Source organism: Cannabis sativa, chromosome 6, assembly GCF_029168945.1.
Source record: "Cannabis sativa cultivar Pink pepper isolate KNU-18-1 chromosome 6, ASM2916894v1, whole genome shotgun sequence".
Lineage (NCBI taxonomy): Eukaryota > Viridiplantae > Streptophyta > Magnoliopsida > Rosales > Cannabaceae > Cannabis > Cannabis sativa.
Genome location: NC_083606.1, coordinates 54,968,666 through 55,040,754, shown reverse-complemented (window position 1 = coordinate 55,040,754; position 72,089 = coordinate 54,968,666). Strand labels below are relative to the sequence as shown.

The following is a 72,089-nucleotide window of genomic DNA, read 5'->3' as shown; positions in this document are numbered from 1 at the left end:
AGATAGATACCTTCCCAATTGGAGGAATTGGTTAAAATAAAGCAAAGGTCATAAGAACCTTTGAAAGAATTGTTGGGTTTTATGCCCTAAATAAAACTCTTTACAATCTGATTAGTTATCAATATAAGAAATTTGAAGTGATTGATGTTTGCATGAATTTTACATGCTAATGGTTTAATATGTTTAACATGTTTAATATGTTTATTACATTCATACACACAAAATCAGTTAAATCCAGATCATATGTTTATTCACAATTACAATATCGTCAACACAGTGGAATGTGATTGTGATCATATGAATCAAAAGTTTTGGTCCCTGTTTCATCAGTGTTATTGGATTTACACTAATGTGATAATCAGCGATGATGTGTACTTACACTTGGAGTAAGTGTTATGTTCTTTCCAGGACATTAGTAAAGTATACTAGTTTCGAATGTATGGAGTATACATTGGACTGGACCGATATTGCAACTAAGTTAAGATATTACAAACTTACTGTTATACATATCTTTCTAAGTCAATATCAGTAGTTGATCTTAAGATTAAAAGAATCTAAATCCTGATATGCTTGGGCTCAACTCAGGAGTGCTATTCATGTTCTTTGATTTATTAGTTAAGCCTACTTTTGGGTCAGGGTGATACGTATATTTTGGGAACATGATAGTATGATTGAGTGGGAGTGCTGAACATAAATATGGAATCTATAGCTTCTACTGGTGTATAGAAGTTAAGTGATGATTCCCTTCGAGCTTAGCAAATAGAAGTAAATGGATGAGCTCTTGTTTAACTGACTAATTATTAGATCACTAAACACCATTTACAGGTAGCTAAGTGTTTTAAGGGGCAAAATACATTGAGGGGTGAGAACGGTAAAGAAATCCCATCTCGATGTAAATTATCTATATAGAGGATCTTTAAATCACAATAAGATTATAACAATGGTTAAATGAGATAGTATATTGGTATCGTGAAACATACAATATGCTCTATATAAGTCTGAGAGTGCAATTCTAAGTTCTAAGAGTGGATTCAACGAAGAATTAATAAGTAGGAATTTACTTGGTAAATTTGGTTCACTGATTGGAAGCTCAGCATATAGATCCATGGTCCCCATTCTAGTTGAGAACATTCTGCTTGTAAGACTCATTAATTGATTCGTGATTGATCAATTATAATTCTAAAGTTTGACTATGTCTAATTTTATAAATTTTCACTAATTAGGGGTGAAATTGTAAGGAAAAGAGTTTTCTAGGTTTATTTATTTATTAATAGACTTTATATGTCTAATTAATAATTAAATTAAATGACAATATTATTTAATAATGTATTTTAATTATTAAATAATTAGTTTTGGCATTTAAAAGGTTAGAATTGGAAAATTGGCGTTTTTGAGAAAATAGAGATAAAATTTGATAAAATTGCAAATCAAGTGAGGCCCATTACAACACCATGGCCGGCCACTTAAGTTGATTTTTCAAATTAATATTTTCATTATTTTAATGCCAAATAATTCCTAACCTAAACCTAGTAGTTGCCTATAAATAGAAAGTGATGGCTCAGTCACAACACATGCTTTGACAAGTTTTTCATTAGCTTTCTGACAGAAATTTTTCTCTTCAGAAAACTGAGCCTTCCTCACTCTCTACCTTGGCCGAAATACCTCTCTCTCTTTTCCCTTCATCTTTTTCGTGACCCTAGTGAAAGAGTAAGTGCCCACACACAGCAAGCAGTAACTCAATCATAGATTGGAAGACTGTGAAGGATCAAAGCTTGAAGAAGAAGGACATTCGGGCTCAGATCTTGATTATACTCTGCTACAGAAAGGAATCAAGGGTTAGAGATCTGAGTGGAAGGAGACATTTATTCCGCTGCATCAATGTAAGGTTTTCTTAACTTTATATGTGTTTATTTTATCGTTTTAGAAAGTTCATATTTAGGATGTTTAAACAACATACTTGTAAGTAGATCTAAGATCCTGGTAAAATAATTCCCTACAACTGGCCTCAGAGCCATGGTAATTGATTTACTTACATGTAATTTGGACTTTAAAACGATTGTTTGTATGTTCTTTGGATGGTATCATGTTGTATTGAGTGTTATTTGATTTATTGATGTTTGTGAAATTTTCGTGAAAAATAATTGTGATTTCGTTTCTTGAATTATTTGTATTGGATAGTATGGAAAAAATTAAGCAAGTTAGCCTTTTACAGAACTTAATTTGGATTTTATTTGAATTAGTTATGATTTTTTGAAGATTTGACAAAATCGGGGCTGTGCTGATATTTTTCTGCGATCGCAAATCTGTCCGTACAGTTTCGAATTTTTTCGTTTTTCTTCGATTTTTCATTCTTTTTCATGTAATTAACTTCCAATTTTTTGTATGGTTTTGTATATATACTATTACTATTCCTAATTCAATTCTAATTATCATTTTGAATTAATTTAATATTTTTTTAATTTTAATTCAAGATATTAGTGTAATTTGAATTCGAATAGAATTAGTATTTATCTTCTTGCTTAAATATCTATCTTATTTTTAAATTTGATTATATTTTTTTCTAAATTTAAGGTCAGATTTTATGAGATATTTATAATATCTTTTAAGATATTTTAAAAATATCTTATTTTTTAAGATATTTTAAAAATATCTTATCTTTTAAGATTTTTTTTTTAAATGAAATCTTTTTAGATATTTTGACCTTATTTAAATTTAAATAAGATATTTATAATCATGTAATTTTAAATAGATATAAGATATTTTGCTAACTTTTAAATTTTGTTATTTTATTTATTTAAATTAAATTTAAAATCTGAAAAGATATTTCATTTATCTTTTCTATTTTTTATTTAATTTTATTTTTAAAATAACATTTAATTTTTAAAAGTAGTTAGCAAATTTTTTGAAATGATATTTAGGTTGGTTGAAACCTAATTTTTCAAAAAGTAGGTTTAATTTTAAATTTTTTTTAATTTCGAAATTTAAATTTTAATTTCCGAAATTAAATTTTTTTTAATTTTATTTTATTTTTTTCGAAAATTAAAATATATTTTTTTAATTATTTAATTATTTATTTTTCGAAATTATTTATTTAAAATTAAATAAATCCTACTTCCAACTATCCAGCTAACCTTGTTGCAGGAGTATATGGTTTAAACTTGTGTGTAAGTTTTTTAAAACCTATTATTACTTGATTGCAAATAACCATGGTTACTTTTTGCCAGATCTAATGATCTGATGGTTCCCTTGGTCAAGTTAATAATTTGTAACAGGTAAATTTTACAATCTTCTTTCATCTGTGTATGACCTAGCAACATGATAGGATCCATCCAAAGTGTGCTTGTGTGAGCCTATATGTTTATTTTGTTTTAATATAGATACATATAGGTTGTTGCTAAATAAAATGTCACACCTTGATAGATTTTATTTAGGTCCATTTAGTTATTGGACCTATTCAATTAATAACATTTATTCATTTTAAGGTTAAATTCCTCTCTTTTGGGCCTTGTGTGAGAGTTGGGAGCCATAGAAGTGGGTACGACATACTAAACCCAGCACCCCCTCACATGAACTACCCCAATTGTGAAGGCCCATTTGCCTGATTTGAATAACTGTACTAGGTTAATTATATTAGTTTGACCTAATAAAATTGAATTAGCAACATAATTAACTTTTAAAATATATGAAAATTTATTTTTCATTTTAATATTTTAAAGTTAATTTTAAGAAAAACACTTTTAGTTTAGATATTATTTCTAGACAAACTATTTGTATTTTTCTTGTATTTAATTAAATATAGAATTTTAACTAACTAAGATTCTTTCTGGAGCTTATTTAATTAAATATTCCTATTTAAGTTATAAATTAGTTGTATCAACTGATTTTTCTTAACTAACTTAAATTTGAATATTTGATTTAAATTTTAAATCAAGTTGAGGAATCTTAGGCATTAGTTATTAAAGATTCTTAAGATATTTTTTAAGTTAATATCTTTTCAAATATTAACTTGAAATGGAATATCTTAGATATTTTTTTGGTTAATATCTTTTCAAATATTAACTTTAAAAAGATATCTTCAAATTAAGTGGTTACAACTTAATTTGTGATATTTAATTAAATCTAGATTTGAAATTATTTAAGTTTTAGATTTTTTCTATATAACTTAAATTAGATATTTTTCAAATTTTTGAAAAGATACTTAGTCAAATAAGATATTTTCTAGATAGTAATTTCTAGACTACTTATTATTTCTAATATTTAAATAGGAAAATCATACTTTGTGAAATTAATTATTTAAATAATTAATTTTGGTACAATTTTATTAAGTATATTTTTCCTAGTATTAAATAGAAATTAATAATTAAGCCTTCTCTACACTTAATTATTATTTCTTGAATTTAATACATTTAATTAAGTTAAAAAATCTAAATATCTAAGTTGATTTTCATCATGATACTTAAATATTTATTGATTTTTCATGACACTTAATTAAATAGAAAATTATTTTTAGGTTGAAATTTAATTTTTCAACTTAAATTTAAATAATTTTCAATATATATATTTTTCTTTATTTTATTAATCAATTTCGAAATTTGCATTTTATTTATGCAATATTTTCGAATTTTTTATTTTGAAAAATAGATTGAGTTGTAAATTAATTATTTATTTTAATTAATTCTTGAACCAACTTCAATCAATGATTTTTTCATTTAATTGATTAATTTAAATAAATGAATTTAAAATATATATATATATATTATTAGAAATTGAATTAACTAGTCAAAAGAATATCTAGATAGGTGATATTTTTGCTTGAAGTATTTCTTTTCTATTTTTTTATTATTTTTCGAAAATTGTATATTTTTATATACTTTAAATTTTCGAACCCAATAAATATATTCTCAAAGGAAATTTTTAAGTTGCTAATTATTTATTTAATTCAACTTAAATTAATTTCCTTAATATTTATATTTAAGATTATTACTAAGATGGAAATAATTTATTTTATTTCAATCACCATCTAAGTATAATTTTATAAATATTATATTAAATTCTTATTTTTGAATTTTAATTCTTAATTTAGAATTTAATGAGATTTATTTATTAGAATAATAAAGAAAATACATTTTAAATAATGAGCTTTATTATTATTAAGATATTCGATCTCCATTGTGGGTTTTACACCGCATTTGTTTTAGTGAGTAATCCTCCCTAATGGAGGAACGTTCATTAGCAATTTAGCACCGTTTAATCTCGCATGATAAGTGGTTTGTAAATGTTTTATATGGTATAGATCACCCTAATGGTGGCGACCATATTTGACTTGCAAATTGCGAAACAATGGTAGAAGCTCATGAGATAGAATAGCCTTGACTCTCGCCTAAACGGGACAACGCTGGATTCTGATCTTGATCGAATAAAAGGTTGCTAGAATGTTTAACATTTTAGATGAGCTGACAACTCTATTCAATGGATGGTAGCTTTGACTCTCGCCTAAACGGGACACTGATATCAGTTTGTTGAAAACTTTGGAAATTATTTAGGATTGAATTTTTTAAGTATTTTCTCATATCATTCCTACTTGCTATGTGCTTATAATTTTTGAATTGTTTTTGTGTGTTAAACCATTATTTAATTTCTATTTGTTGATTTCTATTATTTTGTAGTATCCTGTTTTGTCAAAATGAATCCCATGTTATCACTGTTGACTGAAAATAAGCTGAATGGATCTAACTTTAATAAATGGAATGAGAACATTAATATTGCTCTCATAGGAGAAAGTGCCTTGTTTGTTTTAACTGAGCCGTCACTGAAGTGCACAGGGATAATGCATCCAAAGCTGTGAAAGAAAAGTATGAGCATTGGCAGAAAGCAAATGACAAAGCTCTATACTTTATGCTTTCTAGCATGGTTGACACCCTCAAAACTCAGTTTTCTAAACGAGAAGGCTGAAGTAATGACGAAGTTAAATGAGCTATTCGGTAAGGCATCACTTCAGTCACGCTTTGACGCGACTAAGAAGTACATTAATGCACGGATGGAACCTCATCAAAACGTGCGTGACCATGTTCTCCTCATGTCCAGTTATTTCCAAGAAGCCCAGGATCATGGTGCTGAAATGGACAGTGCTACTCAAGTTAGTCTTATCTTGAATAGCCTGACTCCAGCATTTCTACCATACACATCAAATTATGTCATGAATAAGAAGGAAATTGACTTTCATGAATTAGTCAATGACCTTCAAACTTATGAAAATTTGATTGGAGGACCCAAGAAGAAAGGGAGTAAAACCTCATAATCCTGGTAATGGTAATGGGACGATAAAACCTGAAGTAAATGTTGCATCTGCTTCAAAGCCCAAATCGAAGAAGAAGTGGAAGAACACCAAGAAACGAACAAAAGCCATGAAAAAGGCTGCTCCTTCTGGTGATGCTACACTTAAAGGAAAGTGTTTCTACTGCAATGAAAAAGGTCATTGGAAACCCCAGTGTCCTAAACTTCTTGCAAAGAAACAAGGTATTTCCATTTATAAACTTTAAAAGTTTTAGTGAATTATTATCCAATTGGATTTATGATTCTGGACTAACTTTGTTTATTTATTTTTCTTCTTCTTATAGGCCAAGCTACTTGAACTCATATGAGTTGGATCAGCAAGCTGGACCAAGGATGAAATCGTCCAGATGAAGATGAAGCTCTTCAATTTTTGAATTAATTGTTTTAGTTTAAAGACAATTTGGATTTCAAATTTTAGTAAGGGATATTTATCCCTATTTTTCTCATATTGTTGCAATACATTTTTTTTATTAATAAAGTTTTATTTTTTCGAAATTTACCATTGCAAAACTATGAGATTGAGCTTCATTTAATTTATCTTCATCAATAATTATCACATTATATTTGTATGTTTGTATGTGTAAGTGTTTTTATTATTGATGCAAATTCTATAATATTTACAACTCTTCATAGAGTTATATTATATAAACACTAGAAATTATTTCTTTGTTTATCAATAATTGTTAATTCCCAAACAATTATTAAGAATTTGTTTAATAAAAGGATCTTATGATCTTATAGGGGTGGAGAAAAGTTAAGAAAACTATGCAGTTCAACGATCTTTTATATCTAATGAACTCTGGATAGTATTCAACTCCACATAAACTCTATCACACTTAGAGAATCATGATCTTTACAACCTTTGGGGGTGGATCATAATCTCTATATACTTAGGGGTGGAGGTTATCCACAAGTACCCTATATGTATATTCTTAGGGGTGGAGTCCATTCCACAATTCCCTATGAAACACATATCTTGTTTAAACATAGAAGTAATATAATGAGTCAGCTATTGTCAATATAAATTCTTGATCTTGATTGTATGTTCCATTTCGTTTTTACTGTTGTAAGTAAAAGTATGATACCTTTGAAAGTTCTTTGTTAAAGTTTCACACTACCTTAATTGAATGGGAGAATTTTAAAGTTCTATACCCATCTTCATTAGGTTGATAATTGTGATAGGTACTTAAGAACACTACTGAAAAGCAAATCTAACCATTCACATGGATAGGTATAGCTTATCAGAATTATGAGAATAAGATAAAGAACTCTAGTTCAGTCCATTCGAATGACTTGAACCAAGAATTCTTAATCCTCATAAAATTTGATGGTATCTTATTTTTGATTACTTTATCTCTGGCATGTATTTTTCACTTCAAATACTAGTCTGCTATGTTGATGACTTAGTCTTGACTTAAAGTTTCAGACTAATACAAAAGTCACAACTAGGTAACTCTCTAAACAATTAGAGGTTAAAAGTATTATTTAACCAGACATCTGCTATTGAGTGGGAGCTATCTGAGATGTAATCAAATAGGGAACATTAGAAGATATTCAAGAAGGATTTATGAAAGTGATCTATATGTCAGATATTAAGGAACTGTGTATCAGTTGTCTTTGTATCTCACCATCTAATTTCGATTTATATGAGATGGTACTTACTTTGGGGGTGGAGGAATTATTGTATAATAATTCAAGCTCTACCAGAGAAGAACTATAACTTGGTCTATTCAAAAATACCAGAAAGTTATATCACTGAAGAAAAGTCTACACTGTATTATCTCAATTACATATTTTAAAATATGAGAGATATGTCCTCTGTTAATTCAGATGTACTTTTAAAACAGTAAAGATTTCAGTATCCCTTGATAAGTAAAGCATATAGTAAAGGATGTTTCATAAAAGTTTTTATGAACTAGTCTCCAGAAGTTTGGGTGGATTCAAATATACTACACTTGATCTGAAGATCAAGACATCAGATTGACCTATTTGCACAGTTTGTTTTATATTAGTGCAAGTGGGAGTTTGTTGGGTTTTATGCCCTAAATAAAACTCTTTACAATCTGATTAGTTATCAATATAAGAAATTTGAAGTGATTGATGTTTGCATGAATTTTACATGCTAATGGTTTAATATGTTTAACATGTTTAATATGTTTATTACATTCATACACACAAAATCAGTTAAATCCAGATCATATGTTTATTCACAATTACAGTATCGTCAACACAGTGGAATGTGATTGTGATCATATGAATCAAAAGTTTTGGTCCCTGTTTCATCAGTGTTATTGGATTTACACTAATGTGATAATCAGCGATGATGTGTACTTACACTTGGAGTAAGTGTTATGTTCTTTCCAGGACATTAGTAAAGTATACTAGTTTCGAATGTATGGAGTATACATTGGACTGGACCGATATTGCAACTAAGTTAAGATATTACAAACTTACCGTTATACATATCTTTCCAAGTCAATATCAGTAGTTGATCTTAAGATTAAAAGAATCTAAATCCTGATATGCTTGGGCTCAACTCAGGAGTGCTATTCATGTTCTTTGATTTATTAGTTAAGCCTACTTTTGGGTCAGGGTGATACGTATATTTTGGGAACATGATAGTATGATTGAGTGGGAGTGCTGAACATAAATGTGGAATCTATAGCTTCTACTGGTGTATAGAAGTTAAGTGATGATTCCCTTCGAGCTTAGCAAATAGAAGTAAATGGATGAGCTCTTGTTTAACTGACTAATTATTAGATCACTAAACACCATTTACAGGTAGCTAAGTGTTTTAAGGGGCAAAATACATTGAGGGGTGAGAACGGTAAAGAAATCCCATCTCGATGTAAATCATCTATATAGAGGATCTTTAAATCACAATAAGATTATAACAATGGTTAAATGAGATAGTATATTGGTATCGTGAAACATACAATATGCTCTATATAAGTCTGAGAGTGCAATTCTAAGTTCTAAGAGTGGATTCAACGAAGAATTAATAAGTAGGAATTTACTTGGTAAATTTGGTTCACTTATTGGAAGCTCAGCATATAGATCCATGGTCCCCATTCTAGTTGAGAACATTCTGCTTGTAAGACTCATTAATTGATTCGTGATTGATCAATTATAATTCTAAAGTTAGACTATGTCTAATTTTATGAATTTTCACTAATTAGGGGTGAAATTGTAAGGAAAAGAGTTTTCTAGGTTTATTTATTTATTAATAGACTTTATATGTCTAATTAATAATTAAATTAAATGAAAATATTATTTAATAATGTATGTTAATTATTAAATAATTAGTTTTGGCATTTAAAAGGTTAGAATTGGAAAATTGGCGTTTTTGAGAAAATAGAGATAAAATTTGATAAAATTGCAAAATTAAGTGAGGCCCATTACAACACCATGGCCGGCCACTTAAGTTGATTTTTCAAATTAATATTTTCATTATTTTAATGCCAAATAATTCCTAACCTAAACCTAGTAGTTGCCTATAAATAGAAAGTGATGGCTCAATCACAACACATGCTTTGACAAGTTTTTCATTAGCTTTCTGACAGAAATTTCTCTCTTCAGAAAACTGAGCCTTCCTCACTCTCTACCTTGGCCGAAATACCTCTCTCTCTTTTCCCTTCATCTTTTTCGTGACCCTAGTGAAAGAGTAAGTGCCCACACACAGCAAGCAGTAACTCAATCATAGATTGGAAGACTGTGAAGGATCAAAGCTTGAAGAAGAAGGACATTCAGGCTCAGATCTTGATTATACTCTGCTACAGAAAGGAATCAAGGGTTAGAGATCTGAGTGGAAGGAGACATTTATTCCGCTGCATCAATGTAAGGTTTTCTTAACTTTATATGTGTTTATTTTATCGTTTTAGAAAGTTCATATTTAGGATGTTTAAACAACATACTTGTGAGTAGATCTAAGATCCTGGTAAAATAATTCCCTACAAGAATATACCCAAAGCTTTATTTACCGAGGCCACAAAGGTCAAAGGACTAATGGAAGAAAGGCGGTATAGGTATCCTACCTCTGAGTGACCTTTGGAGGGATATCAGGAAAATATCAACTAACAATAGAGAGAGTTTTTAGACCGGGCTAATGATTTTATAAAACTTGAAGAAACTATCCGGCAGGTGCAAATAACACACATGCCACAACTGGGGCCTGTAATATTGCCTAGCCCCAAACCAACACCAATAATAGAGGGAAACAGAACAATAATGGTTCCGACCAAGGTAATGGCAAGAAAGGGGAATTCAATAATCCCCTGACACAACAACACCTTCAAGAAAAGGAGGAAAAGTTCACATGATTCTTTATCCTAACAAACACCCCCAAGACCATCCTAATGGCTACATAGGCCATTGTTCCCCACCAATGAAAAAAGACATCAGTAAGAGAGATCCAACAAAGTTTTGCTGATTTTATAGAGATTTCAGCCACGACACTAATGAGTGTAAGAACTTGAAAGATCAGATCTAGTTCCTGATAAGAAGGAATAATTCCCACATACGTCAGTTTGTCTAAGCCGACCAAAACCAAGCACAGGTCCAACAGAATAATGACTCATTGCCCTACCAGTTACTGGCCATTTGTAGGTCATCATCGGCGGACCTCACATTGTTGGGGACTCAAACAAAACATTAGACATCTATGCTTGGACCCCCTGTCATGAGCAAAGAAACGAAGTCCTTACTGTAGATGAAAGAAATCTAAAATAGCCAAAAATAGAAGAGCTCGCCATCACCTTCACTGAAGAAGATGCTACTCATGTCAGACTCCCTCATAATGACCCTTCGGTCATAACCACACAAATTGGGAATTGACGGTGCACGCTGTATGGTGGATGATGGGGTCTCCTCTAAAATCATCTTCAAGACTATGTACAAAAATATGGGGCTTCATTTGAAAGACATGACACTCTGCACACGACTCATGTATGGGTTCTCAGGCCAAGGACTGGCTCATCTAGGGTACATCCAATGTGGCATTTACATTCAGTGTTGATGTGACATCTACATTCAATGTCATGATAGGCAACCAGCCCTGTATGATTTCAAGGCAGTCAGTTCAATTTACCAATTGTGCATCAAGCTTCCAACCAAACATGGTGTCAGGTGCCTAAGGGGAGACCAATAGTCTACCCGGCAATGTTACAATATTGCTATGTCCAAAGCAAAAAAGGAAGACCTGCCCGCCAAGAGCTCCAACAGTGACTCCAGCCAAGGGCATTAAAAGTTTGTCCAAGGCAAGGAGAGAGACATAGATTGTTACTTTGAAGATCCTGTGTATAGCTTTGGACCTGTAGAGTAATTAGAAGAAGTAGAGATCAATCCCTCCATGCCGACCAAGAAACTCAAAATTGGTCGAGGCTTAGCGCCAGAAATAAAATCCAAATTGATCAAGTTTCTAAGGGAAAACCTTGATATTTTTGCTTGGTTACATGAAGACATGGTGGGAATTCATCCATCAGTAATTTCTCACACTCTCAATATAGATCCAAACTTTCGTCGTGTACAACAAAAATAAAAGCTATTGGATAAAGAATGAGCATAAGCATTGAAAGTAAAGTTGAAATGTTGCATGCAAATAACTTCATTATCAAGGCATTCTACCATGTTTAGGTTTCAAATCCCATATTGGTACCCAAGCCAAATAATAAATGGCGAGTTTACATTGATATCACATACCTTAACAAGGCATGTCCAAAGGATTGTTTCCCACTTTGAAGGATCAACCAGCTTGTGGATGCCATAAATGGTCATGAGATCTTAAGCTTTATAGATGCCTATTTGGGTTACAATCAGATCAATATGTATCTTCTTGACCAAGAACATACAAGTTTCCTAATAATGTATGCTTGTATTGTTACAAGGTAATTCCCTTTGGGCTAAAAAATGCAGGAGCAACCTACTAACGTCTTGTCAACAAGATGTTTAAGGACCTAATTGGCCACAACATGGAGGTCTATGTGGATGACATGTTAGTCAAGTCCAAAATTTTTGGGGCACATAGAGGACCTAAACAAGTGTTTTAAAGTCCTTCGAGAATATAACATGAAGCTCAAACCCCTCAAGTGCTTGTTTAGAGTCAACTCAAGCAAGTTCTTTGGCTTCATGGTGAATGCTTGAGGAATTAAAGAAACTCTTGGGAAGATCCAAGCCCTTTTATACATGAAATTTCCCATAAGTGTCAAGGAGGTACATAGTTTAACTAATTGGATAGCAACACTAAGTAGATTTGTATCAAAGTCAACAGATAAATGTGTTCCTTTCTTCAATATCCTCTGGGAAAATAAGAAGTTTGAATGGACAGAAGAGTGTGAAAGTTACCTTTTAAGAATTAGAAAGCATTCAGTATATTATGTTGGCAAGAGGCTTATCGATGTACAAAGTCGATACCCTCCAATCGAAAAGTTAACATAGTGCTTGCTACTAGCTTCAAGAAAATAAAGGCCTTACTTTTAAGCTCATCCCATCACAGTATACACCAACCAACCACTACAAAAAGTGCTAAAGAAACGGGAAGTGTCTGGCCAGTTACTTAAATGGGCAATCAAGCTGGGACAATACGAGATAACCTACTAGCCGAGAGTAGAAATAAAAGGCCAAGCCCTCGCTGATTGTGTGGCTGAATGCACAAATGTATCCCCTAAGGACTCTGAATAAGAGCAAGGGTAGAAGAAAAATCCAAAGAAGAAGCAAGAGCAAGAGCAAGAGCAAGAAAATTTGGCATGGAAACTGCATGTAGATGGTTCCTGTATGATCAATTATCTGTCATAGGAATTGCCTTCATTACACTTGGGGGCAGCAACTGCATGGTGCCATAAAGTTTGGCTTCAAAGCCTCAATCAATGAAGCTGAATACGAATCCCTTATTACCAGATTGAAATTAGCAAATGAAGTCTAGGCAGAATACCTAGACATATACAACGACTCCCAACTCGTGGTAAATCATGTTCTAAGTGAATACACTGTCAGAGGGGGAAAATGATGGCCTATCTGAGAAAGATACAAGAATTACTATGTCAGTTAAAAGGGTACACCATCAGACAGATCCCTAGAGAAGAAAATGCAACAGCAGATGCCCTTGCTCGACTAGCCAGTAGGACAATGACGGACAAGACCAACCTAGTCTCTGTTCAATACTTACCAGATCAAAGTATCTTTATACCGTAAGAAATGGATGTGTTGGATGATAGTCCAACCTGGATGCACCAATAGCAACATACCACCAGTTAAAAGTCCTACCAAAAAACAGGATTGAAGCAATAAAGATAATGAGAAAAGTTGCCCGTTATCTAATCCTAGATAGAAATATGTACCATCATAGTTTTTCAATGCCATTCTTAATGTGAGTCACCAAAGAAGAAGTTGCATGGATACTACTCAAAGTTCACGAAGGTTTTTGTGGAAATCATGCTAAGGGCAGAGTTTGTTAAAGAAAATACTCAAACAAGGGTATTTCTAGCCTACAATGATCATGGATTCAATGGACTATGTCAAAAAATGTGACAAGTACCAAAAATTCTCCAAGATCCCAAGAGCTCCACCAAACGAGCTCATACAAATGCAGTCAGCATGGTCATTTGCTATATGGGAAATATATCTTATCAAGCAACTCCCTAAAGGGAAAGGAGGAGTACAACATGTTATGGTCGTTGTCAAATATTTTACAAAATGGACTGAGGCTGAACCATTAGCCACTATCACTTCAAAGAAGTTCCTAGATTTTTTGTTAAAAACATCGTTTGTCGATATGGTCTCCCACACAAGATTGTATCAAACAATGGTAAATAATTCGATAGCGATATGTTCACCAACTTCTCCAATTGACACGACAATATTAAAAGCTTCTCTGTAGTTTCTCATTCCCAAGAAAAGGGGAAAGTAGAAGCTATAAATAAAACCAAAGACACACTAAAAAAGCATCTTGAAGAGGCAAAGGGAAACTAGCCCAAACAACTTCCAAAAGTACTTTGGTCATACAGGACCACCGAGAGCCACCAGGCAAAAATCTTTTACATTAGCTTATGGCTATGAAGCAATGCTATCCATCGAATTGAAACCACCATCTCACAGAAGGGTATTCTACGACCAAGAAGTAAACCACACTCTCCTAACAGAATCCCTTGACAAAATCAAAGAGAAAAAAGATGACCAAGAAGTAAACCACTCTCTCCTAATAGAATTTCTTGACAAAATCAAAGAAAAAAGAGATCAGGCCAACTTGAAATTACAAGCTTATCAACAAAAAGTGGCCACATACTTTAACGAGCACATCAAGAATAGAAAATTCTTTGTGGGGGACATGGTACTTCAAAGAGTATTTCTAAACACCAAAGACCTTGCAGCAGGGGTGGACCATATAAAGTTACGGACATCACAATTTTGGGCGCATACAAACTTGGTCGGTACAATGAGAAAATGGAACTAATCTTGTTACTAAGGTATTGGAATGGAGAACATCTCAGAAAGTACTACCAGTAAGCCAATTTGTAAAGACACTGCTCTTAAGTAGTGGCTCGTAGACGATATGCCGCACAGGAATTCATTAATAATATATCACTCTGTGATGGCTTCTACATGGTATGCCGCATAGAAGTGCTTGAATACTTAAGTTTTTAAAAGCATTCTTGTGGCCTTTAAGCTTTTATTTTAATATATGTATGTTGCCCAATAACAGCACATTTGTAAGACCAATGAATGAATAAAAGTGATTCTTTCATTTAGATTGTGTCAAATAACTTGCTAATAATTGACTTATTAAAGTTAATATTATGTCTAGCATCCATGCAAACAAGAAACTGGACAGATAAAGGCTAAAGGACTTGGTTAATTGTAAGTGACCAAAAGACCATAAGTCTGCTCAATCACTTGGGGGCACCTACACCCCCACAGCATAAGACAAGCACAATGAAAATACTTAAGCAAAAATTTAAAGCAAAGTTTATGCAAAAAATTGAAAGTTGAGTATGTGTAAAAGTGGCTTTGTTAAACATAAAAAGAAATCAGTACGAGATTAAAGGATGCCCGACCAACCATATTTCTTAACAGAAAATAAAGCCAGGATTAAAAGTTGTCTAGCTGGCTATATGTCTTAAATTTAATGGCCTTTATGGTCGTGCAAACAATAAAAGATAAACAAAATAAGATCTTTAAAGCTCTGGAATGTCAAAAGGAGTAGGTGGGTTCATATTATCACCGGTCTGGTCCTGAACAGCAAGTTCAGAAGATGGTTTGACAAGAGGGTCCACTCGATCAATAGCTTGGCCAATAACATCAGCAAGCTGGCCGGAAGATATAGTTTCCTAAATAGAGTTATTCTCCCTAAGAGGTTTAGATGCCTTTAATTCCTCGTGCCGAGCTACCAGGAATTCGAGCAACTCGGGCCTCATGTATCTTTAATCACCCTTGGGGTTCCGTTTCTAGAACTTGTAAAAGATCTTAATGGCCAAGTTTCCATATTCTTCCTTCTCTGTAGCCCAGGTTTGCTTTGATTTGCCAGTTTTGTCTTCTCAACCTTCAGTTTTGTCTTCTCAGCTACAAATGCCTCCTTGATTCCAGTAATATCCCCATCCCGAGCAATTAGCAGCTGAACCAAGGACTCTTTCTCGTCTATCAAGTCTCTCACTTGCCTCTCTACTTCCTCTAAGTCCTCTCCAACTTTGTGGTAGATGGCATATCTTCAATATTCTATTTCAGCTCCTTGACAGAATTATTTGCAGCAAACATTTATTTCTTCACCTCTCTGAGCTGGGTCTCAAAGTCCTCAACCTTCTTTTTGGTAGCAACACATGTCTCCTTGAGATGGGCATACGTGTGCCCAAACTTCAAGGACATCTAAGAATAAAAAATTACATGTCAGAATGAGAGTTGCACGATTAGCAGAGATAAAAGCCTCTTGAGTTATCAAAAAAAGAATACAGTTTACTAGAGCCTGATCCTTTAGGAGGCCAAAGACTAAGATATCAACAAACTTAATGTTTGTGTCGTGTAGCTACTCATATGCCTGAACCAAGCACCTATCTAGATAATTATGGATAACTTCTTTTTCTTTCTTTGCCCAGAGTTGAGTAGATGCACGGGTGGATGTCTAGCATTCCTTACTTGACTCTTGGCAGGAAGAGGATGCCCCTCTAAGTTTCTCATATAGGTTGGTTAGCCAGAGGAGAGTAAGGGGGAGGCAGTGGAAGACATGACCGGGTAGAGTTTGACCCATCTTTCTAAGCAAACTTGGATAGGGACTCTTCCCCAAAGATACCCCCAGTCTTCCTCATGATAAACGGTTCCGGTTTGGAATCCATATCTACAAAGATGCAAAATATTGTTTAGAAACTAACTTCAAAAGATAGAAGTTCAATATATAGTAAAGAATTTTTACCCTCGGTCTGCCTAGAAACATCATCCCAGGGAGGGTTGTACGGAACACCATCATCATCGGAAGAAGACTCTTCACTTTCCTCACTGGCAATGCCTTAACCCTTGCCCTCAATAACTACTGGGCAGGTAGTCCTGGCAGACTCTCACTTTTGAGGCCTAATGAGAATAGGGCCTCTCCCAAAGATTCACCCCGCTTAACCCTCTTCTGAGAAGCTCTCTCTCTCACTCTCTTGGTTTATGATTTTTTTTTCGAAGAAAGGTTATCAAAATGGGCTTTGGTCTCGGGTTCTTTCCTCTTGGTTCCTTTCTTCCTCACAAAAATCTTATCAAATGAACCTAGAGGTTTGCCCGTTGAAGGATAGAGACCATACTTGATGAAGTTTTCTCTAGTTTCCAACTTGTAGATATTCCATCTTGAAGCTGGCAACGAGAGGATATGATTGGCTCTATCCCTAAACCTTAGGGTAGGTATTGGCCGGTCAAATGTAGGGACCCTCCGAAAGGCATGATGCACACCCTCTGCACCATAGACCATGAAGTAGTCTTGGGCATAGCAACCAATTTGAAACATGGTGGGGTCATTTGTGCCACCAAACCAGATGTAGCCAACTGGCTGAAGTAGAAGTACCCTGACAGGCCCTAACCCAGGTTGCATTTCAAGTCAAAATGCCATTGAATCTCAAAGAGCGAAGGTTACGGCCAACCCATCTGTGCATATAAAACGAAGAGGGTAGATAGGTACTTGATCCTTTTCGTAGTCAACTATACTGGGAAGATCCCGTAATAGTTGACTATGTCTCAAAAGTACAAGTGAAGCAGACCATGCCATGCCAGGTATTCTTCACCTGGAAGGTCAATGTCAAGACCCCCAAACAACGTTTTGGCCTCAAGGTTCTTAAACCTCGCAAGAGTAAATGTATATGGGGGAGACACCCAAGTAGCCTTTGTCTCTCCTATTTGGGGCAAAGGCTTCGGGGTTGACAGTTCTTCCTCAGCATGATTAATCCATGCACGAGATGGCAACCCATCTTCATTCAGAAGCTCCCTAGCCTCATTATATTCCCCTAAAGGGTTGTCTGTGAGCACTTCACAGTCTTTGACTGGCCTCTGGGCAGGTCGTGCCCTTTCCTCAAGCTGAGCAGGCCTTTTCAGCCTGCTCAACAAGCCTTTCAGCGTGGTTGGCCTGTGTAGCCCATCCCCTTACCATCAGTTCAGCAATGTAGGGATCAGTAGTTGAAGGGGCTACATGGTAGGTCTACTTTGACCTAGCCAAGTTTGGATCATGTCCAGTATACCGTGCAACTATAACGACAACCTCAGCCTCAGAGAGTTTCTTCACAAAGGATAATTTGCGTCCTTCTGGTAGGGTGTCCAAGACACCTAGCTGGACAATATATGTCTAAGAAGTTGGAAGAAATTTCTTCCAATCTCGATTCAGTTCACAAATGAGTCGGTAGTAGGTTTCTCCTCCAATCCGTTTAGAGTAGTGGTGGTGTTGTATTTTAGGTTCAGGAGTAGCACTGCTGACTTCCAAGTTAGAGTAACTACTTGGAGAGCTGGCTGGATAATTAACAGATAGAGAACCACTTGCCCAGTGTGCGAGCTGATCCTTAAAGAGAAGGCTGAGGAGATTTGTGTCTATTCGATGTTCACCTACCCAGTAGTCGTGCTAAAGAAAAAGTGAATTGAACATCTAGACAACATAAATACCATAGGGGCAGCATATAATTAGTCGGCCAGGGTAAAAACATCTTGAATAGGATGGCTAGGGTTCCTAATAAATCTAAAAAAACCTATTCGTTAGAAAGAAACCATGAAACCCTGGTTCTTCGTGTTCCTCAAGACCCATAATCAAAAATATGGGAAACAAAGCCAAGATTCAACCTATTTTTAGCTAAAATCCCTACATTTATCTATCCTATTACACATGTGCAACCATTGAGGATGGTTTTCCCTAAATTCACGGAATGGAGGCTTTTTCACCTCCAACAATGGCGTAAAATCAAAAATAAAAGAACTTTTAAAGAAAAAGAATGGTTTTTAAGAAACATACTCACTGGACAGAGCCTAACTAGGGCCTAGATGTTGAAGACGATAGTTGGATTCTTGTTGCACGGAGGATGGTTGATAGAAAAATACGAAGAAAACCTTAAGTTTTCTTGAGCTTTTCTTAATTTTTTCTTTATGGAGTTTTTCTTTTTCTGAGGATAAAAAATGGAAATGAGGAGATCTAAGAAAAACAAAGGGCTTCAAATATGCCTCATTAATTTAATTTACCTCAAAAAAATTAAATAGAAAATGCATTCCCTGTAAAATCAGTATGGAAAAGTAGAAAAAGCAAAAAGTGCAATTATAGGGGAGTGCAGCCGTTAGCACGATCTCCCATAAAATGTGATTTAAAACTGTCATAATGAGAGTTGATACCAAATGGTAAGTTGAAGGGACGGAAATGTGACCGCTCACTTCTACATTGAATAATTACAAGAGTACCAACTGCATGGAGCTCGCATGCCTGCCAGCATCCGCACAAGTATCAAAAGTCCCCATCCGAATAGACGTTTGTACGAGGACTTGGGGGCAAATGTTACTCCAAAGTTTTCACATATGATGTGGCACTTATACATGTCATAATCCAGTCAACTCTTAAACATGACAAAGGTCTTCTAGGGAGAAGTGTGTCTGGCAGGTCCCATATGGGGGTGGCATCCATAAGTTATGGATTGCCTTCCATTAAGCATCTGGCTAGGCCATCGACATGCCAACCAGAGAAGAGAAGGGTGATACCTTGCAAGAATGATTCCACAGGTAATCCCACAAGAAAGGCAAGTCTTGAGAGGGGCCTGGCTAGGTAGTCAATATGTCAGCCAGAAGAAACGATGCCAGGAATGTCGAACAAGGCTACACGAGTCTTGGATTTCTTCTTCAACAAGCTTCCAAAATTATCCCAAACTGAATCCTACAAACTCAGATCCAGTTAGTCTATCTGAGAATAGAGGAGCTTCAACAGATCATAACGACACCCTAGAATATAGGAATATTCACTCGTTAATCACTACTTTTATGGAGCCAATTGTAACCTCTTCCCCCTATAAATAGTGAAGACATTCGCAAGAAAAAGTGATCTGAAATCATACTCACACATCTAAGAGCACTTTGCTAAAAGATATTCTTTGTAAACACTTTGAGAGTTGTAGCTAAAATTCACTTTGTCTTCCTTAGTGATCTGCACGGTTAATTAATACAACTAAAAGGAGAGTAGTTCATTACCCATATACAAGGGGGCCAAACCTCTATGATTGTTGTGTGTTCTTATTTATTCTTTGTTCTTAACTCCTTATTGGTGAATAATCAATGATTATCTGACTCCAAATCAGTTTACTATTTTTCCAATCAACACAATGGAGTAGCAAGAAATATCATTAAAAAAAATAGAAGTGTGTTTAAAAAGAATATATATATGTAATAAAAAAAAAAAAGCAAAAGTCTCACACATAACAAGAGAGAGGGGGATCTATTAAAATAAATAAATTTGTTAGATAAATAAAGGAGAATATTTAAAAGAAAAACATGTCAGGCACACAGAGAAAGAGAGTGTGAGTGAGAGAGACATAGGGAGCATTAAAAAATATGTTTCAGGCGATGGCAAAGACAGTAAACATGAACAAATTAACATTAAATATGTGGCACATAGTATAAATGTAATAAAACAACTTATTTAAGTATTAATGATCAAAAACTTTTTAAGTTTTTTTTTTAAAAATAAAAATCTAATTTTAATTGTGTTGACGCAGTTTTTCGTCAACTGATCTAAGAAGATTGTAAAACATAAGAGGACTGCGATGAACTAATTTGGCTAAATACAATTGCAATAAATAAAAAAGGACACCATGGATTTATAGTAGTTCACCCCCATGTCGCCATGGTAATGGGGCTACATCTACTTTATTTTTATTAATTAGATCCAACACGCTAGGGTTATTTTCTAAAGAGTGTGTGTATAATTTGTACCAAAGAAATGTCTTGGTGAAATCTGTATCAAGACTTATGAGCACAAGGCTCGTGGGAGACCCAACATTGAGATTGTTGTTGAAGTTTGTTATTTCCCTTGTCTTAAACTTGCTTATGTGGCATTCCGCTTTGAAAATGCAAAATTGGAGAGTGATAAATGATGTCACCTCTCGGCTAGAAATACTCTCAATGGGAGAGAAGTGTTTTGGGATGGCACTTCACGATGATTATGCCACATGGGTTGTGCCATAGCTCTCCCAACATCCCATTATAATTCACACTTAATAAAACCAATTAATTCTTGAGTAAATTATGAACATGAGACACACTTAGATTCATCTTGAAAAGGTCTTTCCAATGAAAGTTTAACCAAGTCATTTGGATAAAAAAATGAGAGAGTTATGCTTATTTTACCGAAGGGAAGTATGTACTTTTTAGCTCAAAATCTGACCTGTTCCATGTCATCATGATCTGTATCACCTTATTATGGTACAGGTCAACCGTGCATGTTCTCGGACACCTTGGGGTGTATTTTGACTTATTTTTTTGATGGTGAATCATATTTTGGAGGTCTTAGGAACCCAAAACCTCATTTTGACGTCTAAAACCCTAATAAGGGACTTGTGCCATCTTTTGGTACCAAAAGATGCCAGTGGTCGGCTAGGGCATGTGGGAACCTGTTGATGGTGTTTCTTGCTTATTTCATTCATATAGATGCTAGAAAAATACTTTGGACACATTAGTTCTTGGCCAATTAGTAGGAGAGAGCACTGCCATCTTTTGGGACACAAAGATGGTAGTGGTCGGCCATGGGAGTTACACATCCTTCGGTTACTTTTCTCACTTGTATTTGGTACTTTATGTTGGAAATACACTTTGGCCACATTAGTTCTTGGCCAATTGGTAGGAGAGAGGGTGGTCAACCATGGGGGTTATACAACCTTTGGTGACTTTTCTCACTTGTATTTGGTACCTTGACGTTGGAGGAACACATTTTGACAAATCTCCTTTGGTGTTTTGAGAGTATAGACATGTGCCATTTCTGTGCCCAAAGATGGAACAGATCAGCCATGCACTTGCAATCTTGAATTTAAGTTCAAGTTTAGTCATTTTAGACCTAAATAAGTCAAGTCCTTGTTGGTTTCCTTATCGGATTGAAGTCTCTAGGATAAAGATGTTTCGCGGGCCCATAAACCCTAGGCTGGGCACACTTGGGTGTGTGGGCACCGGTACCAAATGGTTGGTTAATATTTTCAACAATTTCCTAAGGTTTGTTAGTAATCCCCTCATGTCGGGGTGTCTCAATTTTAAATCTCGCATCTCATTCTAAATAATGAATTAAAATAGGAATAAATAACTATCTATGAAAATATCTCTTATTCTTAGTCAAATATCCCACAAATATTGGGATTATTGTAGAAGTTGGTTATTTCCCTAGTCTTAAACTTGCTTATGTGGCATTGCGCTTTAGAAATGCAAAATTGGAGATGAGTGACAAAAGATGTCACCTCTCAGCTAGAAATTCTCTCATGGGAGAGAAGTGTTTTGGGGTGACACTTCTCGTCATGATGCAACATGGGTTGTGGCATAGCTCTCCTAACATCCCATAATAGTTCACACTTAATAAAACTAATTAATTTTCAATCATATCTTGCAACCAAGTCACACACTTTAGAATTGAGCTATGACCATGAGACACACTTCAATCTGTCTTGAAAAGATATTTCCAATGCAAGTTGAATTGTCATTTGGATGAAAAAATGAAAGAGTTATGCTTGTTTTACCGAAGGGCAGTATGTATTTTTCAGCTCCAAATTAGACCTGTGCCATGTCATCATGATCTGTATCACCTTATTATGGTACAGGTCGAATGTGCATGTTCCCGAACACCTCGAGGTGTGTTTTCACTTATTTTCTTATGGTGAATCATATTTTTGAGGTCTTGGGACTCCAAAATCTCATTTCGACGTCTAAAACCCTAATAGGAGACCTGCACCATCTTTTGGTACCAAAATATGTCAGTGGTCGACTAGGGCATTTCGGAAGCCCTTGATGGTGTTTCTTGCTTATTTTAGTCCTATGAATGCTAAGAAAATACTTTGGCTACATTAGTTCTTGACGAATTGGTAGGAAAGAGCACTGCCATCTTTTGGGACATAAAGATGGCAGTGGTCGACCATGGGAGTTACACACCTTTGGTGACTTTTGTCACTTGTATTTGGTGCCTTGATATTGAAAATACACTTTGGCCACATTAGTTATTAGCCAATTGGTAGGAGAGAGCACTGCCATCTTTTGGGACACAAAGATGGCAGTGGCCGGCCATGGGGGTTACACACCCTTTGGTAACTTTTCTCACTTGTATTAGGTACCTTGATGTTGGAGGAACATATTTTGACAAATCTCCTTTGGTGTTTTAAGAGTAGAGACATGTACCATCTTTTTGTGCTCAAAGATGGCATAGGTCGACCATGCACTATGAGATGGACCTCTTGTGCAATCTTAACTTTAAGTTCAAGTTTTAATCATTTTAGGCCTAAATAAGTCAAGTTCTTGTTAGTTTTTTTGTCGGATTGAGGTCTCTAGGATGAAAACACTTGCACAGGCCAATAAACCCTATGTTGGCCACACTAAGGTGTGTGGGCCCCGGTACCAAATAGTTGGTCAATGTTTTCAAGTCTCCTTGAGGTGTCATGGGACCCTCAAATAAGATGTCTTTACTTGTTTGGCATTTGTAAGTCTTAGTCAATGTCGCAAGGTTGACTTGAATGTTTTGAATGTACTCCTAGGTCGTAGATCCTTGTACAAGAGTAGTCAATTTATTTTTTTACAAAAATTAGATATAACAAATTGGTTGGACAAAAATGAGTACAATTTGAAAACTGAAGGTCACTATTCTAGACTCTAGTTGCTTTGAAGGCTTGTTCTCGTATTATCATGTCATTGTTACTCTTGCAATAAGGTTCAACATATAAAACTTTTCTGAGTTAGAAAATGAGGCTTATATTTAACAAATTACGAACAAAGATCGATTAAATACAAGAATTGTGTTACATTTTTTTTAATTAGCATGAATAATTGACCAAAAAGAATATTGAGTTCTATTTAAAACATACAAGATATTACTTTAATCATGGAGTGAGCGATATCAACGAGCATATCTAAAACACAATTGAACCCCATCGGATTAGTACACACAATGAGTTTAATCTCTTCGGTTTGCACATAAATACAAGATCTATAATTTTTGTTCTTCACTTCCTTTCTTTCCTCTCCTATGTGCTTTCTATCTCCTCTCTTGTGATTGTTCTGTTCCTTTTCTCCTCTGTTTAGGACTACTTTTTTAATTTAAAAAAAAAAAACAATATCAAGAGTGGAGAGATTAACTAAAAAATAAATCATGGATTTAATATTTATTATGAAACCTTAATTTGCCAATCTTTTCAATTTTTTAAAGCAAGTTACAACAAAAGAGTACCAAAAGTAAAAGCTATCAATCCTTAAGCAGCTCACTAGCTAGATCCCTGTAGCTAACTTTCTTCCTTTTAGGCTCTGCTGGCGGCATTGCAGCATTTACATCCATCAGCCGCTTATCATCTTCAATCCTTAATTTACTAGTAATCGGTGCTGCATTTATGTCCATCGGTGGTTTATCATCTTCAATTCTTAAATTAGTAGTAGTAGTTGCACTTTTCGGCTTTCCAAGACTTGGAATCATGTCCAACAACATGGCATGAACAGGATCAGTCAGAACTTCCAGCTTCTGCTGTGGAATGTTTTCACAACTAAACTTCTCAGTCATTTCATATTCAGGAACTTTGTTGAACCACTCTTCATGTCTAAAACTTTCTTCACCTTGCTTAATCTCTTTCAGTTCAACTGCTGATTGAGGCTCTTCTACCCTCTCACTTTTATGAATCAGTTCATGAGTTTGCTCCATTTGTTTGCTCTCCTCTTTGACTGAGTTTACCTCATGAGAAACATCATCATCTGATTCATTGCAAGATAATTTAGCAGGCCTTTTTCCAGTGCGTGCACGTGTTCTTCGAACTTTATTGGGTCCTGCTCTTGCTTTATTAATATGTGAACTTTTCTTATCATCTTCCATCATTTGTTTGTTCTCTTCTTTCAATATGTTTTCTTCATGAGAAACACTATCTGATTCATTACCAGATATTTTAGCAGGCTTATTTCCAATATGTGGTCGTGTTCTTCGAGCTTTCTTAGGTACTGGTTTCCTTTTATCTATGCTTTTGCCAGCAAATCTTCCACGTTTCCTACTAGATTCAAGTGTTGTCAAGACTTCAGTGTTTTTCGGGGCATCATTGTCGTCTCTCCTATCAATTTCATCTTCTTTAGAGGAACATGACAAAGCCTGATTCTCCACAGGATCCAACTCCAAATCCATGTCATATTCGCTTGTGAGAGAACCAAGAAAAAAAAGAAAATCAATATTAGTCAGGAATTACAAGAAAAAAAAAATGTAAGCATTCACATAACAGAAAGACATTGCAGATATTTGATATTTTTTCTATTTTACATCTAGAATCCTCCTTTTTCCTTGACACTTCCCACCATTATGAGCCCCATATAGATTCAGGCAATGACTTGAACTCTTAAAATATAGATTTTTTTTTTCTCACCACGAAATTTTTCTTAAACATGTTAATGCTTGACAACTTATGTTTAAAAACACCTTTAAGTAAAATACCCAAAGGCACACCCCACTAACAGGAGTCAAGTAAAAGTAAACAGTAGTACAACCGCTCCCCATTCAATACCTGAAAGAGAACGATGCTAATTGACGATAAGTTCAAAGATTAATATTGTAAATTTGTGCTAAGAAAAGTTACAAATTTATTAATTCAAAATTATTTGGTATTTTTTAATGGCTATTCACAATTTTTGCCTTTGGATTATGAACTATATATTATTATATCTCCTAAATTTTTCAGCCTAATATTATAAATTAGTCATTCTATCATATCACACGTGGCAAATAAAACGATGATATGGTTGTTTAGCCAATTGCCACATCAGTACACATATGTAATTAATTTAAAAAAATACTATAAAAATTTTTAAATTTAGTTTTATTTAATCTTCATGATCATTAATTGATTTTTAGTTTAATGATTTTTTAAAACTGCTTAATTTTTTTTTTAATGTTAAATTATATATGTGGCTGGCAATTTGCTAAGCAGCCATAAACTTCAAAGGACTAATTTACAATATTCTGAATAATTCAGAGATTATTTGTAACGGCTTAAAAAGTTCAAGAGACACAATAATACATATATCATAGTTCGGGGAGTCAAAAATCTTAAATAAACTTTTTTAAATAAAGGACTTGATTGCCAAGGAACAAAAGAAAAAGTGAAGAATAATTTGCCAGTTTCACTAAATTCAAAGGAGTTTGCTTGGAATTTTATTTCAAACTCACCAGTTTTCATCATTCTGTTGCTCCAACATATGCTTTAAGCTATATGTTTCTTCTGGCAATCTTTGTTCACTTGCAGCACAGTCATCCAACCATTGAGATTCGACAATATGTAAAGTCCGCTTCCGGAGAATACGTTTTTCCATTGCATTGAAACTGTTTACAAAGGATGAAAAACAACAAAGAGATTGTGATAGTGGTAAAGAATGAATAATAATTAACACCATAGAAAGCAGCCTAACATGCCTTAATATGGTTTCTCTACGCTAGTGCATTGTGGCACATATTTGTGATATAAGGAACAAAAGTTTGCAACTTTCTTTTTGAAATGCTAGAACACAACATTAACCATCAGTGATTGTTGAATACTGTTCAAATATTAGCTATAAATTAGCTAGAAACTTAGGTTAATTATAAATGTTTTATTTCCTAATTTCTCTCCTATTTTTCTAGTTTAGTTTCTGTTGTATAAATGTGTTATTTACATGAATAAAAAACACAATTCTTTCACCATTTTCTACATGGTATCAAAGCCAATTAGGCTTACAAAATTCAAAATTTGTGTCAAGATTAGGGTTCTTTGGGTTTGTTGAAAAAAAAACATAAATTAGGTTGTCCTTTTTAAGGGTTCTTCTGGGAAACCCTATTTCTGCTAGTCCTCTATTCCACACTGCCCATACTAGGAGATTCCCCAGCTGTCGATCTTCCAAACCCCAAAATCCGGTAGCCACCCCACACATGGGCCCCACGCACAGCCACAAATCTCTATCTCTCTTCCCGTGCGTCGGTGCATGAGAGCGCGCGGAGCCATCTCCGGTGGTCGTCTTACGTCAGGTAATTTGTCTCGGGTTTTCTGATCATTTGGTGCTCGTGTTTTGCCAACCTCTTTTGCAAATTAGTGGTTCTCAAAGTTTGGTCTAGTGTTTTGTTGTGAATCTACCTTGGTTTTTTGGTTTGGTCCAATGTACTTATTTCAAAAGAAGTATGTATTTAATTTGTTAACTTAAACAGGAAAATTAGGAGCAAATTCTTATAGTACTCAATGAATCCTGTTGTGCACCTTACGAGTGATGGAGAGTTGACAAATTTAGGGAAAAATATTTTTTCTGTGTTATATTATTTCTGATATAAAGCAGTATATATAACATGTACAATAAGTCTATAAAGAGAAACATATCAAATAATAAAGATACAATGAATCCCTAAACTAATTCCCTAAAAATATGGTACAATAAAAACAGAATTATTATTATACAGCTATACTGAATAATAATAATAATTTAGGAAAGCTGATTTTCCAACACTCCCCCTCAAGCTGGGCTAAAAATGTTCTCCATAGCCAGCTTGCTAGTCAGAAAATCAAATTGTTTTTTACACAATCCTTTTGTGAAAATATCCGCCACCTGATCTTCACTAGAAACATAAGGCATACACACTTGACCGCTCTCAATTTTCTCCTTAATAAAAAGCTTATCTACTTCAACATGCTTTGTGCGATCATGAAGTACAGGATTATGAGCAATTGCAATTGCTGCCTTGTTGTCACAATATAACTTCATAGGAGATGATTGTGATGACTTCAGCTCTTCAAGCAGCCTTTTTATCCAAATAATTTCACAAATTCCATGAGCGACAGATCTAAATTCAGCTTCAGCACTGCTTCTAGCCACCACACTTTGTTTCTTGCTTCGCCAAGTGACCAAATTACCTCCAACATATGAACAGTAGCCTGATGTAGATCTTCTATCTACAGTGCTTCCAGCCCAATCTGCATCAGTGTAGGCTTCAATCTCTAGATGCCCTCGAGGTCTAAACAAGAGGCCTTTACCCGGTGTTCCCTTTAGATACCTTAGAATCCTATAGACTGCATCAAAATGCCTTGAACCAGGTGAATGCATGAACTGACTTACCATACTCACTGAGAAAGCTATGTCAGGTCGTGTATGAGACAAATAAAGCAGTCTCCCAACTAATCTTTGATAAAGCTCTTTGTCCTTCACACTTTTCAAGTCTTCAACAGCCTGTAGTTTAACATTAGGTTCACTAGGTGTTTCAGCAGGTTTGCAACCCATCATACCTGTCTCATTAAGTAAATCAAGCACATACTTACGCTGACTTACAAAAATGCCTTCTTTGGACCTTGCAAATTCCATTCCAAGGAAGTATTTCAAAGGACCCAAGTCTTTAATTTCGAATTCCTCACCAAGTCTTCTTTTTAATCTCTCTTGTTCATCAATGTCATCCCCAGTTATCACAATATCATCTACATACACAATTAAAATAGCCACCTTTCCTTCCTCTGAATGTTTGTAGAACATAGTGTGATCTGCTTGACTTTGAGTGTAACCAAACCTCTTCAAAACCTTACCAAAGCGTTCAAACCAAGCTCTAGGGGACTGTTTAAGACCATACAAGGATTTCTTCAATTTACACACTTTTCCAACTCCAAACTTTTTTTCGAAACCTGGTGGGACACTCATATACACTTCCTCTTCAAGGTCTCCATTAAGAAAAGCATTCTTCACGTCTAACTGGTTCAAAGGCCAATTATAGTTAACTGCCAAAGATAGTAGAATCCGTATAGAATTAATTTTTGCAACAGGTGCAAAAGTCTCTTGATAATCTATTCCATAGGTTTGAGTAAAGCCTTTGGCCACAAGCCTCGCTTTAAACCTCTCAATACTTCCACCAGCTTTAAATTTTACTGTGAACACCCATTTACACCCTACAATCTTCTTGTCCCTCGGTAACATTACAATCTCCCAAGTCCCATTCTTTATCAAAGCATCCATCTCTTCATCCACTGCCAACTTCCATCTCGGTTCATCTAGTGCCTCCTGTATACTTCTAGGCACAACAAGTTCAGAAATATTAGTAATAAATGCTCTATAGTTATCTGATAGGTGATTGTACGAGATGTATTTGGCAATTGGATGCTTTGTACAAGCACGAGTTCCTTTTCTAAGAGCAATAGGAAGATCTAGAGTTTCAGATGTAGGGCTTGAAACAGATTGTGAAGACAAAATATTACTTGGAGACAGAGAAGAACTAGGAATAGAAGAAGAATTACCTGGGGTACTTGAAGAACCATTGTTCGGGGCTTCCATTTGGTCTTGTGCAGGGATGATTGGATGGTCTCTACTTCTTTCCCAGATGTTCTTCCTTGAATAAACCACAGGCTCAAGAACATTACGATTTTTAATCAATCGTAGCATTTCTGTTTCTGATAAACCAAGACCAGATTCTGATTCAATAGATGTAGGTTGAGTTTTCTCAAGAGAAACATCAAGAATAGTCTTAGGTAAAGGTTCAACAAGTTCCCAAAAATCTTGTACCACTGAATTCTCCCCCTGAACAAAATTCTTTGAGAAATAAGGACTATTTTCAGCAAAAGATACATCCATAGTAATATAGATGCGTTTAGAGATAGGATTAAAACATTTATATCCTTTTTTATTTGGAGGATAGCCTAAGAAAATACATTTTTCAGCTCTAGGATCTAACTTAGATCTAGACCTTTTTGGAAGATGAACAAAAACAGTACTCCCAAAAATCTTCAATGGTAAATCTGAATTAATTCTAGAAGTAGGAAAGAATTTTTTGAAACATTTCAAAAGAGTAGTGTAATGTAAAACTTTAGTAGGCATTCTATTTATCAAATAAGATGCAGTAAGAACAGCGTCCCCCCATAAATATTTTGAAACATTCATATAAAACATCATGGCACGAGCTACTTCTAACAAGTGTTTATTCTTTCTTTCTGCTATTCCATTTTGTTCGGGAGTATCAGGACATGTAGATTGATGCAAAATACCTTTTTCTTTTAAAAAAATTTCCCAAGATGTGATTAAAGTATTCTGTTCCATTATCAGTTCTTAAAATACTGATTTTTGTTTGTGTAGAAAATAGTGATTCGAATTGTGTATTGATTTTATAGAATAATACATATTTATATACAGAGTTAGGAGACATAAAAGGGAAACTACCAAAAAAATAAGAAACTACTAAATATCTACTAAACATCTAATTCTTTTACAGCTAATATCTAACACTCCCCCTCAAGCTGGAACATAGATGTTAATCATGCCCAGCTTGTTACAAAGATAATCGACCCGCACCCCATTCAAAGCCTTTGTAAAAATATCTCCTAGTTGTTCTCCGGTCTTCACATATCCTGTGGAGATCAAACCTTGTTGAATTTTCTCACGAACATAATGACAATCAATCTCAATGTGCTTAGTTCGCTCGTGGAATACGGGATTCGAGGCAATATGAAGAGCAGCTTGATTATCACACCATAATTTTGCTGGAATAGAAGTCTTAAACCCGAATTCAGTCAAAAACTGATAAATCCATATTACCTCACACACGGACTGGGCCATAGCTCTATATTCTGATTCAAAGATCGGATCTAGATACAACATTTTGTTTCTTACTCTTCCAAGAGACCGCATTGCCCCCAACAAATACACAATATCCTGAAGTGGATCGCCTATCTACCTTGCACCGCCCAATCGCATCGAAAAACACTCAATCTGGGTATGTCCATGATCCTTGTAAACTATACCTCGTCCTGGTGCTCCTTTTAAGTAACATAAAATTTGTTCTAATGCTGCCCAATGATGAATTGTTGGGGAAGACATGAACTGACTGATAACACTAACTGGAAATGCAATATCTGGACGAGTCACAGTTAAATAATTCAACTTTCCAACTAACCTGCGATATTTCTCAGGATCTTCAAATGGTTTCCCATCACGTGTAAGATGCACAGCTGGATTCATTGGAGCATTGCAAGGTTTTGATCCCAATTTCCCTGTCTCAGTTAGCAAATCAAGTACATACTTTCTTTGAGACAGAAAAATACCTTGTTTACTCCGAGTAACTTCAATCCCTAAGAAATACTTGAGTTCCCCTAAATCTTTCGTGTTAAACTGGGTGTGAATGAAAGACTTAAGGGATGAGATGCCTTCAGTATTATTTCCAGTAATAACGATGTCATCAACATACACCACTAACAAAATGATACCAACAGTTGATCTTTTATAAAACACAGAATGATCTGACTTACTTTTCAACAAACCAAACTTCTCAACAGCCTAACTAAATTTACCAAACCAAGCACGAGGGCTTTGTTTCAATCTGTTAGAATATTAGCTGTATATTAGGTGTAAAAGAATTAGGGTAACTTGTATTTAGTAGTTTCCTATTTTGTTGGTAGTTTCCTATTTCCTAGTCTCCTAGCTTTGTATATAAATATGTACTATTCTATGAAATATACACACAATTCGAATCACTATTTTCTACATGGTATCAGAGTATTGTGATTCAAAATTCGAAATTCGAAATTAGGGTTCTGAAAAAAAAAAAAAAAAAAAAAAAAATTAGGGTTTGAGTTTAGGGTTGTTTTTTCGAAAATCCTATTTGGAGTGAACATTGTTTCTCACCGCCCACATAGGAGGACTGCCCAGCCGCCGATCTACCAACCCCCGAAGTCCGGTCGCCGGATTCCTCGCGCGTGGGGCTCACGCGCCGCCTGAAGCTTCTGCGCGTGGGGCTCACGCGCCGGCGCGTGGAGGCGCGTGTGACGGCGCCTTCGACGGCGTTCTGTTGCCGATTCTTCACTGGGTTCTTCTAAGCCCACTCGCATCTGTTCTAGGTTGTAATTCGGTATTTGTTTGTCTTCTTCGTGTTTGGGTGTTCATTCTTTGGTGTTTTTTTTGTTCTTTTTCTCTGTCTTTGTGTTTGCTTTTGAGATTATGGCAGAGATAAGATCAGATTCAAAATCAGTTGTTGTTTCTGATGTTGTTCCCGTAATGTCTAAAATCACGGATCATAAGTTGATTGGTTCGAATTATTTGGAATGGAGTAAGACGATTCGACTGTATTTGAGGAGTATTGACAAAGATGATCACTTGACTGACGATCCTCCTGAAGAAACAAACGATTCAAGGAAAATATGGCTCCGTGAGGATGCTCGCTTGTTCCTTCAAATTCGAAATTCTATCGATATTGAGGTAATTAGTTTGATTAATCATTGTGAATTGGTTAAAGAACTAATGGGTTACTTGGAGTTTTTGTATTCTGGCAAAGACAACATATCTCGCATGTATGATGTTTGCAAAGCTTTTTATCGCGCGGAGAAACAAGATAAGTCTCTTATGAATTATTTTATGGCTTTCAAGAAAACATATGAAGAACTTAATGTGCTATTACCGTTTAGTCCTGATGTAAAAGTTCAACAGCGCCAACGAGAACGGATGGCTATTATGAGTTTTCTTGCGGGACTCTCATCCGAATTTGACTCGCAAAGTCACAAGTTCTCTCTGGTTCTGATGTCTCCTCTTTACAAGATGTGTTTACTCGTGTTCTTCGCACGAGACTACCTCTTCAACTCCTCCGAATAGCGCCTTGGTGAGTCGTAATAATTCGCACGGAAAGAAACTCTACTCCAAGTGGATTTAAAGGAGGTAATTCACAAGGACCCGATAACCGCACACCAAATTACGGGAGCATCATGTGCAATTATTGTAAGAAACCAGGCCACACCAAGTTTGAGTGTAGGAAGTTACAATTTAAGAATCGACAACAACACTCTGCCAATATTGCAAGCACTAGTGATGCATCTGACAAATCGGTCCTTATTTCGCCGATGAATTTGCCAAGTTCTCAAGGTATCGTGAAACACTTAAGTCTTCATCTTCTTCTCGTCATCGCGATTGCCGATTCAGTAACTCTAATGCCCGCCTTCTTTCCAAATCCTCAAAATGGGTCATTGATTACGGTGCCACGTATCATATGACGGAGTAATTCCGTCTCTTTTCCACTTTTCAGCCTCACGGTCCCACTTCGTTGTCACCTTAGCCGATGGGTCAACGGCCTTCGTTCTTGGATCCGGCACTATTGTTCCTACACCTATGCTATCTTTATCATCGGTCTTACATTTACACCGATTTGTCCTTTAATTTGCTTTACGTTAGTCAACTCACTCGTAATCTAAATTGTTGCATCTCATTCTTTCCCGATCATTGTTTGTTTCGGGATCTTATGACGAAGAAGATTATTGGTAAAGGACATGAATGCGGTGGCTTGTATGTTCTCGACCCACTTCCGCCAACCGCTATTGCTTGTTCGAGTGTTGCTTCCGCTTTTGAGGCTCATTGTCGTTTAGGTCATCCATCCCTTCCTTTGCTCAAGAAACTGTGTCCCCAATATAGTAGTTTATCTTCGTTAGAATGTGAGTCATGTCAGTTTGCCAAACATCATCGTGTTAGTTTGAGTCCACGTGTCAATAAACGTGCTAGTGTTCCTTTTGAGTTAGTTCATTCGATGTTTGGGGTCCTTCTCCTATTTTGTCTCAACCCGGATTCGGGTATTTTGTTACTTTTGTGGATGATCATTCTCGTTTAACTTGGTTATATTTAATGAAAAATCGTTACGAGTTGTTTTCTATATTCGTGCTTTTTGTGCTTTGAGATTCAAACTCAATTTAATGTATCTATTCGTACTTTGAGAAGTGATAATGCCAAAGAGTACATGTCTGCTCAATTTCAATCTTATATGACCTCTAATGGCATGCTTCATGAAACTTCTTGTGTTGATACGGCACCTCAGAATGGTGTTGCGAACGTAAAAACGGACATCTTCTTGAAAACCGCACGTGCTCTCTTGTTTCAAATGAAAGTCCCTAAACCTTTTTGGGCCGATGCGGTTTCCACGGCATGCTTTCTTATTAATCGCATGCCCTCTTCGTTCTTAATGGTGAAATTCCATTTAAAATTCTTTTTCCTAATAAGTCATTATTTCCGGTTGCTCCGCGAGTATTTGGTAGTGTTTGTTTTGCTCGCGATGTCCGTCCATCCGTCACCAAATTAGACCCTAAGGCACTAAAGTGTGTCTTTCTTGGTTATTCTCGTCTTCGTAAAGGGTATAGGTGTTATTGTCCCGATCTCAACAAATATCTTGTGTCTATTGATGTTACTTTTGTAGAAAATACACCTTATTTTTCATCTTCCACTACTTCTACTAGTCGGGGGAGGATGATGATTTGTTGGTTTATTCTGTCACATCCTATGCGCTGCTCCATGTTACGGCGGGTCTCGTGTTCCTTCACCTGCCTCGGTCGTCACCCCCACAATGTCTACACCTCCACCACCTCCACCACCTCTACCACCTCCACCACTCCCTCGACCTCCTATAGTGTACACCGTGCGCCCCCTCCTCCACCTCCCGTTTCATGTCCCGCACCCGCATCTTCGTCATCAGATCTGGACATCTCAGATGATCTTCCCATTGCACTACGTAAAGGTAAACGTCAATGTACTTTTCCTATTACTTCTTTTGTGTCTTATAATCATCTCTCCTCTTCTTCTTGTTCTTTTATTGCTTCTCTTGATTCTATCACTATTCCTAAAACTGTTCGAGAAGCGATGTCTCATCCCGGTTGGCTTGCCGCAATGATAGAAGAGATGAATGCTTTGGTTGCGAATGGTACTTGGGTCTTGGTTGATTTACCTTCGGAAAACGAGTGCCATCGGGTGTACATGGGTGTTCACGGTTAAATTCAATCCAGACGGCACGCTTGCTCGCTTAAAGGCCCGTCTTGTTGCCAAAGGTTATGCTCAAACCTATGGAGTGGACTATTGTGATACTTTTTCTCCTCGTTGCTAAACTCACATCCGTTCGACCGTTCATTTCCATGGCAGCTACTCATCATTGGCCTTTGCATCAGCTTGATATTAAAAATGCTTTTCTTCATGGAGATCTTGAGGAAGAAGTATATATGGAGCAACCTCCTGGGTTTGTTGCTCAGGGGGAGTTAGGGCGAGTTTGTCATCTTCGCAAATCTTTATATGGATTGAAACAAAGCCCTCGTGCTTGGTTTGGTAAATTTAGTCGTCGTTGAGAAGTTTGGTTTGTTGAAAAGTAGTCAGATCATTCTGTGTTTTATAAAAGATCAACTGTTGGTATCATTTTGTTAGTGGTGTATGTTGATGACATCGTTATTACTGGAAATGATACTGAAGGCATCTCATCCCTTAAGTCTTTCATTCACACCCAGTTTAACACGAAAGATTTAGGGGAACTCAAGTATTTCTTGGGGATTGAAGTTACTCGGAGTAAACAAGGTATTTTTCTGTCTCAAAGAAAGTATGTACTTGATTTGCTAACTGAGACAGGGAAATTGGGATCAAAACCTTGCAATGCTCCAATGAATCCAGCTGTGCATCTTACACGTGATGGGAAACCATTTGAAGATCCTGAGAAATATCGCAGGTTAGTTGGAAAGTTGAATTATTTAACTGTGACTCGTCCAGATATTGCATTTCCAGTTAGTGTTATCAGTCAGTTCATGTCTTCCCCAACAATTCATCATTGGGCAGCATTAGAACAAATTTTATGTTACTTAAAAGGAGCACCAGGACGAGGTATAGTTTACAAGGATCATGGACATACCCAGATTGAGTGTTTTTCTGATGCGTATCAAGTGTGCTCCAAGGTAGATAGACGATCCACTTCAGGATATTGTGTATTTGTTGGGGGCAATCTGGTCTCTTGGAAGAGTAAGAAACAAAATGTTGTATCTAGATCCAGTGCTGAATCAGAATATAGAGCTATGGCCCAGTCCGTGTGTGAGGTAATATGGATTTATCAGCTTTTGACTGAATTCGGGTTTAAGACTTCTATTCCAGCAAAATTATGGTGTGATAATCAAGCTGCTCTTCATATTGCCTCGAATCCCGTATTCCACGAGCGAACTAAGCACATTGAGATCGATTGTCATTTTGTTCGTGAGAAAATTCAACAAGGTCTGATCTCCACAGGATATGTGAAAACCGGAGAACAACTAGGAGATATTTTTACAAAAGCTTTGAATGGGGTGCGGATAGACTATCTTTGTAACAAGCTGGGCATGATTAACATCTATGCTCCAGCTTGAGGGGGAGTGTTAGAATATTAGCTGTATATTAGGTGTAAAAGAATTAGGGTAACTTGTATTTAGTAGTTTCCTATTTTGTTGGTAGTTTCCTATTTCCTAGTCTCCTAGCTTTGTATATAAATATGTACTATTCTATGAAATATACACACAATTCGAATCACTATTTTCTACACAATCCATATAAAGATTTGCGAAGATGACAAACTCGCCCTAACTCCCCCTGAGCAACAAACCCAGGAGGTTGCTCCATATATACTTCTTCCTCAAGATCTCCATGAAGAAAAGCATTTTTAATATCAAGCTGATGCAAAGGCCAATGATGAGTAGCTGCCATGGAAATGAACAGTCGGACAGATGTGAGTTTAGCAACAGGAGAAAAAGTATCACAATAGTCCACTCCATAGGTTTGAGCATAACCCTTGGCAACAAGATGGGCCTTTAAGCGAGCAACTGTGCCGTCTGGATTGAATTTAACCGTGAACACCCATTTACACCCGATGGGCTGTTTTCCGGAAGGTAAATCAACCAAGACCCAAGTACCATTCGCAACCAAAGCATTCATCTCTTCTATCATTGCAGCAAGCCAACCAAGATGAGACATCGTTTCTCGAACAGTTTTAGGAATAGTGATAGAATCAAGAGAAGCAATAAAAGAACAAGAAGAAGAGGAGAGATGATTATAAGACACAAAAGAAGTAATAGGAAAAGTACATTGGCGTTTACCTTTACGTAGTGCAATGGGAAGATCATCTGAGATGTCCAGATCTGATGACGAAGATGCAGGTGCAGGACATGAAACAGGAGGTGGAGGAGGGGGGCGCCTGGTGTACACTATAGGAGGCCGAGGGAGTGGTGGAGGTGGTAGAGGTGGTGGAGGTGGTGGAGGTGTAGACATTGTGGGGGTGACGACCGAGGCAGGTGAAGGAACAAGAGACCCGCCAGAACATGGAGCAGGCGCATAGGATGTGACAGAATAAACCAACAAATCATCATCCTCCCCCTGACTAGTAGAAGTAGTGGAAGATGAAAAATAAGGTGTATTTTCTACAAAAGTAACATCAATAGAAACAAGATATTTGTTGAGATCAGGACAGTAACACCTATACCCTTTCTGAAGACGAGAATAACCAAGAAAGACACACTTTAGTGCCTTAGGGTCTAATTTGGTGACAGATGGACGGACATCGCGAGCAAAACAAACACTACCAAATACTCGCGGAGGAGGGCATTTCACCATTAAGAACAGAGGAGGGCATGCAATTAATAAGAAAGCATGCCGTGGAAACTGCATCGGCCCAAAAAGGTTTAGGGACTTTCATTTGAAACAAGAGAGCACGTGCAGTTTCAAGAAGATGTCTGTTTTTACGTTCTGCAACACCATTCTGAGGTGCTGTATCAACACAAGAAGTTTCATGAAGCATGCCATTAAAGGTCATATAAGATTAAAATTGAGCAGACATGTATTCTTTGGCATTATCACTTCTCAAAGTACAAATAGATACATTAAATTGAGTTTGAATCTCAGCACAAAAAGCACAGAATATAGAAAACAACTCAGAACGATTTTTCATTAAATATAACCAAGTTAAACGAGAATGATCATCCACAAAAGTAACAAAATACTTGAATCCAGGTTGAGACAAAATAGGAGAAGGACCCCAAACATCAGAATGAACTAACTCAAAAGGAACACTAGCACGTTTATTGACACGTGGACTCAAACTAACACGATGATGTTTGGCAAACTGACATGACACATTCTAACGAAGATAAACTACTATATTGGGGACACAGTTTCTTGAGCAAAGGAAGGGATAGATGACCTAAACGACAATGAGCCTCAAAAGCGGAAGCAACACTCGAACACGCAATAGAGGTTGGCGGAAGTGGGTCAAGAACATACAAGCCACCAGATTCATGTCCTTTACCAATAATCTTCTTCGTCATAAGATCCTGAAACAAACAATGATCAGGAAAGAATGAGATGCAACAATTTAGATTACGAGTGAGTTGACTAACAGAAAGCAAATTAAAGGACAAATCAGGTAAATGTAAGACTGATGATAAAGATAGCATAGGTGTAAGGAACAATAGTGCCAGATCCAAGAACAGAAGCTGTTGACCCATCAGCTAAGGTGACAACAGAAGTGGGACTGTGAGACTGAAAAGTGGAAAAGAGACGGAATTACCCGTCATATGATCCGTGGCACCGTAATCAATGACCCATTTTGAGGATTTCGAAAGAAGGCATGCATTAGAGTTACCCGAATCGCAATCGCAAGTGATGAAGAAGATGAAGACTTAAGTGTTTCACCGATACCTTGAGAACTTGGCAAATTCATCAGCAGAAATAAGGACCGATTTGTCAGATGCATCACTAGTGCTTGCAATATTGGCAGAGTGTTGTTGTCGATTCTTAAATTGTAACTTCCTACACTCGAACTTGGTGTGGCCTGGTTTCTTACAATAATTGCACATGATACTCCCAGAATTTGGTGTGCGGTTATCAGGTCCTTGTGAATTACCTCCTTTAAATCCACTTGGAGTAGAGTTTCTTTCCGGAGCAGAATTATTACGACTCACCAAGGCGCTATTCAGAAGAGTTGAAGAGGTAGTCTCTGTGCGAAGAACACGAGTAAACACATCTTGTAAAGAGGAGACATCAGAACTAGAGAGAACTTGTGACTTTGCAGAGTCAAATTCAGATGAGAGTCCTGCAAGAAAACTCATAATAGCCATCTGTTCTCGTTGGCGCTGTTGAACTTTTACATCAGGACTAAACGGTAATAGCACATTAAGTTCTTCATATGTTTTCTTGAAAGCCATAAAATAATTCATAAGAGACTTATCTTGTTTCTCCGCGCGATAAAAAGCTTTGCAAACATCATATATGCGAGATATGTTGTCTTTGCCAGAATACAAAAACTCCAAGTAACCCATTAGTTCTTTAACCAATTCACAATGATTAATCAAACTAATTATTTCATTATCGATAGAATTTCGAATTTGAAGGAACAAGCGAGCATCCTCACGGAGCCATATTTTCCTTGAATCGTTTGTTTCTTCAGGAGGATCGTCAGTCAAGTGATCATCTTTGTCAATACTCCTCAAATACAGTCGAATCGTCTTACTCCATTCCAAATAATTCGAACCAATCAACTTATGGTCCGTGATTTTAGACATCACGGGAACAACATCAGAAACAACAACTGATTTTGAATCTGATCTTATCTCTGCCATAATCTCAAAAGCAAACACAAAGGACAGAGAAAAAGAACAAAAGAACACCAAAGAATGAACACCCAAACACGAAGAAAACAAACAAATACCGAATTACAACCTAGAACAGATGCGAGTGGGCTTAGAAGAACCCAGTGATGAATCGGCAACAGAACGCCGTCGAAGGCGCCGTCACACGCGCCTCCACGCGCCGGCGCGTGAGCCCCACGCGCAGAAGCTTTAGGCGGCGCGTGAGCCCCACGCGCGAGGAATCCGGCGACCGGACTTCGGGGTTTCGTAGATCGGCGGCTGGGCAACACGGCTGAGTGGGCGGTGAGACTAAATTCGCATTCCAAATAGGGTTTCCGAAAAACCCTAAACTCAAACCCTAATTTTTTTTTTTTTTTTTTTTTTAAGAAACCTAATTTCGAATTTCGAATTTTGAATCACAATGCTCTGATACCATGTAGAAAATAGTGATTCGAATTGTGTATTGATTTCATAGAATAATACATATTTATATACAAAGTTAGGAGACATAAAAGGGAAACTACCAAAAAAATAGGAAACTACTAAATATCTACTAAACATCTAATTCTTTTACAGCTAATATCTAACAGTTTGAAACTGATTTTCAATCATTTTGTAAAAATCGGTAAAAATTTGTTCAACCTCAGACTTTTCCCTCATTAAATAAACCCAACAAAGACGAGTGTGGTCGTCTATAAAAGTAACAAACCATTTTTTCCCAGAATTAGTGGTAACCTTAGAAGATCCCCAGACATCACTATGAAACAGATAAAACGGTTTTGAAGGATGATAAAAAAATTTAATGTAAGGTTTACGTTGGCTTTTGGCCAATAAACAACTTTCACATTGAAAAGACAAAGGATTTAACCGTTTGAATAGTGCTGGAAACAAATGTTTTAAATAAGAAAAACTAGGATGGCCTAATCTATAATGCCAAACCATTATTTGATCATAAACAGAAAGAGAACTAATGCTACTAAATCCTTGAGCAATTTTATTTTCAGAAGCCTTATCTTCGAAATAATAGAGTCCATTAATCATCCTAGCACTGCCAATCGTCTTCCCCGAACTCTGGTCCTGAAAAGCACAATGAGATTCATCGAAAACCACACAACAATTAGAATCTTTAGATAATTTGCTGACAGATAAGAGATTGCAAGTAAGTTTAGGAACATGGAGGACAGATTTAAGATCTATCCCCTTAGAAATCTTAATTAAACCTTTTCCTGCAATGGATGAGAAATTACCATCAGCTATTTTAACTTTTTGATCTCCTGAACAAGGTATATATGATTCAAAAAATTTAGAAGAATTTGTCATATGATCTGAAGCTCCAGAATCTATTATCCATGGAGTGGATGATTTTTGATAACTTAGAGCATTTATTTCTAATACTTTGTTACCTGCATATGCAATAGAGGCAGTAGGAATACCAGATGAGGACGAGGTAGTGTTCAGCAATGCATGAAGGTGATTCATCTGCTCCTTAGTGAAGGGGCTGGACTCAGCTTCATGTGCAGAAGGGGTTCGACCTGCCTTTTCTCTCTCTGCCTTGCTTTTCCAGTTTGCTGGTTTGCCATGGATTCTCCAACAGGTCTCTCGAGTATGACGAGGTTTATTACAGAAATCACACCAAACACGTGGCTTCTCATCAGTTTTCTGCATGTATGAGGTGTTCTTGTTATATCCTGCGCCCATGGTGGCTAGCGCTGAACTCTCAACAATAGATGTAGGTGTCTTCTTTCCCAACATAACACTCCTTCGACTCTCCTCTCTTCTAACTTCAGCGAATACTTCACCAATTGGAGGTAGGGGCTGCCTTCCAATAATCCTCCCCCTCACCTCATCAAACTCAACATTGAGACCAGCCAGGAACTTATAGATTTGGGTTTTCTCAATCGTTTTCTTGTGGTGTTTGCCATCTTCTGCAGATTTCCACTCATAAGTATCGAAAAGATCTAAGTCTTGCCAGATTCTTTTCAAAGAATTAAAGTACTTTGTCACGCTGTCCTCCCCTTGCTTTATTTCTCCAAGTTTGATATTTAACCCGAAAATCTGAGATTGATTTTCAAGATCAGAATACATTTCAATAATGTTGTCCCATAGCTCCTTTGCTGTGGGATAGCACATATAATTGGAGTTAATCTCTTCTTCCATAGAGTTAACAAGCCAAGCCATCACCATAGAATTTTCAGCATCCCAAGTTTCATAGGTTGAATCAGTTTCTGCTGGAGCCTTCTTTTCACCAGTCAAATATCCCATTTTTCCTCGACCTTTCATATACATCTTCACCGATTGATACCATCTCATAAAGTTTTCTCCATTCAAGCGAATAGTAGTGATCTGTACAGAGTGAGACTCGGTAGATTTGGTAGAAAGAACAGTGGAATTGGTTGGGATGGGGTTGTTTTTGGTTATACCTGACTCAGAATCTGACATGATGCAAGTAGGACAGAGGTGATTAGGGTTAGGGGTGCGATTAGGGTTTTTTTTTTTCTTTTTCTGGCACTGATACCAAGTTGACAGATTTAGGGAAAAATGTTTTTTCTGTGTTATATTATTTCTGATATAAAGCAGTATATATAACATGTACAATAAGTCTATAAAGAGAAACATATCAAATAATAAAGATACAATGAATCCCTAAACTAATTCCCTAAAAATATGGTACAATAAAAACAGAATTATTATTATACAGCTATACTGAATAATAATAATAATTTAGGAAAGCTGATTTTCCAACATGGAGAACCATTTGAAGACCTTGAGAAATATTGCAGGTTGGTTGGAAAATTGAGTTATCTTACTGTGACCAGAATTTGCATTCTCAGTATTAATCAATTTATGCCATCTCTAACAATTTATCATTGGATAGCGTTAGAGCAAATTTTGTGCTACTTAAAAGGAGCACCAAGACGAAGCATTGTAGATTGAGTGTTTCTAAGATGAATGGGGAAAAAGATAAATTTCAAAAGTGAGACAAGGAAAGGAAGATGGACATTTTTAAGACGCTATTACATGAGAAACGCAATCTTATCTTCCCCGTAAAAGCAATGAGTGGATCTAAAAATAAGACGGTTATGAATAAGTAATTAGTTTTAAAGCATTCAAACCCGAAAGCTTTTAAACTGAGGGGAAATCGTTAGGGGAATTTCCCCTTCTTAATTTAATATGATATTTATTCAACTGTATTCGTTACTTAATTAAATATAAGCAAGAAAGCCCTCCTTGGCACCTAAAGACTTAAAACACTTTGTTTCATTAAAGAAAAGGAGATTTGTTGTCTTAAATCAGCCGAGGCAGGAGTAAGGGTCAGAAAGGAAAGCTACCTAGAAGGGAAGCTCAGTAAAATACAAAGAATAAAATAGGAAAGCGGTGACACATGGTCCAATAGGAACACACTCTAAAGTCCCCGAATTTGCCACCTTTCCCTATAAATAGCCCATAGAATGATCAAAAGGAAAGGATAGGTTGCTAGCTAGTCGAAGATTTGTTGGACTCAAGGCTCGCCGTTCACCTAACCACTAGAGAACCTCCTTCCCAAGACCCCAACACAAACTTGATTGCAGAAATCCATGGAGTATTATCGACAAGAATTATTATAGCGAAGAGAAATTGTAGTCTGTAATCACATTTGTTGTTAGGAGATTTTTACTCACCAACATATACATATTGTTCTTTCATGCATCTACTGAATAAATTATTTGGTTCTGCCAATGTACATATGAACGTCCATTTATACGTGACCTTGAATTTACTGAATCACAATAAAGTATGAAATCAAATGACAAATTACCTTTTCAATAAATCTTCAACGTCTAGGGAACAGCCTGGGACAAAGAAGATAACCAAATGGGTCGCTTGAGCAAGACTATTGCTAACTCTCCCTCCATTCATTTGAACTTCAACCTTTAACCGCCGCAGTGCAAGACCTAACACAACTTCCCAATCTGGTTTTCTTCACATTTTTTCCAAAGAAGAGTCAGAAAGAAAGATAGTACACGTACAAAATAATCAAATAAAACTGAAAACTATACCTACATGATTATTTAGAAAAAAAAAAAAACACTTACAAATATTGTAGTGGAGCATAAAAGTAGATGAAGCAATCGTGGAAGTAAGACCACTTGGGCGGCCAATGCTTTTTCTTGTAATGATCAGTAGTTCTAGTGTGTTGTGCTCCATTCACATTGCTTAAGAGCTGAAAAAGGTAACATAAACATAAACTTCTGTCACATACCTCCTTATGTAATTCCAAATGCATCCATTTTAGCTAGAATCCATAGTGATAATTTAAATGGCTTCTTCCTTCATTCAATATCAAATTATCAATTACAGAATACTCTCAAAAAAATTCCACAAGCCATATAATATAAACCTAAATGCATGTAAGCAGACAGCCATAGATGGTATGGCATTCAAAATATCAATCATACAAAAATGCTCGAAAAATTACACAAATCATAAACCATATAAATATACACCTGTTTGATGTCCGCAAGGTCTAGATCCCAGTAGTAAGTGTCAGAAAATTCATCAATGTCTTCTTGTAATTTCTTCTTTGAAAAGTCAGATAGGAAGAGGTAATACCTTAAATAGAAATAATTTCAAGTACTCAATATAACCAGAGAAAAAAAAAACATATAAGAATATTTAAAAAAAAAATGCTACTGACACATTTAACTAGAGTATAAGAGATATGTATGCAACAAAAGGGTTGGATTAAGCAACACTGATACATCACTAACTTTGGCTGTAGAGGAATAAGCTTCCTTTGAGAGCAGCAATCCAATACCCATGAGTAATGAACAATATCCCCTTGACGCTTTGCTGCCTGATATTTAATTCCTGCCAAAAAATTAATTTAAATAGCATCCATCAAAATCTATATAATTGCACTGTGTATGCTGTGTTATATGTCCATGAGAGAGAGAGAGAGAGAGAGAGAGAGAGACCTTTGCTTTCAGCTGCAACACAATGAGTGACAGAACTGTTCAGATTCATAGAGAAAGTGCCCCCATTCTCAGCAATCACTTTGTGAAAGGATTCCAATGAATGAGTTGGAGGCACATTAGCAAAGTCTAAGTTGTCAAGGACGATATAATACTCAAGACAAAGTCTCATTATTTAGTAAAGGATATATAAAGGAAAAGATGCAGACGACAAACACATTCTTTCTGCATGCGTAAACAAACTAAGAGTTACTGCCTTTTCCTATAACTAACCCCTACTCCTCCAATCCATTCAAATATTCCTCCCTTTCTACAAACTCCCCCCCAGAAAAAGCAAAGCAAAAAAGCAGAGCAAGAAACACTAAGTAAAATTTTGAAAGATTAAATACTCTCACCAATGCTGATAATGTGATTAATTTTTACTTGTCTATTCCTGAAAGCTTAAAATGTAAGCAGTCAGACATTCAGTCCATCTTAGAGACAAGATGCCAAGAGACAAACAAATTTTTCAGGATACAGAACATCATGCCTGAAAATATTAAGGTGTCCTCCTTAACACCAGAAATATCTGTGCGAACTAAATGAGAAGGAACAGCAGACAAATTCCTTTTCCCTTTCCTTGTAGAAGGCTTCGTGAAAGTTTTTTTACTCTGTTGCACTCCCCCAGAATCAGTACCCTTGTGAGTGGTGCCATTACCAGTCTGTACTAGCTCTATAAATGCTGCAATTAAATAGCAAAAGGAAAAGAAAAAAAAAAAGATTTAACTGTGAACTGATGAACAAATTGGCATTGCATACTACTCTTTATATCCTAATTCTTTTAAAAATGAAATCATGGAACAGTGTAAATTTGATAAAAAAAATAATAAACGAAAAATTGAGTTTCTACACATCAAAGACACAATACAAATAATTGGGAAAATGTGCAAATCTTTTAAAAATTTACCCTAAGTAACACCGGATTATCCCCCCACCCCTCTCATTCGTTATCTATATCTATCTATCACCTGAACTATACTCACTGCCTCACTGATGGAGCTCCTCCACACAGCGATGTTGCCCCCGCAACACCGAAGAACCTCTGCAAACTACAGCCGATGAATATCTGCTATTAATACCGAAGATGAAAAATTGGTGGGTGTGGTTGAAGAGAGGGATGAGAGAAAACAAGAGAATAGGGGGAGATTATGGCCAGGGTACTTTAGGTAGTTTCTGAAACATTAGAATATGTTTCCACTTTTAAGAGTGAGGGGATACTTTTGTATTATGTGTCTTTCAATGCATAGAAACTTAAAATCTTTCAAAATAAAACACTAACATAATCTCTAAACTAGACACAAACACAAGTGCAGTAACATACATTGAACATCAAGGCATTCATGCCAAGGCTTGTCGTATCTAACTCTGTCAATACGTGGAAACCTCAGGCTGTATGGTGCTGCAAAAACCTACAAGACAGCAACATAATAAATGAAAACGAAAAGAAAAACCTATCAGGTCATGGAATGGCATACAAGGCAACATACATATGTAATATATTCAGTTTATCCAACAAACTGAAACCTGATTTGGTTGTAAGGACATACCTCAGACCTTATAGTTCGGATGTCACTGGTAATAGAAAGTATAATTGATCTGCAATCCAAGGGAAAGGAGAGGGTAACTGAACAAAAATGTAAAAGAACATATATTTGAAAATTCACAAAATACAATAGAATTTCTCTAACTTCTCAGGGCTGTCAATCCAGACGTCTGGTCTTTCTTTGGAATTGTTTGTGACATGATAAAAGTTTGGTGGAGCTTTCTTTGGATAATCATATTTCCTGGCAGAACATAAGAGAAGAGTTCAACTAAGTTTCACAAGAAAGGCGAAAAATAACAAATTTAAAAATTAAAGTGACTTTAGCCAGCTATGTGATTATGATTTGGAGTTACATTATCAGTCCCAACTAAGCCTTCACCGAAATCAAGAGATGGTCCCCAAAAATCAGTTTAAAAAAAAAAAAACTTGTGCAGCATGCTTCCCACTAAAACGAGTAACAGTACCTGAAATAAGGCTTCAACTTGTTTACAACAGCATCTAACTCCTCATCAGAGAGTCCAGTACCCACTCTGCAGAATGAAATAAATCTGCAATATAATTTATATTAGTAAAGAAAGGTGTTAATCATCAGTTAGCCTATTCTGGATTCAAAAAGATCTCATACGACTCGTAACATACATTCATTTGGCAGTTGAAGATGCAATGCATAGAAAACATTAATATGAGACTCGTAACATATATTCATTTGGCAGTTGAAGATGCAATGCATAGAAAACATTAAACAGCCAAACACGAAATAACACAGATACAGCCTAAAATTCTTCCATGCCTTAAAAGATAATAAGTTTTACTTTTTGAAAAAAGACAGAGGTCACCTCCCAAATGCTTCACTTGTGGCGGACAGTTAAACAAATATTGGCCAAGGAAAATTTATAAATACATAAATATTTAGAGCACATAGGTATATTGTAAACATCATTTCAAAAATTTCCAGGTTCTTTCTATATTGTTTCTTCATTTAAAAGAAAATATTGAATGCATAGGTGCATAATAAAATAATTTTATCTCATCAAATTGGTTAGGAAGTGATGGCAACCTGAGTACTGCTGGCTGTGCAAATCATGTTGCATTGCGTGTCAGGAAAATGAAATAATTAACAATACCAAGCTACTAGAAAATCGTCATTCTCTATGTTGGGAGACATTTTTTGTGGAAGCAAGCACAAAATCGCAACACTTTTCCTTAAAGTAGGGTTAGTTGGTGTAGAAAATAGTGATTTGAAATTGTGTGTAGATTTCATAGAATAATACATATTTATATACAGAGTTAGGAGACTAAATATCTACTAAATATCTACTAAATATCTGCTAAATATCTAATTCTCTTACAGCTAATATACATCTAATATCTAACACTCCCCCTCAAGCTGGAGCATAGATGTTAATCATGCCCAGCTTGTTACAAAGATAATCAACCCGCACCCCATTCAAAGCCTTTGTAAAAATATCTCCTAGTTGTTCTCCGGTCTTCACATATCCTGTGGAGATCAGACCTTGTTGAATTTTCTCACGAACAAAATGACAATCAATCTCAATGTGCTTAGTTCGCTCGTGGAATACGGGATTCGAGGCAATATGAAGAGCAGCTTGATTATCACACCATAATTTTGCTGGAATAGAAGTCTTAAACCCGAATTCAGTCAATAGCTGATAAATCCATATTACCTCACACACAGACTGGGCCATAGCTCTATATTCTGATTCAGCACTGGATCTAGATACAACATTTTGTTTCTTACTCTTCCAAGAGACCAGATTGCCCCCAACAAATACACAATATCCTGAAGTGGATCGTCTATCTACCTTGCAGCACCTTGATACGCATCAGAAAAACACTCAATCTGGGTATGTCCATGATCCTTGTAAACTATACCTCGTCCTGGTGCTCCTTTTAAATAACATAAAATTTGTTCTAATGCTGCCCAATGATGAATTGTTGGAGAAGACATGAACTGACTGATAACACTAACCGGGAATGCAATATCTGGACGAGTCACAGTTAAATAATTCAACTTTCCAACTAACCTGCGATATTTCTCAGGATCTTCAAATGGTTTCCCATCACGTGTAAGATGCACAGCTAGATTCATTGGAGCATTGCAGGGTTTTGATCCCAATTTCCCTGTCTCAGTTAGCAAATCAAGTACATACTTTCTTTGAGACAGAAAAATACCCTGTTTACTCCGAGTAACTTCAATCCCCAAGAAATACTTGAGCTCCCCTAAATCTTTCGTGTTAAACTGGGTGTGAATGAAAGACTTAAGGGATGAGATGCCTTCAGTATCACTTCCAGTAATAACGATGTCATCAACATACACCACTAACAAAATGATACCAACAGTTGATCTTTTATAAAACACAGAATGATCTGACTTACTTTTCAACAAACCAAACTTCTCAACAGCCTGACTAAATTTACCAAACCAAGCACGAGGGCTTTGTTTCAATCCATATAAAGATTTGCGAAGATGACAAACTCGCCCTAACTCCCCCTGAGCAACAAACCCAAGAGGTTGCTCCATATATACTTCTTCCTCAAGATCTCCATGAAGAAAAGCATTTTTAATATCAAGCTGATGCAAAGGCCAATGATGAGTAGCTGCCATGGAAATGAACAGTCGAACAAATGTGAGTTTAGCAACAGGAGAAAAAGTATCACAATAGTCCACTCCATAGGTTTGAGCATAACCCTTGGCAACAAGACGGGCCTTTAAGCGAGCAACTGTGCCGTCTGGATTGAATTTAACCGTGAACACCCATTTACACCCGATGGCCTGTTTTCCGGAAGGTAAATCAACCAAGACCCAAGTACCATTCGCAACCAAAGCATTCATCTCTTCTATCATTGCAGCAAGCCAACCAGGATGAGACATCGCTTCTCGAACAGTTTTAGGAATAGTGATAGAATCAAGAGAAGCAATAAAAGAACAAGAAGAAGAGGAGAGATGAGACACAAAAGAAGTAATGGGAAAAGTACATTGGCGTTTACCTTTACGTAGTGCAATGGGAAGATCATTTGAGATTTCCGGATCTGATGACGAAGATGTAGGTGCAGGACATGAAACAGGAGGTGGAGGAGGGGGGCGCCTGGTGTACACTATAGGAGGCCGAGGGAGTGGTGGAGGTGGTAGAGGTGGTGGAGGTGGTGGAGGTGTAGACATTGTGGGGGTGACGACCGAGGCAGGTGAAGGAACAAGAGACCCGCCAGAACATGTAGCAGGCGCATAGGATGTGACAGAATAAACCAACAAATCATCATCCTCCCCCTGACTAGTAGAAGTAGTGGAAGATGAAAAATAAGGTGTATTTTCTACAAAAGTAACATCATTAGAAATAAGATATTTGTTGAGATCAGGACAATAACACCTATACTCTTTCTAAAGACGAGAATAACCAAGAAAGACACACTTTAGTGCCTTAGGGTCTAATTTGGTGACAGATGGACGGACATCGCGAGCAAAACAAACACTACCAAACACTCGCGGAGCAACTGGGAATAATGACTTATTAGGAAAAAGAATTTTAAATGGAATTTCACCATTAAGAACATAGGAGGGCATGCGATTAATAAGAAAGCATGCCGTGGAAACTGCATCGGCCCAAAAAGGTTTAGGGACTTTCATTTGAAACAAGAGAGCACGTGCAGTTTCAAGAAGATGTCTGTTTTTACGTTCTGCAACACCATTCTGAGGTGCCGTATCAACACAAGAAGTTTCATGAAGCATGCCATTAGAGGTCATATAAGATTGAAATTCAGCAGACATGTACTCTTTGGCATTATCACTTCTCAAAGTACGAATAGATACATTAAATTGAGTTTGAATCTCAGCACAAAAAGCACAGAATATAGAAAACAACTCAGAACGATTTTTCATTAAATATAACCAAGTTACACGAGAATAATCATCCACAAAAGTAACAAAATACCTGAATCCAGGTTGAGACAAAATAGGAGAAGGACCCCAAACATCAGAATGAACTAACTCAAAAGGAACACTAGCACGTGTATTGACACGTGGACTCAAACTAACACGATGATGTTTGGCAAACTGACATGACTCACAATCTAACGAAGATAAACTACTATATTGGGGACACAGTTTCTTGAGCAAAGGAAGGGATGGATGACCTAAACGACAATGAGCCTCAAAAGCGGAAGCAACACTCGAACAAGCAATAGAGGTTGGCGGAAGTGGGTCAAGAACATACAAGCCACCAGATTCATGTCCTTTACCAATAATCTTCTTCGTCACAAGATCCTGAAACAAACAATGATCAGGAAAGAATGAGATGCAACAATTTAGATTACGAGTGAGTTGACTAACAGAAAGCAAATTAAAGGACAAATCAGGTAAATGTAAGACTGATGACAAAGATAGCATAGGTGTAGGAACAATAGTGCCAGATCCAAGAACGTGCCGTTGACCCATCGGCTAAGGTGACAACGAAGTGGGACCGTGAGACCGAAAAGTGGAAAAGAGACGGGAATTACTGTCATATGATCTCGTGGCACCGGAATCAATGACCCATTTTGAGGATTTCGAAAGAAGGCATGCATTAGAGTTACCCGAATCGGCAATCGCGATGACGGAAGAAGATGAAGACTTAAGTGTTTCCTGATACCTTGAGAACTTGGCAAATTCATCAGCAGAAATAAGGACCGATTTGTCAGATGCATCACTAGTGCTTGCAATATTGGCAGAGTGTTGTTGTCGATTCTTAAATTGTAACTTCCTACACTCGAACTTGGTGTGGCCTGGTTTCTTACAATAATTGCACATGATACTCCCAGAATTTGGTGTGCGGTTATCAGGTCCTTGTGAATTACCTCCTTTAAATCCACTTGGAGTAGAGTTTCTTTCCGGAGCAGAATTATTACGACTCACCAAGGCGCTATTCAGAAGAGTTGAAGAGGTAGTCTCTGTGCGAAGAACACGAGTAAACACATCTTGTAAAGAGGAGACATCAGAACTAGAGAGAACTTGTGACTTTGCAGAGTCAAATTCAGATGAGAGTCCTGCAAGAAAACTCATAATAGCCATCTGTTCTCGTTGGCGCTGTTGAACTTTTACATCAGGACTAAACGGTAATAGCACATTAAGTTCTTCATATGTTTTCTTGAAAGCCATAAAATAATTCATAAGAGACTTATCTTGTTTCTCCGCGCGATAAAAAGCTTTGCAAACATCATATATGCGAGATATGTTGTCTTTGCCAGAATACAAAAACTCCAAGTAACCCATTAGTTCTTTAACCAATTCACAATGATTAATCAAACTAATTACCTCATTATCGATAGAATTTCAAATTTGAAGGAACAAGCAAGCATCCTCACGGAGCCATATTTTTCTTGAATCGTCTTTTTTTGGGGAGGATCGTCAATCAAGTGATCATCTTTATCAATACTCCTCAGATACAGTTGAATCGTCTTACTACATTCCAAATAATTCGAACCAATCAACTTATGATCCGTGATTTTAGACATCACGGGAACAACATCAGAAACAACAACTGATTTTGAATCTGATCTCATCTCTGCGATAATCTCAAAAGCAAACACAAAGGACAGAGAAAAAAAACAAAAGAACACCAAAGAATGAACACCCAAACACGAAGAAGACAAACAAATACCGAATTACAACCTAGAACAGATGCGAGTGGGCTTAGAAGAACCCAGTGAAGAATCGGCAACAGAACGCCGTCGAAGGCGCCGTCACACGCGCCTCCACGCGCCGGCGCGTGAGCCCCACGCGCAGAAGCTTCAGGCGGCGCGTGAGCCCCACGCGCGAGGAATCCGGCGACCGGACTTCGGTGGTTCGTAGATCGGAGGCTGGGCAGTCCTCTTATGTGGGCGGTGAGAAAAAATCTTCACTCCAAATAGGATTTTCGAAAAAAAACAACCCTAAACTCAAACCCTAATTTTTTTTATTTTTTTTTTTTTTTTTCAGAACCCTAATTTCGAATTTCGAATTTTGAATCACAATGTAGAAAATAGTGATTCGAAATTGTGTGTAGATTTCATAGAATAATACATATTTATATACAGAGTTAGGAAACTAAATATCTACTAAATATCTACTAAATATCTGCTAAATATCTAATTCTCTTACAGCTAATATACATCTAATATCTAACAGTTGGTAACAATTTTTTCGCCAATCACCATTCATAGCGAGGTGATATCATACTAATGCTAACAAATATATGCAAACCATTTCAGAATCTATTGATCTTTTTTTTTTTTGAAAAAGAAACAGAGGCCATTATCTTAGACTGGCTCCTACCCATTAATATATTGAAGGCCCTCTCACTTGTGGCAGAGGAAAACCGTGGATACATGAGTTTTAGCATAAAACATACTAAAACAAGCACAAAAGCAAGACCGGACACAAAGTGAAAAAACAGCACTAACATTAGTCCTAATTGAAAAATTACATCAAAGTTCTCCATTCTCTACTTAAGTCTAAGAATGACAAGTGTTCAAAATGTCTAGTCTTGTACACCAAAGTGGCTGTCAAAAATCTAATTCTTTCCCACAAATCCTCTACTAAACTTTCAGATACTTCAAAAATTCTATTATTTCTTTCTAACCAAACAGCCCACAACACAGCCATGATTGCTGTTCTCCATGAACAAGACCTGTGCTTACTGCCTCCCACCTTACTATCAAACAAGAATCTATTGAAGTGATGTCCATTTGCCTCATTAATAAATCAGAATATTCCATGGTAAACACAACAATTAAAGGACCCATAATTTTTTTTTGAGAAAGAGAGAGGGGCCACTTGTCTTAGACATGTCTTAGACTAGCTCCTCCCTGTTATGTAGTGAAAAACTCTCACTTGTGGCGGAGGAAAACCGTGGTTACATAATATTAGCAAAAATTACACTAAAATGCAGCAACCAAAAGAAAATACACACAAAACCGTGGTCAAAGGACCAATAAATTAAGTTATTTTCATCTCCAAACTATTAAGGACCCATGTTATTTCTCTATATTATGGAGCTGTATATCACTGGGGGTTATATCAAAAAGGATGATAATAAAATTCTGCTTTTTTTCATTCATAAAATATGTACCTAGTGTTTTTAAACATAAAAGAGAGGGAGAGAGAGAGAGAGATATAGTGCACCGTGGTTGTGACGTAAGCATCACAATAAAATTTATTCTTTATATAAGCAATGATGTCCCATACAGCCTAAACTAAAAGAAAATCCTACTGCAGACAAGTTAGCTTCAATAAATTCAAATTACTTACCGCCTTGGATGTGTATTTGGGGCAGGACGTTCTGCAAGGCCAACCAAGAATTGAGCTACCTACACTAAGATTGTATTTTCTTAGTAAACCATGGCCCAATCAAATATATATATATATGAAATATGAAAAGAAAATTTACCTCTCCTCCACGACGTCCAGAACCATAATATCCTCCTAATAACAATTACACAAACGAAAAAAAAAAAACAATTACACAAACACTTCGAGATTCTTGAATATATATAAGTTTCTTCGATTTATACATGGTGAAGCAAATTACAAACCTACAATAAGAACGTCCAGATCCGAACCAGCACGAACATAATCAGGCTTCAATTTCAACCACTTTCCACTTCGATCACTAGGTTCCCATTTAGAGCCAAGATCCTTTAGAACAATCCCTTCGTCTCTTTAAAAATATAAAGGACATATTATTCAAACAAATCAAGCAGGCAAATAATGGTGACATTGAATTTCATGTGACTCATAATTTTAAGTATCATTGACAAATAAGTAGTCATGATTTCATTCAATTATGGTATTTTATTGGAAAACTGGAATCAGCTTACACTACAAAGTGTGAAATCAAAAATAAAATCACTATTTGGAGTGTCTGGACCAATTTAAAAGATTTTCTGAGGACATGAATCCACTACCTCCTCTGCAACTATTTTGAATAAACAAAGAGATTGTTTAAGTTTCAATGAAAAGAAAATACCACTTTAAACCTATCAAAGTCAACCTTTGCTCAAACGCTCATTCATGCACCGCACCTTATGCTAACTATTTACAAGTATTAAAATGGTCATTAAAAAAAGGCCAAAATTGAGCATAGGGCTAGCTTTGGTAAGCATTGTAAAACAAAATTATATAAAGCAGCAAGTTTTTTTTTTTTTTGACACGAGTTGAGTATATTGTTTAGTCCCTAAAAATAGCATGTATTCATTTGTCAATGACAAAAATAACACTACAGAAACTTTAATCCGCATGAAATACCAGCTACAATGTTAAAATGAAATTTATATGAAATAGAACAGATAAAAAAGAATCTTTTCACGCACAGTTGTACATGTTGATCGCAATGATATTTATGATATTAAGGTCTTTAGGATCTTAAATCTTTATGATGACAAATGTGAATAGATTGCTTAGACACTCAAGCATAGAAATATAACAAATTCAGCATGATGCTTACCTATTTTCAATGGTTTCCTTGAAAAATCTCTCAACATCATCCACATTATGAGCAATGCGCGACCAACAAGCTTCACCTACAAAACTAGCAAAGGTAAGATCCAACCTACTTACAAAGTATTCTAAACATATATTTGTTTGTCAAATCATAAGAAATATTTTTTTAAAATGCCATGTATCATATTGTCAACACACCAGAAATCATAAGATTAGGTCGAAAAATATGGAAACATCTAATTGATTAACTACACAGCAAACTCCCAGCCCAAACTAAGTCATTACATTTAGAACTTAGTAAATCCAAAATTGAGTCGGATGCTAGGGCATAGGAAATCTTTGCTTTTTTTTTATAAAGAGAAAGAGACCACATGTCTTAGACTGGCCCCTGCCCCGTTATATGTTGAGGGCTCTCATTTGTGACGGAGGAAAACCGTGGTTACATACGTTTTAGCGAGAAATACACTAAAAATGACAACCAAAAACAAAGCACACAACCCAAAAACAGAAACATCACAGAAATTGTTCCTTTACAACAGTGTTTTCCATTCCCTCGTCAGGTCTAAGAAGGAAAGTTCCTCAAAGTGTTTGGATTTATAAACCCAAGTGGCTGTCCAAAATTTAATTTTATCCCAAAGGATCACCACATCTGAACTTTCAGAATCGTCAAATACCCTAGCATTTCTTTCCAACCGAACAGCCTGAAATGTTGCCAAAATCGCTGTTCTCCAAAGCTTTGTCTTACGTCTGCAGCCAACCAACTTACTTGTTATCATTTGTTGGACAGAACCCGAGAGGACCCAAACCAAACCAAACCAAATTCCTCTAGCAATTTAAACCATAAATTGCGGATAAAAGGACAGTCCATAAACAGATGCACCACGTCTTCTCCACTTCTTTTACAGCAGACACACCAGCCAAAAGAGATGGAACGATAAGACCTCTCTTTTGCACTCTATCATGAACACTAATTTTGCCCAACGCCACTAACCAGCCAAACATTTTCACTTTCGAAGGAACACTGTTTTTCCACAAAATCTTAGTCCATTCCAACCCACTATGGAGCAGATTTGAAGTGAACCACCTAAAAGCTGATTTACAAGAAAAGACACCTACTTGATCTGGTTTCAAATTCTACAATCATCCACCACACTGGTCACTTTCACATGCTCTAGCTGCTGTAGCATTGATATAAGACTAGGAACTTCCCTATCCAACAAATTCCTTCTGAATTTAAAGTCCCAATTCTCAACAAAACCGCCAACCATCCCCTCATCCACTACAAACTCTTATATGCTACCATTTTTCTCCACTTAAATTCTAGCTAAATCTGGATAAACATTTTTCAAAGATGAGTTCCCCATCTATACATCTTCCCAAAAGCGAATCCTATCCCCTCTTCCCACTTTAAAATGTACCAATTCCAGGAATGTTTCATATAGATCAGAAATATCTCACCAAGGCCCCTTAGAAGACAAGCGTACTCCTTTGTTTGAATCCCACCTATTGTCTGCCTCTCTGTATCGACTCGCAATCACCTTGTGCCATAACGAGTTGGGTTCTAGTGGAAAACGCCACAACCATTACATTAGCATTACTCTATTTCTTACTTCCAATCTCTCAGTACCCAAACCCCCTTCCTCACGAGGTCTCCATACTTCCTCCCAAGCCACCAAGTGTTCACCTCCTAAATCACCTCCTTCCCATAAGAAATCTCTAGTCATTTTCTCCAGAGTATTGATAACTCTCTTTGGTACTTTAAAGAGACACAAAATATGTGAGAAGTGAAGCAAGAACTGATTGGATGAGGGTTAGCCTACCTCCCCTTGATAAGAATGAGAATTTCTATCCCTCCAGCCTCTTAGCACACTTGTCTAAGATCAGTTCCCAAAAACCCCATTTCCTAGGTGAGTCCCCCAAGTCCCCCAAAGGCATACCTAAATACTTCAGTGGCCTACTTCCCACTTCGCAACCAACTAGAGAAGCACATTGTGCAACTACCCCCTCAACCATGCAAAGTCCCAACGACTGGCTCTAGTTTAAGTTGACTTTTAACCAAGAAATAGCAGAAAATGCTTCAACTAACCAAAACGACTTCTAAAGAGATGTCTCATCATTCACGAGAAAAGAGTATCATCTGCTAAGTGTAAATGAGTAACTTGAATCTTCTTTTTCCCAACTATAAAACCAGAGAAGTTACCTAAGCTTGCTACCTTGATCACCATCCTCCAAAGGACGTCTGCTACCAAATTGAAATGGAAAGGTGAGAGAGGATCACTTTGTCTAAGGCCCCTAGAGCCTTTAAAGTTTCCTCTTGGTCTACCGTTAATGAATATAGAGAATGATGTCGATGATATACATCATCTAATCCATTTTCTCCATGTTTCACCAAAGCACTTGTTTAACATAATCAAGTCTAGAAAATCTTTCTAACCGATCATACGCCTTTTCAAAATCTATTTATAAAACCAACCAACTCATGCATCTACTTTTGTAGTCCTGCACTGTTTCATTGGCAACCAACACCGAACCAAGTATCTGTCGGTCCTCCACAATGGCCGATTGAGTTTCCAAAATTGTTTCACTTAAAACCCCCTGAGTCTGTAGGCAAGGACTTTAGCTACGATCTTGTAGACACTTGTAATGAGGTTGATCTGTCTAAAATCCTCAACTTGACAATTGTTAAACTTTTTTGGAATTAAGCAAATGTTAGTTTCATCAACACTTCCTAAAATTCGTCCATCCTTCTCGAAGACATTGGAAATTTTGCATTAATTTATCTTACAAGACCTCCCAATTCTTCTAAAAAGAAGCCAAATTGAAACCATCGGGTCTTGGTACCTTGTTGCAATCACAACTAAAAACTGCTCTTTTCACTTTGTCTTCGTCAAACATCTTCATGCTCTTAGTATAAGAGCTACTACTCAGCTTCTCTTGGACTCTCCTCACCACATTGAAATCCCTACTTAAACACCATGTCTCCCCAGAAATTAAGCTAAGGCCAGCCATCTCATCCCACTTAAACACCCGAGATACACCACGGCTTTTTACCTTCAGCCTATATCAAGATTGAAATAAAAAATTCACCAACTAAAGAGTCCAAAACCGTGATGCTCCTTGTGCCCCAAATTAAACAAGTACCTCCCAACCTTCCAATAGCTGGGATGAGTATCCGAGCTTTAGAACAAGACCTCCAAATACTTCCAATGAAGTTTTTGTCTACATTTTCCTTTTTCAATTCTTGTAGAATCACCATATCCGGATTCACCTTACAAATCGTCGCCTTTATTGCTTTCATCTTCTCCTTATTTCCACTCCCTCTAAAACTCCGGGAAAGTATCTTCATTAATTCCTTCTCCAAAGCCCCTCTTTTTCTGACTTTTATCATAGTTTATGTTAAAAGCTAGGTTTTTTAATTCTCTACAACTTTTCCTTCCTAACTTGTCTTTTGCCATCCTCTGACAAGTTAATTCTTCATTGAGAATTATCTCCATACCCAGATCCGCCAAAGCATGCACAAATTGAGGCTGCGAAGAACTACCTGGCTCTGATTCCCTTCTATCACCTGGCTCCTTCCAAAGTTCATTGATATTACACAAGATTTCATCATTTTCTTTTGTGTCTTCTTCCTCCAAATCCACATCTACTGCTTCTGAGCAATCACTATCAGAGCTAAAATCAAGAATTTCTTCACCTATGGGGTCATCTTCTTCCTCGCCTTCATGTGTAAGAATCTCCTCTAGAGTTTTCGACAACGCTACACTCTCAAGGCTTATGGCTTTCCTTTTCCTTGTATATACTATTAGCTTGTGTTCACTAATTGGTTTCTCTTCATTTGTTATATCATCTTCAGAGACATGCAGTACTGAGTTGGATTAGATTGCACCTTGCCTTTAAACTCAAACTCTTCCCAAAAATTAATAATTGCTCTTTTGAAATTGATACGCATCTTTGGACGAACAGTTTTAAGCAATCCTTCGAAGAATTCTTGTAAAACCTGTTCTCGTTCCTTTTTTTTTTTTAGGAGTCATGTCTTCTAACACCTTCCTTTCCATCATGCCCTCCAAGTTCAATCTACTCGCAAGTTTTAAGTTAGAATTCCTAAGATTGAAATTCTATGCCAATATAGTAATTAGTCCAACGTATAAATATCTGACCCATTAAAGAATTTTCACAACCCACCTTCAGATTTGTTAAACTCAAAAGAGTATTAATGTGACCAAGAAAACTCTGGCCTACCAAATTCGGGCCCATTAGATTTAAGTTTTCCTTTATTGCGGGCACACACGTGCCAATAATATTTCGAAAGGCACTCATCTCAAGATTTTTTACCACATGTGGGACATTAAAACTATTTAATAGCAGCTTGAAAATAGACTGAAGACTAACCGCCTTCCTTACTTCTCGTGTCTCTGTTTTGGAGAACGTTTTTACCAGTGAATCATAAATAGTAGGTCAGCTATCATTCTTAAAAGTAAAAATCTCATCTACAAACAGTAAATGCTCCTCTAAATCCGGTCCAGCAGCAAGAACGCCAGCCTCCTCAATTGTCTGACTCTCTATATGAAATAGCCGCCCTTCCTCCAGGCTCCAGCACCGACTCCTCCCTGATTTCTAGAGACACTTGGGAATTTATTTAAGTCGATATCTTTGTTTCACTACCGACCACGACTGGGGGCCCTTCTTCACGCCTCTCTCCTTCATTCACAACCTCCAACACTTCACCATCTCACTTGTAATGGTTTCTACTTCTCCATTGATCCTTTGTTCCTTTGCCAATACACTATCTTGATAACAACATGTGTTAAAGTATCCATGGAACTTATAACTTAGATCATTAAGTTTAAATAGCTTATGATCAATAACAAAGTCTTCATGTTATAAAGCTAGTGATTCAGGGACAAAACCATATTCATCGCCCATTAATTGGAGTCTAAGATGGGAAAGAGCATTTGATTTAAGAGTGTCTTTGTCCACATCAAGTAACCCGCCACAAAGAGCACCGATTTTCCTGAACGTTCTCACATCACAAAGATTCAAGGGTAAACCTTGAACACCAATCCAAGAGCCACGACATTCGATCTTAATATCTTTTCTTTGAAGATCCCAACTCCATTGAGAAAAAGTTACTTCAGATTGAGCCCCTGGGACTGCCATACTTTGGATATTAGTCTGTTCATCCCTTTCGTTCCCATCTCTACACCAAATAATTAATCTATCGTCAAAAAAATTGACTGACCACTGACCTCAAGCCACTTTCCAACTCCCTTGATATATTATAAAATATCACATTGCAAGTCGCATGAGTGTTATCCCTTGTAAGGATCCTTGCTGTCCTCAAGTCTCTTGGTTGCCCCTTAGAGTGCATGTCTTCGAATAACTTTGGCAAATTGAATCTCTTTGTCGGGAATTGGTTTTTTGGTTTGAAGGCAAGGTTAATCTTTGGAAAGAACACCATTGTTTTCTCCTTCTTATGCTTACACTTTGGGACTGGTTTAGTCGATTGTTTGACTACGTCAGCCCACAAGTTTTGTTTCGATGTACCCCCTCCATTAACCTTCTTATTCTGCTGCCCCTTGATGCCATGAGACGTACTAGAATTCCTCTTCATCACCCCGTTGAGACAATCTAGAAGGTTTGACCAACTATTTGCCTTTTCATCTTCTGGTATAATCACCATGTTCATCTTGTTATCCTTCAAAACAAAAAGTTTCAAAAAAGCTCCCTTAATGTTAGTTAGTAAACCACTCCATGAAACTCCCAGAGTTGTTCCTAAAGGACCTTTTGAAACAAAGCCTTTGGTGCCCGTCTTTCTTCATCAGTTCCTCCATAGCGTTGATCATCCAATCCACTGCATCAATGATTACTGAAATTTTGTATCCAAAATGTCTAGCTCTTTCACATATTCTAACTGAGCCATCGTCCCTTGACAAAGTGAACATAAACACCTTGTATTCAATTCAAAGGCTCCAATATTTATGGAGTCCCTAGTCCACAAAAGGACCAAAAACAATTTTCCAGCTAGAACCAGTGGGCTAGTGACCTTTTTTCTTCCTAAAACCAGGGGGTTTTGGTGCAATCCATGACCAAAAGGGTCGTGGAATCCCCTCGTGTGCATGGCCATCTCTCAAAAAGAGGAAAGAGAAGAGAGCATACGAAAGGACTTTCTTTGTTTCTGTTGTTCATAGGAAATCTTTGCTATTATGTGTGGACAATCTACCAAACATATATCTACTGAAAAGGATATCAACTTATTTAAAAACATATATTTTATAGAAATGAAATAACACTTGTATATAGAGGTTAAATAACATATAAATGGACCATTGGACTTAATAGTATAAACAGATTTCCTTTACCAGGAGGATAATGAGTTCCACCATTAGGTACTAAGAATTCAAGGCGACCCTTCAAGGGCTTTACAATCTTTTGAAGAAGCTCGTGTCGTTCCTTCAAGCTCTGATGAATTACACTAGTATCGCCGACATAAAGAATATCAAATGCAACATCTAGTCATACTCATGTCAAGGTCCCAAAAAGACTAGTATAAGTATTCTTTTATCATACAGTCCACCTCATATACACATTTAACAATGAAAGTAGAGTAAGATCCTCAATAACTCATACGTTGAGGATACAACATAACTGCATTCAAAGAAAAGTAACAATTATAAGAATTAATTATAACAGGTTTAACCTTGAAGTTTTGTAAACATAGAATAACGGAAAGAAACCTGTCGATCACTATCAAACCCTTCCCTTGCTGCCTTGGCTGTAAAGAAGCAATATTTATGTAAATAGTACATGGTATCTTCTATCATTGGAGGAGTTTGGAGGAATATACTCTCGGCCCTGGTCCTTTGCAATGGCGTCAGCAAGTAGCTACACGAATACTTTCACTACAACATCTCAACTGAGTTTTGTGGTAACTAGCCAAGGTTTCCCCACGGCGTCGTCGGATTAACCAAGTTTCGCAAAGAGTAGCCAAGGTGTCCATTTTCAGACGAATTCTATCATTGTATCGCACACACGATAGCAGGAGGCACCAGAGATTCTCACATTCAATTCCCAGTAATGATTCTTATGCATGGATTCAAGAACATTCACCGAAAATGTATGTAGGACTCCGGCTAAATGTGTTTTAAGCTCTCTTGTAAAGAGACTAACTTCCTCTGGTGCCTCCTGTTGAGTGAGTGTGTGACCAATTGATTATGTATGAAACGAGACGTCTTAGCTACCCGTCGTGAAATTCGATTGATCTGATGACGAAAAGGGAAATATTGGCTAGCCGCCATAAAACTCGACTAAGACTACATAATGAAAGCCCGCATTTCCATCATCGATGTTCAAAGCGAATGACTAATGCCGCTACTCGCCAAAACCACAACAAAAGACCAAGGCTGAGAGTATATTCTTGCCAACTCCTATGATGACGAAAAGGGTAGCATAAGTGCTAGTATGAATCAAAAAGTAAAGGAAGACCTATTTCTTGATTTGAACCAAACTCAGCAAAGCGATTTAAAGATGTGTCCCAGACCAACATTTCACCATCTAGTATACACCTGACAACATTCCAAGGAAACATATGAACAGCAAGCAAAGTAAGACTTTAAGACAGTAAATTTCATTGCATATGTTTCCTTTACTTTACCAGTATGCATAAAAGCATATAATTTACTAATGTGTATGCCCACTTGATCATCCTCCAAAGAAAACAATCAAATGGGAAAAACAAAGAATGAAGGATCTCAGACTCCTATAATTCATAATTCATTTTTCTGGCATCCTCTGTCTCTTAGGTACCAATACCATCATTCTTTTACATAAATAAATAAAAAATTGTTTGCATCTGATATGCACCTTGAAATATGCAACAGCCAAGCAACCATAAATGTATAATCACAACATTATTTGATAAGACTGTAAGTATCATAATTTCAATATTTCTTCTAGTGTTAATTTCTTTCAGCAAATCAAGGGTGCGCAAATATTGTTAGTTCTACCTAAGCTTTCAAATCAGGTTCCAAACAGTCATCTAGAAAAACGATATATGCATATGTTTATATATAAATATATATATAGAAAAATTGTACTTGCATATTCATATGTACCTATCAGCAGTAACATTTCGCACAATGACGTCTGACATTGCATGTCCATATTCAGAGTGATCAAGAAAATTTCTGCATGTGATGAAAAATATTACAGATCCACATAAATATGCACAATCAATTTCATCACTCAATATGCAATCACTTGAGGATAAAAATAAAGTAAATTGACAATGCTTAAGCGTACAATATGTATTACTTTTCTTGCTAAGAAAACTTGCGTTTATGAGTCAAAATAAAACATGTAAGAGGTGGAAAATAAAACTTAAAACCACACAAACCCAAAAACAAAAGATTCATAATTATTATTCAACTTATCCTATCATCTCCGAAGTTGTCCTCAAAAAAAATAATAAAAACAAAAAATTTAACTCTTTAACATTTTTCAACCACAGAAGCTACCCAACTTAATTCTTTCCCAAAGCTCCTCCTCCAGATGCACGGCATGCTTGAAACTCAAGTAATAAACTCTCGGATAATGTCATAAAAAGAAAATAAAATTTAATTTAACTAACATCATGTAGGCTGTACGATTGGAAGAAATAAAGACTATCAGAGATTGCTAGGAGCGTGTTGAGTCAATATGAAATAGAATGAAGCACCTGGTTTCATTTTCAATCTAAGTTTGTAATAATCTTCCAACCCCAACCCCCACACAAATTTGAATAATAAATAAATTCGTCAAATTTAAACAGAACTGTTAAAAAAATATAGAAAATATAAAATAAATTCTAATTTTTTAAAAAAAATAAAAAAAAAATAAAAAGAGAGAAGGAGACCATTTGTCTAAGATTGGCCTCCCCCGTTATATATTGAAAACCCTCACTTGTGACGCTCCTGACGGAGGAAAACCGTGGTTACAAAAGTTTTAGCATAAATTACACTAAAACCTACAGCAGCCAAAACAAAGCACACAATAATCGAAGCTAAAATTAATTCTAAATTTGAAATGAATATTAAAAAATACATATTAATCTATCCATAAATAAATATATATATATATATATTTATATAAAGTGGATTGGTTTATCATTATTTTCATTTGACAAGAGTTTGAACTATTTTTTTAGTTTCTATTTACATTTTTGAAGTTTGAAACTTACATTTGTACAATTGTACTTTAGCCTTTTACTATTTAATTTTAACTAAATTTTGATTCAGAATTTAGTAATTTTCAAAAGTTGAGGATGATTGCTAATTTTGCTAAAAGAGATATAAAGAGCATGTGTAACTACCTCGAGAAGTAGTGTATTTCAGTTCCATTCTTATGAATTTGTATGCGATCACCATCAAATTTGCATTCAACAACCACCTCCTTACCATGAAGCTAAAGACAGCAAAATTGCAGCATGTGATTCAGATAACAATGACATAACATAAGTACATTAGCAAGAATGGCAGGAAAAAATTGTTCTATGAGAACTTAAGTGATAAATTAGTAAAACTTTAAAAGACTCAAGGAAATTTAAGTTGGTAAAGTTACTAAGTAGTAGTGAAAAGAACTTGTATATTGTTCTTTAAGGGTGTTCTCATGTAAAAAATTTCAACTCCTTTTCAACTGGGAAGAAGTGCTATATAGAGTGAGCTTTCATGCTCATCTTACATTGTGGTCCAAGGTCACTCCACCGCCCCATGGCTCGCCTATTATGTAGTGTCAATCCATCCTCTTGCTTGGGTCTCCAAGTAGGTGCCACCAGTAAGGTCTACAGCAAAGCATGGTCTAATAATCAAAGTTCAACTTAGCCAGGTGGAGTCTAAGCACCCTATACGAACTTGGATTGTCCAAATATTTGACTTCATAAAACCAAATAAATACAGGAGAAGTTGGGGTGAAACAAGGGCAAGGGAGGGTTTCCCCAACATGCCTATGCAAGACAAAGGATAAGGGGTTCATGAACGGTTTGTACCACCTTGACATGCACCCAACTAGTAGTTAAGACACAAACGGTACAAGTAGTGGCAGTTAACACCATCCCACTAGAACACCTGACACCTGACTATCACTACCTCAACACCACCAATTTTGTGTCCTGACACCTCCAAATGTCCCTAACATTGGGCTGAGTTGTGACGGTCGACCGCAATGTAAGCTGAGACATGAGAGCTAACTACAAAAAGCACCTCACCCCAACTGAAAAGGGGTTGGAAATTTTGTATGAGAACACAATTAAAGAGCAATATATGAGTTTTTTTCACTACTATTCAGCAACTTATCTTCTCAAATTTTTTCTTTTAAAGTTTTACGAGCTTATCACTTTTGATTATTAAATTTAAGATTTTCCAACCATATTTTATTGACGAGACCATAATTTTATTGAAGAGTTCTCACTGTCAGCAAAAATTAGCAGCAAAGAGAACAGAGAACAAAATAAGTGATTAATCAAACTTTAAAAAAAAAAAAAATGTAGCCCCCGGCCCACCGCTAACCCATTTTTGGGAAATGTAAACGGTGTAAAGAAAAACAGGACATCAAGGGAACTAAACCTTTTTCCATGCAACAGTTGCATCGGCAACTCTCATAGCTAGTTGAGGACGCACTGCCTTTCCAACTTCAATATCCTATAAAAACAAGTATAAACTTTTATTAGATATATCTTTTTGAAAAATAAATAATTTGGAAAAGTTCAATGAAGAGACGAAGAAAAAAAAAAGCAGACATATGTTTAGTTACTAAGGGCCAAATGTGGAACAAGTAGCACCACCAATTCTCTTTATACTATGATATAAGGAGAGGAAGAATAAATTTCTTTTTAAATAAAAAGATACAAATTTAAGGGACATTATACAACAAAGATGTGATGTTAGTCCATCAGAGAATATACATTGCACAAAGTAGAAACAAGAGGCACCACCAATTTCCTTCATTACATGATATAAGGACTGGAATCAGGTCAACTGTTACTTATCAAAAATAAATAAATAAATACTATTTAGGATTATCAAGAAAATTATAATAGGGAAGTAGCAATAAACTAACATGTTTGTCTAAAAACAAAAACAAAACAAAACAAAAAATAAGATGCAGCTCAAAGACAGAGATACAAAGTATGTTATGGAAATGGTGAAGTAGAACAAAATAAAAGCGGCACAAAAAATGACATATCCAGAGTGTTTGTTAAGGATAAAACAATTTAGAAGAAGAAAACTCTAGCATGTGCACTACTTGAGGCTAGCTCAAGTGGCAAAGGGGGGCTTATATGGAAATGATGAAGTAGAAGAAAATAAAAGCAGCACAAAAGATGACATATCCAGAATGTTTGTTAAAGATAAAACAATTTAGAAGAAGAAAACTCTAGCATATGCACTACTTGAGGCTAGCTCAAGTGGCAAAGGGAGGCTTATATGGATTCTCTTCATGAGCAATACACATGTAAAAGCAAACCTTTGGTTAAAACAATAGCTTTATAATTATTTCTCGGAAAGCAGCACAAATACCTTCAAAGAATAATATCAAAATAAATGCTACTGATAAAAGAGTTGGTTTACATAATAAACCTGTCAGGGCTCGTTTGGAATGCCGTATTAGGTCGTATTGTATTGTATTATATTGTCTTGGATTATATATCATATTTTTATATAATACTATGTTAAACTATAATTTATACTAAAATATTATATATTTAGGTGTCCATAAAAGTTAATACCACATATAGTTTTACATAAAAATATTGCATAAAATACAATTCAATATAATACAATACAATACAATACGACCTAGTACGGCGTTCCAAACGAGCCCTCAGCCAATTAGTTTATAATCATCTCCCTCATACTAGCAGAGGTCCTAAATATTTTTAAAAATTAATGGATACATTTAAAAGTTATAATATATTTATATTGTACTGCACCTGCCGCTTATGCCGTTGACTTCGGTCACTAAGCTTTTCACAAACCAATTTCAAGTCACAGGTGACATTAAACAAGTCCTCTGCATCTGGATGGAATTCATGAAATATACTTTTTTCACTGATTCCTAACTTCAAATCTACATTAGTAATATGCAAGTTAGTTAAGAAAAGTAACATGAAAATAAAATTTACAAATGTTAAAGGTGGCACCTTTTAAAATGATCATGATGATCCACTTCATTTCTTGTGCATTTGTCTTCTTAATCAACATAGCAAGAACTGAAATCTTCTCAGACCTGCTCTCATTGTAATGTTATATTAAAAATAATAAAATAAAGTAGTGAATGCCCAAGAAAAAAGAAATACAGTAAGTATGATGCAAAGAATTAATAAATCAACGCCCGGAGATATTATAATTTGTTCATAACATACTTCAATTCAATGAGGTAACTTCCAAAAAAATACAGCATTTTTTTTAATGTTGAAAACTAAGAACACCAATATAACAATGCGAACCATCTAGAGAAACCCGTATATGTAGAGAGAACCAAATTTGATGCTTAAAACAAATTGGAAAAGAAACAAATAATATTGGAAAAGCAAATCCGCATAACGAAAAAAAAACAGATATTAAGTATTAGTGAATAATAGAAAGGGTTTGCTTACTATTACTCTAACATCCAAATTTTCTAAACCATTTTAAACAATTGGAATACACATACTGAAAAATACAAAAAACAATTAGAATAGAATCCCCTCAAACATGCCTGTTTTCACATGAAGCCAAACGATCAAGCAACTCATTTAACTCTCTGATTGTTAGTCCACCAGACGTCATTCCTTGCCTACGTTCTAGTACCTATGTCACAAATAACATTGCAGAAAAAGTTCTTTATATGGCAAAGGCAAACGATAATTAAAAGTAACAACACAAAATGGAACTACCAATGAAAAAAAAAAAAAAAACTCATGTGAAAATGTTAAAAAGGGGTTTTATACCCAGAAACAAAGAGGAATAATTTTTGTTTCCAAAGAAAGAAGAGATCATCATTATGTAGGAGTTAGCTCGTAGACACGATGTTCTACCAATATTTTTCAATAAAAATCATTCCTTTATAAAATAAAAAATAAAGCCGAGGAGAAAATATAAATATATGTTGGAAAAGTTAGGGACAAAGAAAAACTGACTTCTACGGCAACAAGGGCAAAGTTTCCAGCATTGGCACCAGTCTTTGCGCCACCTTTGCGCCAATTGATGAGGCGAAGAGCGTCAGGGGAGTCCCTAGCCATGCCGAGAGCGTCGATGAGGGAAGTGGCTAGAACAGACTCCTTGAGGCCATAGGAGCCACGCTCGCGGTCCAGATTGGGGAGGATGAGTCGTACAGCGCTGAAGTAATCGGCGGGTTTGCAGAAGTTATCAAGAAATTTCCGAAACTTGGAACGCTTCTTAGCAGATGTTTTGCTCCTGAGCATCCAGTTGAAGAGACTGCAGAGGACACTGAACTTGGTTTCCTCCGCCATGGAAGTTCACCTAAAGGTCGATGCTTCTATTTATATGGAAGCTTTTAGTTTGGCAATGTAAATGGAGAAAACAACCCAGAGAGAGAGAGAAAGAGTTGTGCTGAGAGACTCTGAAGCTTGCGAGGGAAGGACAACTCAAACGGTTATTACTTTTGTATTTTTTTTTTTTTCAGAAGGCTTATTGCACGTCCGGCCAAATTTGGCTATTTTTTTAATTTTTTTTTTAAATACGCATTTTATTTGTTTTTTTTTTTTTTCTAATGAATGAAATTTCTCTTTAGGCCTGGGTGCATTTGTTTTTATTAAGACACTGAATCTGAATGTACATCTGAATAATAAGATATCATATCTGAATCTGAATAGTAAAATATATAGACTGTTTGTTTTTTCTACATCTGAATATATTTTTCGGAGTTTTTAATTATATAATGTTAATAAATTTATTATATTATATCTAATTTTAAAAAAAAAAAGTATTCAAATATTCAAATGCAAAACATAATTAATTTTAAGAAATTTAAAGTATCAATTATTTCCTCTTCTTTGCATTAGCTTTAATGCAAGTTCATTTCTCAAATTGTTCATGAACTGTGCATCTTCTGGTTTCCAACTGGGTTCATTTGTTTCCTCCATTATTTGTTCTTCTGGTCCTTCCTCAAAGATTACTTGAGGTTGATCAAATTGATTGAATAATTCATCATTGATATGCTCCTTCCTGATAAAATTGTTAATTGCAAAACATGTAATAACAACATCTCTTTGGACATGAAACTCCAAATGAACATGATTGATACATCATTGATATGGAGCCATCTTATCTAGTATTGGAAATCTTGCTTTCAAAACTCCAAATGAACGTTCGATAACATTTCTAAGTTGAGCGTGAGCATGATTAAACTTCTCCTCTTTTGTTACAGCACGCCTACGGCGATAATCTCCTAACCAATATCGAACATTGTGATAAGGAGGTAAAAATCCCCGAGAGCATGGATATGCTGCATCGCATAGGTAATACTTATCTGAAATGTATACACATAAAATTGTTGAGTTAGTTAAAATATATAATTAGGTTATCGTATCAATAAATTACATTTCCCTAATCACTTACTTGGAGGAGGAAATGGAAAACAATCATTTGGATTGGCTACTATCTCTTTTAGAACTCGCGAATCATGTGCTACTCATTCCCATCCTGCATAAACATAAGTAAAGACCATGTTGAAGTCACATATTGCTAGAACATTTTGGTAGCAGTTACCCTTTCCTCTTCCTCTATAAGCAGTTTGTTTATCAAGTGGGATTACAGCATGCACTAGTGCTCCATCAAGTGCACCAATTGTCCCCTGCAATAAATTTATAAGTTAAAATATTTTATGACACATATTTTACTTATACAATCATGATTTAAAAATACAATACCTTGAAAATTTTTCTAATATTTTTTTGAGCAGCTGGAATATTGGAATCAAGATCAACTGTGGGTACTATCATCTCTTTTGGAAAATGCATCATTGCTTCAAGAACCTCGTGAAAATATTTGTGAACAGTTTGTGAAGAGTGTTGAAATCTTCGCTTCATGACAACAAATCGCTCATTATGTGCTATGATAGTTAAAAACATTGCTATCTTTTCTTCAACTGATACATGCTTACTATCTTTAATCCATTCTCTCTGTCTAAAATGATTGCACAAATGAACAAATGCATCACGAGACATCCGCATCAACTCTATGCATTGTCGATTTGAGCCATATAACAACTCCAAAGTGTATCTTGCACCAGATAGAGTTGATGTATTATCTTTAACTCTAGATAAATAGTTGCGTTTACGACGTACATACCAATAGAAAATCATTAAGAGTAAAAGTTGATCCTCAAATTCCATATTAAATCTGTTAAAAAAATTATAGCCACTTTAGAAGGACAATACTAGGGTTTAAAATGAAACATTCATAGATAACTATAATAGATCAATAAAGTTCGAGACACAAAAGAAAAATATGTTCATGACATGATGTAACAAATAAAAGTTATCTAAGCATATATAATTATATCTTAATTAACTAAATCAAAAATATCCCAATTTTTTTCCCATGGCCTTAACCCAATTCTCCATTATGTTGACGTCTTTCATGTTCATCCATGCTTTTCTATAGCTATCGCCTTCACAAAGTATGCCAATAGTTGCACTATACAAAGGCTCCTCCCATCCAAGTCCATCCAATTTTTCCATGCAATCCTCAACTTCAGGACCACTATTCTTTTTAATTAACAACTCCAATGCAACAGACATCTTATCATCAATATCATGTTGAGATGAAAGCTTTCTTTTCTTCTTTTGTCCTCCTAAAGGAGTTGAATATTGAGATGGAGAAGTGTTATCAGCTTCATCATTTTGGTTACTAGGTGCATTTTCTTCAGCATAAGCATCCGTCTCAATATTAGGAGATGTAGATGAGTTCATAGGTCGAGAAATCGTACAACTAGGACTCCAACCATAAAATCCAGTTGCAGTAGTACCATCAAAGAGCGCTTTACAGAGATCCGGAAAGGGTAAAGGAGCACTTTTCAATGGTTTTGCCTTTGGGTGAGCCTATATCCAGTACCAAAAGACAATGCATTTTAATATGTGCAACTTAAATATCTAAATTATAAAATAGTGATATAGAGAAATAACCTTAATGTACTCATCCCACTCGGCATTAGACATAAGAATGGTATTAGTTGTAGGATCATAAACATTTCCTGTTTTCATAGTTATTGGCAACTATGTTTGATATTTATCCTTTAGATAATCAAAATGATTCTTCAATTGCTTTTGTGTTGCAAAGAAAGAATGAGTAGTCTCCAAAACTTGTCTAACTTTATTCCATGAATCTGGCTTTAAACTACTTCCAAGTCTTCCATGTAGAGATACTTCTTGAATACAAGTCTCCAAAAAAGTTTTTACCACATCCAAATTCCTCCAACTTACTCTTTGATTTACATTAGATTGTTCACTAGATTGTTCCATCTAATAGCATACAAATGATATATATTGGAAAATATTTAAATACGAAAAAAAAGTTTACAAATAATATATAGAATATATGAATGCATATAGTTACATCAATATTTTTTTTTTCTGTACATTTAACTAAAAAGAAACCACAATACTCTAAAATAAAATGAAATTAAATAATAGATATGTAGTATAATGTAGACAATACTACACACTATGATTTGTCATCTTCCATCTATGTATATATTTCTTTTTACAAAAAAAAAAAAGAAATAAAATAATAATCATATACAATATATATACTCTAAACAAAATTTGATTTGACTTTCTTTCAATTTTTTATTTATGAGTTCATTTAAAAAAAATAATAATATATTAAATATGATGTAATGGTGATAGTGATCATATATATAAACAAACAATTGTATAATATAAAAGACAAATGAAAAAGTGATGTTGATTGTGATCATATAATCGTTACATATATATATACTAGTGAATTCATATTCGCATTATTATTTTACACACACCTTCAGAATGTTAGGGTTTTTTTTTTTTTAATTTGTTCGGGTCTGTGTGTGCGTTGGTCTTTTATCTTTCTTTGCTTCCTTAAATTATTGAATAAATTTAATTTTGAAGGTCTGGAAACAAAACCCTAGAAGTGCAGAGAAAGCAACAAAAAATAAAAGCGAAGCCTTGGGAATTGAGAGTACAATTTGATTATTTTTTATTAAACCCAAAACGAAAATGTTTTATGTGAAAATTAAAATAAAATTGGGCAAAAATCAAAACTCAAAATTCAAAACCAGTGCGATACATGGATAAAAGCGAAAATAACAGACTCTGTTTTCTTAATCTTTTTATTTATTTTAATATAATATAAAAGACAAATGTTGATTGTGATGTTAATAGTGATGTTGATGGCAGAAAAAAATGAAAAAGTGAAAGATAAAAAAAAAGCTGACCTTGATATTGCGGCAGAGGTGAGGAAAAAGAGTGTAACCTAATGTGTAAAGTAAAAAAGAAGGAGAGAGATGTATATTAAAAATTTTAAGAGCCCATTACACATCTATTTCGGTAAGAGGTATTAAGTGGCAAAAAGTGATTAAAAAAATAAAAAAACAAACCCACTTAATAATACTAGATCTGACCGAATCAGATCAAGAGGTCTATTAAGACCAAACAAATGGGCCCTACATAGACTGGTAATTTTGGCCACTAAATTCTCCCATCATTCAAAGAGAGA

At 35.9% G+C, this 72,089-nt stretch overlaps 4 protein-coding genes across 4 annotated transcripts; all 4 read right to left on the bottom strand.

Moving 5' to 3' along the window:
- Positions 1–24,112: 24,112 nt before the first annotated feature.
- LOC115725017 (DNA ligase 4) lies at positions 24,113–68,086 on the bottom strand. The gene is made up of 27 exons (XM_030654418.2): positions 67,511–68,086; positions 67,090–67,181; positions 66,533–66,618; positions 66,323–66,459; positions 64,959–65,033; positions 63,710–63,801; positions 62,475–62,546; positions 61,846–61,925; positions 61,098–61,135; positions 61,002–61,008; positions 60,723–60,872; positions 54,368–54,443; positions 53,457–53,581; positions 53,312–53,346; positions 53,173–53,231; positions 46,358–46,441; positions 46,039–46,134; positions 45,898–45,946; positions 45,672–45,759; positions 44,829–45,032; positions 44,315–44,440; positions 44,108–44,207; positions 43,844–43,949; positions 43,433–43,560; positions 43,156–43,317; positions 26,174–26,326; positions 24,113–25,148 (listed from the first exon to the last, which is right to left on the bottom strand). Exons 1-27 carry the CDS (start codon positions 67,841–67,843, stop codon positions 24,224–24,226), a joined length of 3,678 nt encoding a protein of 1,225 aa, XP_030510278.1. The 5' UTR covers positions 67,844–68,086; the 3' UTR covers positions 24,113–24,223.
- LOC133038863 (uncharacterized) lies at positions 39,949–43,149 on the bottom strand. Its single transcript, XM_061117302.1, has 2 exons — positions 40,763–43,149; positions 39,949–40,436 (listed from the first exon to the last, which is right to left on the bottom strand). Exons 1-2 carry the CDS (start codon positions 41,973–41,975, stop codon positions 40,402–40,404), a joined length of 1,248 nt encoding a protein of 415 aa, XP_060973285.1. The 5' UTR covers positions 41,976–43,149; the 3' UTR covers positions 39,949–40,401.
- Positions 68,087–68,368: 282 nt separating the features above from the next.
- LOC133039301 (uncharacterized) lies at positions 68,369–69,727 on the bottom strand. The gene is made up of 5 exons (XM_061118162.1): positions 69,263–69,727; positions 69,102–69,186; positions 68,952–69,020; positions 68,742–68,862; positions 68,369–68,558 (listed from the first exon to the last, which is right to left on the bottom strand). Exons 1-5 carry the CDS (start codon positions 69,725–69,727, stop codon positions 68,369–68,371), a joined length of 930 nt encoding a protein of 309 aa, XP_060974145.1.
- LOC133038864 (uncharacterized) lies at positions 69,190–71,304 on the bottom strand. Its single transcript, XM_061117303.1, has 2 exons — positions 70,520–71,304; positions 69,190–70,435 (listed from the first exon to the last, which is right to left on the bottom strand). Exons 1-2 carry the CDS (start codon positions 70,595–70,597, stop codon positions 69,911–69,913), a joined length of 603 nt encoding a protein of 200 aa, XP_060973286.1. The 5' UTR covers positions 70,598–71,304; the 3' UTR covers positions 69,190–69,910.
- Positions 71,305–72,089: the final 785 nt, after the last annotated feature.

Coding starts and splice junctions, on each gene's coding strand:
- LOC133039301 (XM_061118162.1), bottom strand. CDS start 69,727: ATGGAATTTGAGGATCAACTTTTACTCTTAATGATTTTCTATTGGTAT. Junction 69,021..69,101: donor TTATAGAGGAAGAGGAAAGG/GTAACTGCTACC, acceptor GGGAATGAGTAG/CACATGATTCGCGAGTTCTA. Junction 68,863..68,951: donor TTTTCCATTTCCTCCTCCAA/GTAAGTGATTAG, acceptor TATACATTTCAG/ATAAGTATTACCTATGCGAT.
- LOC133038863 (XM_061117302.1), bottom strand. CDS start 41,975: ATGTTTCTCTTTATAGACTTATTGTACATGTTATATATACTGCTTTAT. Junction 40,437..40,762: donor TGCCTCTATTGCATATGCAG/GTAACAAAGTAT, acceptor TGTGCTTTTCAG/GACCAGAGTTCGGGGAAGAC.
- LOC133038864 (XM_061117303.1), bottom strand. CDS start 70,597: ATGAAAACAGGAAATGTTTATGATCCTACAACTAATACCATTCTTATG. Junction 70,436..70,519: donor AGTGGGATGAGTACATTAAG/GTTATTTCTCTA, acceptor TACTGGATATAG/GCTCACCCAAAGGCAAAACC.
- LOC115725017 (XM_030654418.2), bottom strand. CDS start 67,843: ATGGCGGAGGAAACCAAGTTCAGTGTCCTCTGCAGTCTCTTCAACTGG. Junction 53,582..54,367: donor AAGGAAACCATTGAAAATAG/GTAAGCATCATG, acceptor ATATTTTTAAAG/AGACGAAGGGATTGTTCTAA. Junction 45,033..45,671: donor TGAATGCCTTGATGTTCAAT/GTATGTTACTGC, acceptor ATTTAATTGCAG/CATTTATAGAGCTAGTACAG.